Here is a 72,089-nt window from a genome sequence, read left to right as displayed (position 1 = left end):
GTTTTCTACCCTTTTTCTTAAAAACCCTAAATCTTGTTCATGCCTCAAGGCTCATGCTTTCACCTCCTTAGTGAGGTCTTCTTCACTTAACTCCCTTCTTTCTCTTCCTCATCCTTAGTAGATCAATCCATCCCTTTCTGTCTTCCCCCATAGTGTATGGTTTACAATTCTTGTCCAGCATTTAGGTTTATCACATGGTATCACAACTTCTGTGACCATCTGCCCCCATCCCATACATGGTGTTCAGGGTAGACTGTCCAAAATGATTATTTTAACTATCACAGTCCCTAATACATAGCAATCTCTCAACAGAAGATTGTTAAATGTGTACCTATGTATCTCATACATTTTACTTGTTATTTCCATTGGAAGTGAAGCATGCAGTTTTCGGCCAATGTCCGGTTCTGTTTTACAGAAGGTTATAGCAGCTCGCATACTCCTTGCTGCCCCCTCACCAACTCTAGGTAAGAACGTTGAAAATTACCACTGCTTTCCATGAGGATCGTTATTCTCTCCAAACCCTCCGTTTTGCTCTTATTCTCTCATATTCCTTCGTATTAACCCCATTGTGATTAGGTACAGAAAATTGGGGGTTTTTATAACTTTCACAGCATGTAGAAATATTTAAAATAAAACATGTAGGAAGAAAACTGTAGTAAAATGTACTTCCAGAAAAGTATGTAGGAAAATAAAGATCCTCTTCAAATTAGACATCTCTGTTTAAACTCTCCAGATAATTCAAACATGGCTCTCATCTTCAATGACATCAATTCTTGAATCCTAATCTCCTCTTAACCTATATACATAATAACTGTTACGAACAAGAGAAACCAATGACTCTTTTTATAGCATCTCCATACAAAACCTTCAAACCATTTGTTCAGATGACTGATCTCAGCAAAGTGGGTGAAGGGCATTAATTGACATTTGGGAATCCCTGTAAATCCATCATCCTGAAAGACAGCGCAGTGCCCACGATGACACCAAAGGGAGGGAAATGAAATATGCCATTGACTCTCCAGAGGTTAATCGATCATATTTCTGGTGCTACTTGGTTTGACATAACCAAATTTGCACTGAAAATCAAGTCATCTATCTTTGTTCTGGTCAACTGAAAAAAATTAATTCTATTTGATCTTTCCTGAGGTGCAAAGAAAAACAGATTCCTTTTTGAGCTGGACAACCCACTTTTATCTCTATTACAGACACCTGAGCAGTCCCAGCTCTGCTCTAATTCAAGAGCACTGAATGGCCCCATGACAAATCTACTCACTTGCTGTTGGGCCCCCAAAGGCAGGAAGACTGGGGAATTTTATTTGTTTTACTTTGAGATGATAAAGGAAAAACTTTTTAAGGAAGATTAAAGAGAGAGAAGACAAGAGAGAAAGAGTGATATGATACCCTGATTCACCACATATCGAGGCAGAAATAAATCTAAAGAAATCATTAGATTCCCGCAATCAACCAATTTTTCTCACAGAAAAGGTTGCCAGAGTCCGATTCTCACAGTGGCCTCCAGAAAGCAGACTTGGCCCTCTGCTTCTATTTGTTTTCATTAACTTAATTTAGAACTTACTGGACGGATGCTACTTTTTTTACATAGAGGCTTTCTTCCCAGAAACACAGTGTATTTGAAGTTGTATTTCAATGGCTGTTTACAAAAGGATTTTTCTTTCTCTTTCTCTCCCTTTCTTGCTCTCATTCTCTCTCTCACCAGTGCTCTGAATATCCTTTGTTGGATGTTTCAAACCTCTAATTTTTCACATTGTCCTGGAGTGTCCCATGTTATAGGAGAACTTCTTCCCAGGGAAGAAAACGGGCCTGCTTCTCTGAGGACAATGGGTGAATCTGATACATTGAAAGCGGGAATAAATTTTTGCAGCCACTATTCAAGAGGAAAGTAAGTCAACTTGACATCAAAGAGCATGTGTATCCACTCATTTCGGTGACCAAAATGCTAACCAAGCAGAGAATGAGTACGTGGAACGAAAAGGATTAGTCTATGGGGGAAAAAAAAGCCATTTGAATATGATACTATAATGTATATTTCACATACAGTCTTTGGGAATCTCAGGCTTATCACACATGTGATGTGTACTCATGGATAGCATCAAAAAAAATAAAAATATGTTTTTTTAATATTTGGTTCTCACACTTGGTTCTTCCTCTGTATGTGTGTGCAGAAACTAAATCAAGCTCTTGGTTGTGTTGACAGAGATAGAAAAAGGTGGGTAGGTGGGGTTAGAATTTTCTTCCTTTTGCCATTGTACTTTACAGGATTTTTCTTTTCCTTAAATAAAAAAAGGTCTTTATTTGTGTCATTACTAATGGGAACTTTCCTAAGTTTTTACTGAGAGATAATTCAAAATGTCAGGTCAATGTTTAAAAAATAATAATAAAGCTTTAAGAAGACATGCAATTCATTCAAACCTCTGTTTTTTTAATATGTAGAGACTTGGGTGGATGGTAATATCCCTCACATCAATATAATTGTTGTAATTATCTGAAGAAGGGAGTGACATAAATGCTGATGATTTTAAATTTAAGCAATGGTCCACTTTAGAAAGGTTGGTCCAATATGCGTTCTATAATACTTAGGGGACCATATTCACCTTTTAAATAAGTGTTAGCAAATCTATGCTGGAACTTTAAGAATTGCTGAAACATCATCATTTTCTTGAACCTCTCAAGAACACCACAGTATAACACAGATTATAATAATAGTAATTTAATATATATTCTATAAGTAATATATTATGTATGTTACATAATGTAATATGAAAATCTTGTATTAAACATTTATACTAGGTAAGAGTCTTCTAGAGCAGAAACAAACACTGATCAAACACTAATAAAAATAAAGTTGATATATGTTTACATACTTTGAGCACTGACCATGTGCCAGGCACTGTCTGAAGCACTTTATATGTTTTAACTCATTAACCTCAGTGACAACCCTGAGAAGTAGCTACTGTTATTTCTCCATTTTCCAGATGAGGAAATGAAGGTACAGAGAGTTTCAATAAATTTTACAAAGTGTTCTGTAATGAGACACTGTTGTAATAATAGCTGACATCTACTGAGTGTATATCACATGGCAAACACTATGCTAAATAGTTTAACATACATTAAGTTTCTTAAACATCACAAAAATCCTCTGGGGTAGACACAGCTCTTGACCCTAATTTACACAAATATAAAGATCAAGCAGACTAAATGATCCCAAATATTAAGTTGTATGACAACGCTCAAGTTCAAAGAGGCCTACTGTGGAAACAAAATCTTGTCCTGACCTTTCCTACAGAGTCCTCTATTATTAGAAAAAGAAGAGGGAAAAGAGTGTCCACCTGCTGTGGTCCTTTCTCTAGGGCCAGAATTGGGGCAGGTTCCCCTCTGTGTATGTTATCTGGCCGAATGCTCCCAACAACCTGGTATACAGGGATTATTAGCCCCATTTTACAGATGAGGAAACAGTTTCAGAGTAATATTATTCAAGATCCACAGCCACTGAGAAGCAGAACCAGGATTCACACCCAAGTCCTTCAGTACCAAACTCCCCATGTAGCCACTCCATGGTTACCTCTCTCGGCTCTTGATCTAGAAGAACATTGAAGATCCTGAAGCACTTCCTATGAGCATAGTTCCCCTTGGTGTACCTCAAAGTTGGGGGGATAGAAATTGAGGAGAGTGAAGGAGGCAGAGGGGGATTATCCACTTTTTATTTCCATCTGTATTTTAGTGGTGATGACATGAACTAAAGCTATTTCAGTACATTGTGATGAACTCTAGCAAACCAAAATAAATAAGCTTTTATATGCATTTAATATGTGACGGATAGGACAGCACTTCTGTGGGGGACAATCTTTTAAGTGCCTCCCAATATTTCTTTCTTCCTGATATTCATGCCCTTGTGCACTCCCCTCCCCTTGAGAATGGACTTCCTTCTAATCACAATGAATAAGGAACATGGCAAAAGTGATGGGAGGTCATTTCTGAGATTATGTAATAGAGGACTGTTACCTGTGTTTTGCTAGAATTCTCTCTTTCTCTTGCCTTCTTAGCTTTCTGCCCTTCATGAAGAGAACTGTCATGTTGAAGAGACCCATGTGTCAAGGAACTGAGAGCTGCCTCCAGCCAACAGCCGGTGAGGACCTACAGCCCTCAGTCTAACAGCCCACAAAGTACTAAGTTCTCCAACAACCATGTGAGCCAGCTTAGAAGTAGATCCTTCCCCAGTCGAGCCTTTGGCTGAAACCACAGTCCTGGCCAATGCCCTGATTGTGAGATACCCCAAAAGCAGAGAACCCAGCTTAGTTCTCTTAGATTCTCAACCCACCATACAAACTGTGAGATAATAAGTGTGGTTTGTTTAAAGTTATTAAGACTTAGGGTAATTAAGTCCACAATGATAGATAACATATAACCTCCTTCTCCCATAAAAAGTTCTTCCAGAGAAGTTATTTGCAGTCATTGTTAATTTGACATGACTCATTTCCATCTACAAGGAATGAAGAATAAGGATTTCAGAAATCTCAAAGGGCAAAGATAGCCATCCTGTTTTTCTCACCTCACTATTGCTGGAAAAGTCTATAAGCAGTAGACTTAGGGCCAAAATACCTGGCTCTTCCAGGGGATCTAAATCAGTTATTCTCTCTGGAACTTGCACTGCTCTTTGATAAAGTGGGGTGAAGGTGCTTGTTAGAGATTAGAGGTGAAATTCCTTCCAGCATGAAAGGGAAATGTGGGAGGATCTGCAAGTGCACTGAGGACTGTTAAAGGTGTGACTGTTCACTAATAAACAGCAGTTAGGAATGTTGCCACCTAATCAGTATACAAGACTTGCCTTTCTCCCTTAGAGTAGAGAAAAACACAAAATGTGGGCCAATGAGCCATATCATTGAGTCAACACCTTGCTAGGACCCTACTTCAGACCAGCCAGTTCCAACAGTGACCCAGTGGGCTGGCCACAAGTCGGCATTGTCTCCACCCCGTGTCTGGAGACAACCATGCCCTCATCAGGGAGTTTGTTCAATCCTCTGAGACACAATGGTACGCATATCAGATGTCCTCTGTTCATAAGTTATACGCTGTGTGACAAAATCATATCCCCAAGCTAAATCAAGGCCACTGGAAAAGGAGCTAACTCACTAGAAAACCAGGTATGGCCTGGAAGTAAAATATCTAAACAGCCATCAAGTTTGAACAGTTTTACGCCTACAGACACAGAAGAGAGTTTTGTGAGTCCCTGGCATTGGAATGATTTCAAGAAGTCTAACTCTGAAGTTCTGAGTGACAGAAAACCCTGCCGTGAAATAGTAGCCTTCAATAAAAACATTCTTTTCAAGGTAGAGAATGATTTGGGAGAGATGTAGGGAGATCGTAAACTATTTCTAATCTGTCTAGGGAAAAATCTAATAAAAAGCTAAAATTACTTCTTATGATCTTCACAGTTTCACAGTTGGATGGACATCCAGAGATTCACTGTAAGCGAGTGGTGATCTGCCTTCGTTTCTATGTATGAACATATGCCTTTTCGATCATGAAACAGCCTGGTATATGATTTTGAGACTCAATAACTGTTAAGCATTTCATTTGTGTTATTTTGGCAGGAGTTGCTTCGATTGTCTTATTAAATCAGATTAGTTTTATAGTGTAAATGAAAGCAACACAGACACACAGGCAACTCAGGTCTCCATTGTTTCCTAAGTGAACAACATCCCTCCATCTTTCAACTGTTCAGCAATTATACAGTGAAGCCAATCACTATAGCCAACACAAATAAGTCAGACATAACTGATTTCGTATGAATTAATAAATATGTAATGGGCCTTTACCGCTTCTTAGCATGAATTCTGCAGACAATTGACTCCATCCTCCTTTTTCCCTCTTGTGTCTGGAAGCAGCTGAAAACAGTAGCCAAAAGAAAAACGTACGGCGAGTAAGCCTTAGTTGGTGAACATTTATTTTGGAGACCATCAGAGAAATAATTTTGTCTGTGGTATTTTCCTAGCTACTGTTCAACAGCTCTATCATGCATGTCACTTCTAGTGTACAGGATACATCTCTGATATTTAAAACCTTGGAATCAATTGTTCCTGGTTCTGAAATCTTTGAGTATTCGTCAGTCTTTCCTTTCTTGATGTGTGAGGGTTTCTTCTATGTAATCACTCTGTCAGACACGAGCAAGTGGTTACAGTATTAGGACAAATTCATGAGATCAAAACTGCCTGGAAATATACGGAAGTGTCTGATCTTGTTCTAGGAACTAACGCTTTGTTGAAATTCAATACAGTGTAGTTTACTAGCATATATTTAATGAACATTAACGGAAAGGGTTTGAAACAACAAATGTTAATGCTAATTTATAAGGTGCTATTTCCAGACACGGCTTACAGGATCCTCTTTAAACAATACTAAACTCCTACTACCATGAACACTACCAGAAATAGTAGCAACATCCCTTACAACACTTTTGAATTTACAAAGCACTTTTATATGAGACTTAAAAGCCCTGTGAGAGAGATAGTACAAAACATTTTTCCAATTAGCAGATGAGGGAATTGAGACCAGGAAGGGTAAAATCACTGGCTTATAGTTAGCAAAAGGCAGAAATGTAATTAGAATCCAGGCTGTATAGCAAGAAAATCCAGCATGCTTTATAACATGAGAGGACCAAACTTAATCTAAAATAGAAAAGCAAAATAGCAACAATAATAATGTTGACATTTTTCTCATAACTGGGCAAGACTAAAATAGAACATGGGTAACATTTGAATGTAGCAATTGGGAAGAGATGAGGTTCATTTGGCAATATGAGTAGAGATTTTCTATCTAAAAAAAGCACTGAGACTCATCTATGGACTTCTTGGTCCTCTCAGTTTCCATTAGCTGCAAAGGAGCCAACTACCTGAAAAGTTACCAATAAGCATCTCTTAGTGGGACAGAGAAGGTCGATGCCTTCACTTGACTGTCTTCAGCTTTTGTGATCATAACCCCTGAAACATGTTCAGCTCCTTACAATTGACCAAGCACTGCCCTATACATGATCGCCTTCAGTTCCCACAGGAACCTTATGAACAGGCCACAGCAGATTCCATCCTCCGCATTTATTCCTCCTCATTTATTCCATGTCACTCATCCGTGCACTCAGTTAGTAAATCACAGGTGGTGGGATTAGAATTTGAGATTGCCAATGCCCTGTCTGAAGCTGATCTGCCTATAACAGAGTCTTATTAACCACTCTATCAGTCAGGGTCTGATCAGGAGATAGTTTGCCAAGGTTACTTGAGCAGTAAGAGCTTAATTATAAAAATGAAGTAGGTAAGCAGTGACACCAGCCAAAATAAGACATCAACCAAATCTGTCTTTGCTAAGAGATGCTTATTGGGAACATTACAGGTAGCTGGCTCCTTTGCAACTGTGGAAACTGAGAGGAACAAAAGATCTATATTTGAGTCTCAGTTCTTTTCTTTTTTTTCTTTTTTTTATTGGAGTATAGCTGCTTTACAGTGTTTTGTTAGTTTCTGCTGTACCGCAAGGTGAATCAGCCACACGTATACATCTATCCCCTCTTCCTTGGATTTCCTTCCCATTTAGGTCACCATGCGTTCTTTTCTTACATAGAAAATCTCTACTCATATTTCCAAAGGATCTTTATCTCCTATGTACTCTTCATCTACCTACATAACTGAAAAGCCAGAAAAAGAACAGTAAAGTATCACAGAGGTAACAACTGCAGGAAGCAGCTACCACCCCTAGGACTGGGAGAACAAAGGTTGGAATTCTGAAATAAAATTATTAAACTCCTAGAATCTTGGCAAGGAGCCCTATAGAAGGGGCATAGAACTCTGAGGAAAAGTCACCGTCCATCAGGTACTCTTGTCCTTAAGGGGTAAATGAGGATGGTTCTAGCAAGGCTGCAAAGTTTGGAAAAGCTGCAAATTGGACTCACCAGCTGCCACAGGAAAACCTTGTCACTACTGAATTAAGAAGTATTGCTAGGGTCACCCTCACAGAAACTAGAAGCATAAAGGAAGAAGCATTCTCTTCTTTCTCCTCCAGACTTGCAACCGGTCCCTAGTGTCCCTTGTTATCACAGCATAACAAAGAACCAGCTGGCAAAACAAATATGGTTTGTATGGTCCCAGCTCCAGCACCACCTAACAGAGGATAAAAATGTGGGTTGAGGGCTTAGAGACAGTAGCTACAATCTGACACCATCCACACCTCTGGTTCTCTGCCACCATACATGACCTCTACAGTTATTTGAACTTCCATACAACAATAAAAACAAGTCTATGTTTCAGTCTGCCAAGATAGGACCATTTTCCTGCAAAGACACTCTCATCCCTTTCCCCAAATGAGGAGACAGAAAGTCCTGAGAGTCTTTGCATCCATTTCTGTGCTATGTCAGTTACCCATCAATTTCAGTCAAGGTCTTTTCTGGATATACTTTTACCTAATCACTAATTTGTAAAGTTAACCTCCAACAAACCTCGTGTAAAATAGTAAGAGGCAGGGGAGAGAGAGAAGATGAAAGTAGATAATACACATGTAACAAGTAAAAAAGAAAATACCTATATTTTCTATGACTGTTACTGATCACGAGGTCATAACGGATATTCGTAACTGCAGCTGGGATACACCCTTTGATCAACACCTTCCTGATTTTTTGTCCACATTCCCAGGTTAGCACTACTGGAGAGAGAACATTTCCAAAGGCTGCCAGAGGCTGATATCATTTGCATCTGTGGTCTAGAAGTTTTGTGGTTAATTTTTATATTTAGATATTTATTCTCTGGAATTTGCAGAGAAGCATTGAACCTCATTCTCTGATCCCCAGTTCAAATCCCAGGTCCCTATAATTCTGCAGAGACAGAGAGTCTGGGAACAAAATATTCAGAGAAAATTATAGGGTCTTATTAGAGAGGGGGCATAGTGAGGTGGAGAGGTTTGTAGAAGCTTCTGTTCCCTCTGGGCTTCAGAGGAGAAGCTCTGGGTTCAGAATCTCCACTTCCATCCAGTGCTGGCTGCCAGAGACCAAAGGCCTCACCATTACCCACAATCTGACTTCCGGCAGCCAGCTTGCTCCTACGTGCGGAGAGCCAGCTTGCACAGCTGTGGAAGCGCCATGCCTGGCATTTGAGAAAAACACCGAAGGGAAGATGTCGGAAGGATGATCCCATTCCCTGCTGCCACCTTCCTAACTCACTCTCCGTGTCTCACGCTCTTTCACCTCGGTTATCGCAATCAATTTCTGCAATGCCTGGCAAAGAGTAGATACTGATTAAATTTTTGTTGAACTGGTAGATAACTGCATGGATAAATCATTGTAATATGTCTCCTCACCTGCAATCTCTTTCCTTTCTAATCCATCCTTCATGATAGCAGACAAATTATCTTAAATACACATCATATCATATTTCATCCACCTACACACTCCACCCCACAAACAAGAGACCTTCAATGGCTCCCCTTACTTCCAGAATATTAAACTAAACTCCTTAGCACAGAATGGAAGTGTGACCCTTATACCACTGCCCACTACATGCCTTCACTCACCTGAATCTCCAGCCACACCAGTCACTAGCTAGGTTACCTTGGGAGGTTATTTAATTTCACGAGTCTCCGTTTTCTAATGCTTCAAATATAGGACCAAAAATACCAACCACACAATTCCTCTTGCCCTTCTGCTTCCTCCACACCTAAGCACTACTTCACTTCCATGATTTTTACCATTTAGAAATAGCCATTTCTTTTTTTTTGGGGGGGGGGCGTGAAGGGGTTAGTTCCCTTATAGTACTTTCTATATATTTTTACCTATGATTAATTCTGCCTTACTTTATTGTTATCCATTGTCAATTCTTATCTCTTTTACTAGACTGTGAGCTCCTTGAGGCCAAGGACTCTTTTTAACCATTATATCCTCTATAGCACTTAGCCTTGTGCTTGAACATAGCAGATTTCTTTCAATAACTCCTTGAATGGATTGGCTATGAGAGGCACAGGCAGACTCTTAACAAGATGTGATTATAGAGATATTGAGAAGGCAGTGTGTTCTCTTCCCTCCCCCGCAGTTCCAAATTCTTTCACCCTGAATTTCTCACTTTTTAAAAATTCCGCCATCACAGAATCATTCCTTTAGCTTAAATCCTTGTCTTCTAAGAAGTAAACTAGACATGGTGGTTAATCAATCCCTCCTGAAGAGTGGCAACACCCCTATTTCTGGGGTCATACTTCTAAGTAAGAACATGTGTATCTGACCCTTTCTGGGAAGCAGATTTTCATAGAGATGAGAGCCTGGTGCTACTGAGACACCAGATTTGAAGACACAGAGATGGGAGGCCGGGAACACCAAGATAAACTCCAACCATATCATAATCTTGCCCAGACCAGTCCTGACTGGTGGTCCCCAAGAGCCTCCTAGGTGGTCTATAGATGGATTTCTTGAGGAATTAATGTTTATAGTATGACTGTGTCTTTGTTTTGTTTCTGGAATGAATTAATCATTTAGCTAGGATAGTGAATGAGGATCAGAGGATGACTTTCAACAAAAGTGGTTCTTTTTGTCTCATTAGTACTTGAGAAAACATTTGGCTCTGTAGAATGTAAGTAGGTGAAATGCATCAATTACAGGGTCTTTTCCCCTGACAAAATGATACAAAAGAAGGAAAAGTGTGAGATCACTGTCATCATTCCTCCTAATGTTACACAGAGCTGCTATCTAGAGTAAACCCTTGTCAGCATTAGGTTATCTGCTCCCTTGAGGATGTCCTGTTATTTTAGGCCTCCAAGTCATCTTTCAGGCAACCTGTTTCATCTAAAAGACTGTTTCTTGCTCCTCTGCCCAGAAACTCTGATTCACTCTTCAAAATTCAAATCAAGCACCATTTCTCCTGGGAAGCCTTTTCTGACTTCTCCAGATAAGTGTTGATATCGACTTATGTTCTATTGATTATTTCTTTTAGAGCCAATATTATTGGAATTGAAATTATACATTGACTTGTCTTTCTATTTCAGTTGTTTATTATTGTGTAACACACAACCCCAAAATTAACTCACTTAAAATAACATTTTTTTTTAATTTCTCATAATTGCATGGGTCAACTGGGTTTAGCAGGGCAGTTCTGCTGTTCCATGAGCGTGGCAGTAGCTGAGCTCACTCAGGTAGCAGCATTCAGCAGGGGCACACTTGGAACAGGAACATCTAAGGTTGGCTCTCATTCTCCAAGGTCTCTGTCCACATGGTGGTCAGTCGCTCCATAGCCTTGCTTGGGCTCCTTACAGCATGGCAGCTTACTCCAGGAGAGGAGAAGTAGAAGCTGCTATACTTCTTAAGGGCTAAGCCTAGAACAGCATCACTTCCTTCCCTTTCATTGATGAAAGCAGATCACAAGTCTATCTCAAATTTAAAAGGAAAAAGGCTCTTTCCAGGCTAGAATCATGCAACAAGTTAAAGATCTGCTTAGGGGATAGTAATCTTTCAGAAATTAGGAAGAATGTGTAAAGATGTGCTAGAAGGAATTTAAAATAAAAGGTAAGAAAAGACATTCCATAACCCACATTCTGAAGTTTCAGAAAGTTCTGGCTTTAACATGGCTCAAAAAGAACAATGAGGGGGTAGAGAGAAGCTACCCAGCAAAAGTCCAACAGATATGGGCTTCACCTAAAATCAGGACTCAGGGCACTTGATACATTTAACATACTTAGATACACATTTTAAAATAGTTTTATCTAATACATGATTTCGCATGGTCCAGTAGGATCTAACAACCAGAATGTCAGGTTATTTGGTCTAAATATGAAAAGTTTTTTTTCATTTGCTGCAGGCAGAATACATGCAACTCAAGGAAAAATACACGATTTAACAACCCAAGGTCAGTCATTTTCTGGTTCAATGTTGTCAGCCTTGATATTTTAATTCTTGATTTAGTACCTTCATGTCTTCTGATCCTCTCACTGAGGTGTTTGTCTAAAGAGAAGAGAAAAAAATGGGTCTTCCTGGACCCAGGTCTCCAACTCTTGCTGAGATGTTTAGCCAATCCTCTGAAACCTCACCTTTCCCTGTCTAGCGGGCCTTCTGGATCACACGTGGATTTCGTGTGAATTAATTTTGGACATTTGCAGAGGGTACTTGTGGTGCATTCTGTGGTGTTTGCCGAGATCCCCCTGAGGGACTGAAGCACTCGGTTCAGAACATACATTTGGCGGTATATCCTAAATGTCCGTGCCTACAATATCTCTGCTTTTCTCCTTCGCGTTTTTCAAGATCATCTAGGCCTGGCCTTCCAAACAATTTATCTTGCTCCCATCTAAGACTCAACCAAAAAGTCTTTACTAATAAATATCTAAAATTTCAGTACGTACCTAGTGGATGTTCAAGAGAGGACTGATGATTAATTCTTGACTTTCCTTCTGGTGTTTTAAGATTCTTCCAAGTCTGCTCTTTTGCTGCTACGTAACTCCCTAGATGGGCCGTTTCTCCTCTTTCTCCTTTTTCTTCACATTAAAATCTTTAGTAAAAACAACTCACTGAGCCACCCAGTTGGATTACTGGATCCCCTACACCCCCCAACGTACACAGCAATGAAGCTGTCTGGTCTCTCTCATGACAATACAACAATCAATCTTCCTTAAGAGGACATTTATGAAATAACTGTGTTCAGGGCTTTTCGCTTTTGTTTTTGCTTTTATAAATTCCATCCATTAGCCAACCCATAGCAACTTGAATACATAAGAAATAGTAACAGGGGCTTCCCTGGTGGCGCAGTGGTTGAGAGTCCGCCTGCCGATGCAGGGGACGCGGGTTCGTGCCCCGGTCCGGGAAGATCCCACATGCCGCGGAGCGGCTGGGCCCGTGAGCCATGGCCGCTGAGCCTGCGCGTCCGGAGGCTGTGCTCCGCAACGGGAGAGGCCACAACAGTGAGAGGCCCGCGTACTGCAAAAAAAATAGTAACAAAAATTTGAAATATCATATGAACTCAGACAAAACTATTAATACCTCACCAATAATTTGCATTAAGGTTGATGACATTCAAATGTAGAGCAGAAAGTTCTTACCTAACTGGTTTAGAGCCGCCAACGTGAGTACAATAGAAATGTCATACAGTTTCCAAAGTCACAAGTCAGAGATTTTACTTGCTATTTCAGGAAGTAGCCAATATACTATATTATAGTTTCACCTGTCTTGACCCTAAGACACGGAACGATGACTGGCTGGTAAACACTCCCATCAACACAAACACACAGATGATTTTTCAACTGCAGTTACAGAAACTTCGTGCCCAGATTAACAAGGTAATTATTCCACAGTTCTTCATGCTTCTCTGATTTATCTGGATTATCAATTAGAATTCACTTTGAGGTTCTTTGTTTTGAGAAAGATATTTATTGGTCCACGTGAGTGAAAACTCCATGGCTGTGCTGAATCGGACATGACGGGACATAGGGTCCACGTTATGCTATCAAGGTCTCTTTTTTTCTATTTCTGGGCTCAGCCTTTCATCCATTCTGATAAACTCACTGAAGAGGTAGGATGGCAGCAGCATCTCCAGCCCCCAGATTCTCTCATGCTTGGGGCTCAGCAGAAAAGCTCAAACACAAGTCCCACAGTTGGATCACATTCATCCTGATAAGCATGACTGGTTGTACCCATAACAAAGCAATCTTTTGAGCAAGTGGGATGGAATGTGCTGATTGGTTTTGGCTGTGTGTGCACAGGCTTCACGATGGGAGTCCAAGGTAGCTTCTGCTCCTTGAAAATATGTGGGTAGAGAAAGGTTGGGGATTTCTCAGAAAAAAATCAGGATAGGTACCAGAAGTTGTATGAATGGCATCTCAACTGACAGAGAAGTTCCTGCCCTCATGGAGCTCACATTCTAAAAAGGAAAGGAGACAATAAACAGAACACTTATAAAAGATAATGTCAAACACTGTTAAGTGCTCTAAAGAAAATAAATAGTGTAATAAATCAGATGAGATGGTCAGGAAAAGCTTATTCCTGGAGGTAACTTCTCCACGTAGGATTATATTCCAGCCAGTGTGGCTTGGATTTATGTAATTCTTTAGTAAGTATGAATAATTTCTTAGGTTATTTAGCCCAAGTGTTTCTTAAGCATTGTTCAGTTTACTGGAGACATTTCATACAGATTTTCAACAGATGCTGGCAAATCTAAATATTTGTTCAGTTCTTACGGTTGTTTGCTGAGGGCAGTATTTTGTATTTTTAGATAATTGCGTTTGTTTGCATGTGACCTTGGTTGGTTGCAACCAACTGTTTGATGATCTCAAATTTGTCTGAGATCAGTACAGTGAGAACCTTTCTGTTGTCTTTTCCATTTTAATTCGTTCCTTCATCTGATAATTACCATTGTCTAAAGAATTACAAAAAGGGCCAAAGTAAGAAAAGACACACATGGAGATCTATTTTAATAACTAATTTGGGCAACTGATTTAATTATCCCATCAAATAAGTGTTCTCCCTGAGCTGGAGGCATCATCTTTCCAAACCCCATCTGCGGGCACAGGGGCACAGCCGCATCTTGGGAGAAGGCCAGCATTTCAGCGTCAGGAGGACGCCGAGTTTTCACAGGTCACCCAAGGACCATATGGAAAACGGCTCACAGTGTTTACACCTCAGTTCCAGAGAAGAGCCCTGTGCAATGACTGTCCGACAGCTGTAGAGACTGAGGCACAAACTAGCAAGCAATTTGCTTCGGGCACAACTGATAAACAGGATTGAAAAAGAAATGGCCTCTACTGCTCTCTGGACCTGGGTGAACCTGTTTCCCAGTCAGCAATATGGGCAGCTCGCAGCTCGATTCCCGGGACCCAGCAGAGCTCCTGGGACAACGTAAATCCTTATATTAGTTTCCTTTGACAGGAGAACATATTCCCACAAAGTTAGCAGTTTAAAACATTCAAAGTTCTGTGGGTCCAAGGTCCAGAAACATCGTGGCTCAACTGGAGCCCTGGACTTAGAGACTCCCAGGCTTAAATAAAGGTGCCAGCAGCCTTCCTCTCAGGATGCTGAGGGGATGAAGCCACTTCCAAGGCCACTCAGGTTGTTGGCCAAATTCAGTGCCTTGTGATTACAAGACTGAAGCCCTGTTTGTTTGCTGGCTGTGAGTTGAGGGCCCTCCCCACCTTCCAGAAGCCATCTGCATTCCCTGCATCAGAACCTCTTTCATCTTCAAAGCCAGTAGCCGTGGGTCAGGTCCCTCTCATGCTTTGAATCTCTCCTGCCTCTTCTGCCACGTTTCTCCCTCCTTTGCCTTCTTCTTCCAGCTTTAAGGGTCCATGTGATTATATTAGGCCACCCAGGATAATCCACAACAATCTCCCTGCTTAAGGTCAGCTGATTAGCAAACTTTCTTCCATCTATTAAATCCCTTTTGCCATGTAATGCTAATAAATTCACAGGTTCTGGCGGTTACATCGAGGACATCTTTGGGGGGGTCATTATTGTACAAGCCACAACACTCAATAAGCATCTTTAAATAAATGAGGGATTCATTTTTATTTATTCATTTATTATCAGACACTGATAATATTGTCTCCACCATGCAGCAATATACCTGAGGACTGAATCTGATGGATGAGGGCTCATGTGGATATATTTAGGAGGGAAGAAGGAAGCAGCATTACACACCCATTCTGTGCCAGGCCTAGAGCCAGGTGCCTTCCCACGAAAGTCTGCTTTGAACACAAGGCTTTGGGAAGCAGGCACATTATCTCTATGCTCTAACGAGGCCATTGAGACACTCAGATTAGTTAAATGACTTGTCCAGCAGCACAGCCCTATGAATCCAAGTCCACCTGGTTTTCCTATCATGCAGAGTGCACTCTTGCTTAGAATGGTGAACGCTGTGCCCCTATGAAGTCCTGATTACATACACAGACTCTGAAGCAAGACTACGTGGGCTCAAATCCAGGTCTGGGACTTACCATTCGTGTGACTAAATGGGTAACATCTCTGTGCCTTGGTTTCCTCATCTGTTAAAAATGAAGATAGTCATAGGGCTTCCCTGGTGACGCAGTGGTTAAGAATCTGCCTGCCAATGCAGGGGACACAGGTTCGAGCCCTGGTCTGGGAAGATCCCACATGCAGTGGAGCAACTAAGCCCGTGCACCCCAACTACTGAGCCTGCGCTCTAGAGCCCGCGAGTGACAACTACTGAAACCCACGCACCACAACTACTGAAGCCTGCGTGCCTAGAGCCCGTGCTCCGCAACAAGAGAAGCCACTACAATGAGAAGCCCACGCACTGCAACAAAGAGTAACCCCCGCTGGCCACAACTAGAGAAAGCCTGCACGCAGCAACAAAGACCCCTCGCAGTCAAAAATAAATAAATAAAGTAAATAAATTTATTTTAAAAAGCGAAGATAGTTATTGTATCAAGTTCATCGAATTTTTGTAGGATTAAATGATTAATGTAAGCAAAGCCCTCAAAACAGTGCCTAGCATTGCTTTATGACTGTAGCTATTATTATCATTAAGTGTTTGAGTAATTGGATTTCAACTATATTTGTTACCTTTCAATTTGCATTTTTAAAAAAATATCTTACCTCTATACCACCTCACACCGGTCAGAATGGCCATCATTAAAAAGGCTACAAATAACAAATGCTGGCGAGGATATGGAGAAAAGGGAACCCTCCTACACTGTTGGTGGGAATGTAAATTGGTACAGCCACTATGGAGAACAGTACAGAGGTTCCTCAAAAAACTGAAAATGGAGTTGCCATACGATCCTGGAATCCCACTTCTGGGCATATATATGCAGAAGACTCTAATTCGAAATAATACATGCACCCCAATGTTCATTGCAGCCAAGACATAGAAACAACTTAAATGTCCATTGACAGATGAATGGATAAAGAAAATGTGGTACACATATACAATGGAATACTACTCAGCCATAAAAAAGAATGAAATTATGCCATTTGCAGCAACATGGATGGACCTAGAGATTATCACACTAAGAGAAGTAAGTCAGAAAGAGAAAGACAAATACCATATGATATCACTTACATGTGATATCTAAATATGACACAAATGAATTTATCTATGAAACAGAAACAGACTCAGACACAGACAACAGACTTCTGGTTGCCAAGGGGGAAGAGGGGTGGGGGAGGGATGGAGTGGGAGTTTGGGATTAACAGATGCAAACTATTATATATAGAATAGATAAACATGGTCCTACTGTACAGCACAGAGAACTGTATTCAACACCCTGTGATAAGCTATAATGGAAAAGAATGTAGATATAAATATATATATATAATATATATATGTATAGCTGAATCACTTTGCTGTACAATAGAAATTAACACATTGTATAAAATAGCTAGCTAGTGGGAAGCTGCCGCATAGCACAGGGAGATCATCTCGGTGCTTTGTGACCACCTAGAGGGGTGGGATAGAGAGGGTGGGAGGGAGACACAAGAGGGAGGTTATATGGGGATATATGTATACATATAGTTGATTCACTTTGTTATAAAGCAGAAACTAACACAACATTGTAAAGCAATTACACTCCAATAAAGATGTTAAAAAAAAGAAATTAACACATTGTAAATCAACTATACTTCAATAAAATAAATTATATATGTGTATGTATGTGTATATATATATATATATACATACACACATATATATATATCTTACCTCTAACTGGGTTTATCATCTCTGAACAGACTTGCATTTGCACTGACACTTTCATTCTTATTCTTCTCCTATAAGCCGTATAGGATAATAAAGAAAAGTGATATTGGTAAGATAATACTTTTGAAATGATGATTGAAATGAAATGATTAGGAAGAGTATGTGTGTGTTTGTTGAGCAGGTGGGTGGAGAGAAAAACACTTCTACCAGAAGCCAAAAAATCTCTCTGGGCTTGGCAGAGTGAGGCACAAAGCACAGGGAGGTCAGTGGAACCCAGGCAAGGTGACTGGATACAGGAGGACCACAGACAAAAGTGTCGGTGCCCAGACACTGGCCAGCTTCCGTCCCCCAGCACACCTTTCACAGAAGCTCAGGCTGCCCTGGCTCCACTGGAACAGCAGTGTGCATGGCCTGCACTCAGGAGCCATGGTGCCGTGTCCAGCGACAACCTCCTTTCAACCACAGCAGACAGTGCCCACGGATGATGGAGCGAAGTATTCTCATCCATTACACAGTCTTGGATCCTTGTTACCCAATTTCTTTCCTTTCGCTCCCTCTCTTTCCATTCTTGTGACCCACTGCTTTCTTTTCAGCACCAAGGTCCCAAGAGCAGGAAAGACCACCATCAAGCTTATTCGGCCCAGGTGAGCATCCTGGCACTGCCTCAGCTCACCACTGTCCTCCATCATTTCACAAGTGGCACCAGACACGCATTCTTTCTTGTCTTTGGACATCAGAGAGGAAGAAATCATTACCAATCTGATCTGAATGCCAAGTAATCACCTTCAACACAAAGCAGAAACACAAATCCCAGGGGAAATACATTCCTGATTGCTATAACCTAGTGAACACCAGAACTGAATCCACACGAAGAGTTTATTCTTTCACTCACAATGAGTGAGATTTTGCTATATTGAAGGAGCACTGAGAATAGCGTTTAAAGAAGGAGATATGCAGGGAAAGGGAAATACTTCCATGTTGTCAGTAGTGCGCGAACATTCATTTGATCATTCCATTCTGTGATCTGTTCAGAGAAACTGTTGGATCATATAGCTGTCCAGCCCACAAGTCTCTCCCATGAATTCTACTCCCCTCTTGGGCCAGTTGCCAAGAATAACAGATTGAACTCTAACTCCAGGTCTGAAAAGTTTCCCTTCACTGACTAGAGTTCGACCCTAGCCTATTATCCTAAACTAACTGATAAAACAATCCTTTGATGCTATCCTTTGAACAAGCTGTGTAAGCGAAAACTTAGCGAGGAAGAAAAAAGTGGCATCTGAAGGAAGTTTTGGAGCTAGCGGCTATCCTAATCCTTAATTTCAGACACAGTGCAAACATTTCACACCTTAGGGTCGCAACAACAAGACCTACAAAACTTCAAAAGCACAGGCGGCTATTTCTGAGTTCGTTCCTTCACCTCACACGAAAACCTAAACGGCCATATGTTACCTTCCTTTCTGTGAGAGCTATGATTTATATTCATACATTCCATTTTTCCCTGAAACTGGAAATAATTTCCCCTGAATATGATTGTGAAGGCAAAAAAGGAAGGGCAGGGTGGGAAGTGCTCTGTTCACACAGAGCTGTGTTTACATCCCTGTCACGCTGGATACACTTCTATCGTAGAGTGTGTCTCTTTATATTCCAGTTATTTATTTAAATCCTTTTACCTGTCTGTCGCTTCCATAACCATGAGCAGTCCTGGATTATCAACCAGGAAAATGCACTACACAAAAGAGAGGCAGCCACCAGAAGAAAAAAGAAAAAATAGAAATATTTTGATAATTGATGTTTATTTTAACAATATCATTGGCGTTATCACCACAGGAAAAAATACTTCGTTGGACTTCCTTACACTTATTTTACAGTTTCGTGTTGTTTGGATTTGAATTGTATTCTGGATGTGGTGGGCCACCAATGGATTTATCTGTACTCTCTAAGAGTTTCTGGAAGAGAAAAAGCCAACACAGTTCATCTTGGGCAAAGGTGGTCAAGGATGGGTCCCAAGCCAGAGCAGAGCCTGGCACCTAAAGCAGAAGTTCAGTTATATTATTAAACAAGTGTAGACATGGAAATTGGGATCCCTAATTCCTAGCACACACTCAACTCCTTAGGAAGTGTTTAATCAATGTTTGTTGACTTTTTCTGACCATGTGGCAAAGCTCAAGTTTTCTCCTAGAAAATGAATGGAGTGAACAACTAAATAATGGAAACATTTATAGATAAATATATCAGGGTAGTCATGTACACACACACATACACACACACACACACACACACACACCCCACATTCACTCTCAGCAACATAGCTTATAACCAGATCCTTCTGGAACCATGTGACCAATACCTGCTGCCTTTTTAATACCAGTAGGATGTTTCTCCTCTGTATGTTGCTTGTATTAGTTGTCTCTGGTGACTTGGCCAGATTGAAGAAAGATAGTTGTAGGCTTGGATACTTGATGGTGCCTCCAAGTTGATCTAGCTCTGCTCCCTGAGGTGGCACATGAGCTGGGGTGGAGGTTAAGTGGAATTCAGTGGTAGCATATGGCTAAGTGGAGGGGAGGTCCTGACCAAACAGTGGCAAACAGCTGTCACTGGGCAGGTCCAGGAAGGCATGATGGTCTTTTCTGATGGGCCAAACTGCTTGAAAACAAAGACCTGGACGCAGGCAACATTTAGATCCTCAGGAAAATAGCCAAAGTTTCTGGTAGTAAAGAGTAAGTCTTCATCACAGGCTCAGGCTCAAAGGAGCAGGAAAAGAATAGGATACAAGCAGGATGGGGAACAGGAAAGAGCCCGATGGGCTCCTGTCCTCAAGGGCCTGGAAGTACAGCTAGGTTAACACGGTGGGAATTTAGGCACAAGAGGATTAACAGCCATTTATCAAAACTAGAATCTAAGATGGAAACTCTGTGCCATGAACAGGAGAAAAGACAAATCAGAAGCAAACTGATGCTGACGCACACCTTAATTCCTTAAATCTCCCCCACTGTCGAATGAGAGCCTGGAATGAGATTGACCAGAAGTGGAGAGATCTAGGGGCCTCAGCACACCTTCGTTCATTCACTCATTCACTTAAAAAACATTCTGGGGCTTCCCTGGTGGCGCAGTGGTTGAGAGTCCGCCTGCCGATGCGGGGGAAGCGGGTTCGTGCCCCGGTCCGGGAGGATCCCACGTGCCGCGCAGCGGCTGGGCCCGTGAGCCATGGCCGCTGGGCCTGTGCATCCGGAGCCTGTGCTCCGCACTGGGAGAGGCCACAGCAGTGAGAGGCCCGCGTACCGCAAAAAAAAAAAAAAGAAAAAAAAAACCATTCTGTGATAAACAACTCTGTGCCAGGCACTGTGCTAGGCACAGAGAACAAGTGGAGAGTAAGGCGACATAGTGCAGCAGGGGAAGAGAAAGAAAGACATCCTTACAAGGTCTAGGCAGGCTGCCGGGAAACACAGCGCGTGGGGAAGAATCCAAAGGAGGAGCTGAGAGATGTGGGATGAAAGAAAAGAGGCAGGTCAAAACAGCATCTCCGAGTTACACCATGTTGTCTCCATAAGTTAGGTCTCTCTTTGCACGTGATATTCAGTAATTTGATCTTTAATGAGGGAGAACTTACCTCTTGCAGTAAGTTGTCCTTTCACTAATTATACTGTTGATTCATATCCAACTCTAATGAACATCACTAGGGTGTAACTAACACAGCCAAACAACATCTGTGGTTTCGATCTCCAAACGGTTTCTCCACATCCATGCCCCACCTCCCCATATCTGTAATGGTACCCACCATCCTCTATTCGGACCAACTCAAAACCTAGGAGTCATCCATGATTTCTCTCTTTGCCTCGTCACTTCTGTTCCCAAGAGCGAACCCATCAGCACGTTCTATTCAAAGTCTACTTCCAAAATATGTCCTGAATCCATTTACTTCCCTCCATCTCTACAGCCATTCCCTAGCAAAGGACACTAATATCTCTTACCTCTACTACTATAGTAGCCTCCTAACTGGTTTCCCTGTTTTTGTTCGTGACTCTCCCTAAATCCACTCTCTGCCAGAGTGATCATTTGCCTAGAGACATCCAGTGGTGACCTGTCCCGCTTCAAGACCTTGCTTAGCCGTACTTGTTCTCAAGTTCTGGTCCCTAATCCCCATAAAGGACAGTGACCTAATAGAAATCTTTTATCTCAGCAGCTACTAAGTTCAGTGGCCAAAATGAAGGCATTTTAACTTCAGATGTCTTCAGTCGCTTAATCTTGCAAATCTCTATCTGCTAGTTATTGTGAGGAGTAAGTTTACTGGGAACTCTGGTAAGTTCCAACAGAACCTATCTGGTAGACCTAACCATTTATTTTTTAAGATTGGGGCATCTGAAGCATCATATTGGAGCGAAATAGAGTCCTGGAGTTTGACTTTGCCTAACACTGCATGTGGAGCTATGACTAGCAGTTTTCTGATTAGTACACCATAGCAAATGTAACATTTCAGTGCTTAGAGAAAATCACTGGGCTGAATATGCTCTTCCTACCACCAGGGCCACAGTATCATCAGAGAATACAGGTTAAATTCTATGGTACTATTAAAGGCCTTTGGTAAAGAATGTTTCTTTCCTCTTGGTACTAATTCCTGCCTCCTTAAGGAGAATAAACTTCTGGCTAACAAATCTAATCTTGGGTGTCCAAGATAATAAGAGGCACTATTTTGGGGGCCAGAAATCACACTACGGGCTTCATATCCAAAATCTCTAACTCTCACAATCACGGCAAAGGTTAGCCTCATTTTATATGCAAGGAAACTGAGGTTGAAGGACCACACAGTTGGGTGAAAGTACAGCCCATTTTCGAAGAACAGTCTGTCCAGGTCTAAGCCCTGTGCTATTTTTATTGTCAACACACTGTCTCCAATTTCCTTGACCAATTAGGCAAGAAGAATGTCAGCTCACCTGACATCTTTAGAGAATAAAATAAGCCTTCTAATATGATGGAAGTGAAACAAAAAAGAGAATAAAAAGGGAAAGGGCAGAGAGCATAATAAAGGAGAAAATTGGCACAAACCCTTATTATTGTTTGAGGTAGAGAGAGTTTATTGGATTTCTAGCAAAATCCACTTTATCTTCTCAATTCAATCAGATTGATAAACCCTCTGAAGATTTATACCATGCTGTCATTGTTTTTCTGACCCATCTGGTGACTGTGATCATGTTCAAACATTAAATGGGAGGAAAATAAATGTGCATTCTTTCTGGAATGGCACACACATATGTTCTCAGCCTAACAAGTCAGATTCAGCTGAAGAAGACACACACACAAAAATGGATCCGCTTAAACAGGAATGGGCTCAAATCAGTTCCCAGGCAGCTGCTTTATTTTGAGCAAAGCTGCATGTAATACTAGATGGGATTAAATATCTCTTTTTCTGATGAGGGGCCAGCCAAATGTCTCCTAGTTTCTAACTTTGTCCCCTTGGTTGGATCTCCAAGAGGAACTAAGAAGGCCTTCCAAGAGATCTTCTGTTGAATATGTCACTCAAGATTCTTCCTCACCAGACCTTTAGTGATTGGAGAAAAATGTCTCTAGGTGAATTGTCTGAGAATAAATCATTTTAATCTGCAGAGAACCTGATTTCTTATTTAAGCACTCTGGGACCTCTGGGAAATACTTTTTTAGTTATTTATTCTTTTAAGTAAGGTGTTGATGTTTACTGTCATTTTTAATGGCATGCTAAAAAAAAGGATATTCTCTCTCTCTCTGACTGAAGGTACAAATTAGCTGAAGGTAAATTCTCTTGTTTGCACAAAAGGATCGCAAGAATATCTTGTTTTGAAAAGCATAGATTTGCCTAAGAATTTCATGAGGAATTCTCGTGTGTCACTTCAGGACCAAACAGCTTTTGTGTCCCATTTCACAGATAAGAAACTCAGCCAGACAGGTATAAAATGACTTTATTGGATGGTAAATTCCAGATCTCCAAGCCTAAGTCAGACTATGAGACGCCAAGTTCTTAAAAACCACATTTCCTTCCTTTAGGTATGTTTTGCAACTGTACTCTTTTTAAGATCACTCTTTTGTTTAAATTCCCTTTCTGACTTGAAATGACCTAGTATTTCATTCTATTTTTGTATCTGTCTTTGCTTTCACGAGGTAAAATTCGCTTTCTACTTGTGATCTTGGGTTTTAATTTGTGATATTCTCTGGATCTTCCTGAGGATAAAAAAATTCTTGTGACGGAGCAGGTGGGCACTCTGACTGTATGGGGGCAGGTGCTAACATACACGCTGCTCGGGAGGGTGTCAGCATGCCAGGTATGCTTCTCAGCCTCTGCTGTCACTCTCTTCTCTGCTAATTCATATATTCCCACAGCCTGTTCTGCTTCTGGAACTTGGAGGTCTTGCTCCAAGCCAGCCTGCCTGAGTTTGAGAAGAATCACATATGAAGTTCTGGAAATTGAGCATTCACTGAGTGAGAGAAGAAATATGAAAAACAACTTTATCATTCCATCAAATGTCAGGTCCCTGACATGTGCATCTGTGGAAGAGGCTCAGTGACCCCTTGAAATAAACTATTTCATCTCCTGACAATGTTTTTAAAGTGTGGCCTTTGTGAACTAGCAGGGTCTGGGTTCCCTAGGTGATTCTTCTGCATGGTGATCTCTGAAAAACACCTGTTTTAAGAGGTAAATCATCCTATTGAAGAAAATTCCATCTTGGATGGAAAATAGAAGGGTGGTGGGAAATGAAGGGTACATTTTAGACATTTCTTGGCCACTATGACAGTGTGTTTTCCAGCCTTACAGAAGTATAATAGACATACAACATTGTGTAAGTTTAAGATGTACGATGTGGTGATTTGTTACATGCATATGTTATGAAATGATTACTACAGTAAGGTTAACTAACATTTCATCTTCTCACATGATTATCTTTTCGTGTGTGTGGTAAGAAGATGTAAGATCTACCCTGTTTGCAACCTTCAAGCATATAATACAGTATTGTTAACTATAGTCACCAGGCTGAATATCAGATCCCCAGAACTTACTTATCTTATAATTGGAAGGTGCTACACTTTAACCAACATCTCCCATTTCCCCCAGCCTCCAGCCCCTGACAACTACCATTCTACTCTTTGTTTCTATGATATTGCCTTTTTTTTTTTAATTCCATGTATAAGTGAGATCACATTGCATTTGTCTTTCTCTGTCTGATTTATTTAACTTAGCATAACGTCATCAAGGTACACCCATGTTGTCACAAATGGCAAGTTTTCCATCTTTTTATGGCTGAATGATATTTTATATGTGTGTGTATATATATATATATATATATATATATATATATATATATATATATATATATATATCTCACATTTTCTTTATCCATTCATCCATCAATGATACTTAGGCTGTTTTCGTGTCTTGGCTGTTGTGAATAATGTTGCAATGAACATTGTGGGTGTAGATCTCTTCAACACAGTGGTTTCATTTCCTGTGGCTACTTACCCAGAAATAAGATTGCTGGATCATATGGTAGTTCATTTTTAATTTTTTAATGAACGCCCATACTTTTTCCCACAGTGGCTATACAAATGACAGTATTCTTTAAAGCATTAAAATATTAGAAAATACCTTTGAGCAGAGATTGATTTGGTGGCCTGGAAATAGAAGTTCTTTGTTTCAGATAGCTTACCCTTTGTTTTATTACTGTGAGAAACACACAAGCTTGCCTCTTTACTTTTTATTTTTCATGGATGGAAAGGCATTTTATTTTAAATATAGCATTTTTTAAAAATATTTATTTAAATATATTTAAATAAATTTATTTAAATTTATTTTAAATATAGTGTGTACATGTCAACCTTAAACTCTCAATCTAACCCTCCCCCCGGTAACCGTAAGTTCATTCTCTAAGTCTGTGAGTCTGTTTTGTCAATAAGTTCACTTGTATCATTTTTTTTAGATTCCACATATAAGCAATATCATATGATATTTTTTTTTCTCTGTCTGACTTACTTCACTCAGTATGATAATCTCCAGATCCATTCATGTTGCTGCAGATGGCATTATTTCATTATTTTTAACAGCTGAGTAATATTCCATTGTATATATATATACCACATCTTCTATATCTGTTCATCTGTCAATGGGCATTTAGGTTGCTTCCTTGACTTGGCTATTGCAAACAGTGCTGCAATGAACATTGGGGTGCATGTATCCTTTTGAACCATGTTTTTCTCCAGATATATGCCCAAGAGTGGGATTGCTGGGTCATATGGCGGTTCTATTTTGAATTTTTTAATGAACGTGCATACTGTTTTCCACAGTGGATATACAAGTGACAATATTCTTTAAAGCATTAAAATATTAGAAAACGTCTTTGGGCAGAGATCGATTTGGTGGCCTGGAAATAGACATCTTTGTTTCAGACAGATTCCCCTTCATTTTACTGCTGTGAGAAACACACAAGTTTCCTCTTTAAAATGTGGCTCATTAACATGTCATCTATTCTGGTTCTGCTTGTAAATGGCTTTAACTAAGCCATGTTTCTTCAAAAACTTGGGTTGATGAGAATTTCGTCTGCTTGGTTGGTTGACTGATTGGTTAACATCCATCTTTTCTACATTACAGTTGCTACAGACAGCAGCAAAGATTCATTATTGAACAGGACCATGGTTTTATTTCTCACACTAGTATGGTTTTGTTTGCTTATCAGCTGGAATTTATCAGCAGTTATTTTAATTTATTTACCTATTATTTCTAACACAAATAAAAGCTTCTAAAAAATTGTCATCCAGACATTTAACTTAGAAGAGAAATTTAAAAAAGGAGAAAGGAAGATAAAGCTGGTTTTCAGCTAGAGGAATTAGGTTGATAGACCATATAAAGGAAAACAGGATTAGAAGACATGACTTACTTTTTTGTCTGGGTCCAACCTCAGGGGTGGAGGAAGGAGGGTTAGCCTAACTGAGAGGGTTCCCAAAGCCAGACCTGGAGGAGAAAGTCTCTTCTTGAAGGTTGCTAAGTATGTCAGAAGAGGTCAAAACCAAAACTTGTGCAAGGCGTGGGGGTCCAATAAGCCCAGGAGTCCTGTAATGGAGGATTCTAACCCAGGAAGTGGTGCTCCAGAAAGTAATAGTGCAGGTACAGCTTGGCTTCTTAACTGGAAGTGACTTTATATTCTGCACCTGGGGGCTTCCCTGGTGGCGCAGTGGTTGGGAATCCGCCTGCCGATGCAGGGGACACGGGTTCGTGCCCCGGTCCGGGAAGATCCCACATGCCACGGAGCGGCTGGGCTCGTGAGCCACGGCCGCTGAGCCTGCGCGTCCGGAGCCTGTGCTCCGCAACGGGAAAGGCCGCAACAGCGAGAGGCCCGCGTACCACAAAAAAATAAATAAACAATAAATAAATAAATAAAATATTCTGCAGCTGGTTGTGATGCGCTAGCTGCTGCCCTGGGGACAGGAGGGCCAGCTGTAGGTCGAGGCTACGTATGGCACAGGTTGCAAGTTCTGAGTGAATGTTTTTGAACTGCAGTTCTGTGCCCATTTGTGGGTCAAAAATTATTGGATAGCAAAAGGGTTTTTCTAATTCTCATGAAACAATAAAATATGATAGAATAGATAGTACAAAACAGAATAGAGGACACTGCACGGTGTGTGTGTGTGTGTGTACCATTTTATAATGTATTTCGTATTTCTTAGTATATGTCAAGGTCAAACAAAGTTTGAGAAACAAAATAGTTTTGCAGATAGGCCTTGCCTGCCCTAACTCCAGTCATGACATGCACATGCATAGATAGGTCTGCATCCTCTGTCTTGTCTCAGTGTTCACTCAGCACCAGCCTCCCTCATGCACTGGGGCTAGAATTGGCCCTGTTGGTTCACCTCGTCAAGGGAAGTTTCTTGGGAATCCACACAGCCTCCAGCTTCAGCCTTTCCTATGACCCCATCACATGCACCAGGCTCTTCAACTAGATTTCTATCCTAACTGGCACTCAAATTCCTAGGTAGTCCTGGAACTCTGCTTTTAAAATCCAGAGTGCTTCATGAGAGCCCTAACAACCTGCCTAATTATTGCTTGGTACCTCTTCCCAAGAATGAAAACCCTGCCACTTTACCCCACACATGAACCTGAGTCCTGTGTTCACCCAAAGCTGCCCTCCTGGAACTATGCCTATGTCATAATTCAGACCATCACCACTGCTAGAAACTCTGGTTAATGATGCCCCCAGAGCAACTTCAACCCACCTCTCAGCTGGAACTATGAATCATGATGACTCAGGCGGAGCAGAGCCTTGAGATTCGTCTAGAGGAGTGGCTCTCCAAGTGTGGTCCCAGATAAGCAGCATCAGGAATACATAGGAACTTGCTAGAAGGGCACATTTTGGGGCCCACGTCAGACCTACTGAATCAGAAACTCTGGGGGTGAGGCCAAGCACCGTGGGTTTTAATGAGCTTTCCAAGTGACTGTGGTACACAGTACAGTCTGAAGACCACTGCTCTGGGGCAGAGGGAAAGGTACTCAAAAAACTATTGACACCTGAAAACAAAGACAGACCATCTTCTCTCTTCTGTTGCCTCACATAGATTGCGATGGTGCCACACTCAAACGAAATGTGTTCGTGTATTAACTCTTTAATACATTAGGACAGAAATAGTTCCACTGCAATCTTTACTCTTTGTTCTTTGTTTTTACTCAAAGTATGAGGACATTTAAGAAGACCTGATTGAATAAAAACTGAGAAATAATAACATAACTGTTTTGAAGTTTGCAGGTTTCCAGAATACTAAAAAAGTTTCCGCTTGCTAAATTTCCTTTTTCCAGCTGGGACTGTCAGCAAAGGAGATACGAATCTCAGGAGGCATCTTTTATTCTCATGAAAACACAAACCAGTGTTTGGTGTTTGTTTTGTCTTGTTTTATGAGTTTCTTTCTTTACACTCAAAAGTTTCAGATAAAACTCCAGACATTAGGTTCCTTATCCCAACTGTGCATTTTTTGGTTTGCCCATCAGACAGTGCCTTAAAGCCCAGATCACTGCTGAATTGTACAGTAATTTACATGTAACCATCTTGAGAAGACAGCATGCCTTAGTGATAAACAAAGTTTCTCAGTATTTTTTGGTCTACGATCCATTTATAAACCTCTTAGTAAAGAGATGTCTCCTTCTGGTCATAAGCCTACTCCTCTGTTAACGCTTAGCCTTCCAAGCACAGATGTGCGCAATGATTTTTGCACATTTACACACATATTCACCACCTCTAGACTAGAAACACTGATTTAGACAGACAACAGAAACTACAAATTAATCGATACAAATAAACATGGAGTTGGGATTCATGTACCTCATGTTCTACTTAAACCTGTCAATGACAGGCAGTGGGCATATATTTTTCTGGCCTGGTCACCATGCCTTCCTTGGGGGAGCGACCCCTCCACCATCCTATAGAAGCCTCCTTAAACCACATAGTGCAGGTGGAATTGATACCACCTTCCTGTTGAAGAGATGGCCGTAACCCACACTAGGTCACCCACAGGACTGAGCCCATGTCTCTGGGCACAGTGATTAGATCAGGAATGTGTCTCAAACTAAGCCAATCATAATGTTCCCAGGACTCTTGTCAGGAGAGGCAGCCACTCCTTTTCTATAACCATGAGCATTGAAAGCCGCAGGCATCTGGAACATCTGGGGGCCATTGCACCACCTCCTGGGGAGAGAACTAGAGGAAGGCCAGGCAGAGGGAAGTATATCTAAGAGCATAGGAGCCATTTACGCCCAAGGTCAAGGGCACCTCCTCTGACTCTCTAGTTAGCTGTGTCAACCGATTATTCTTTTTACAAAATCTAGTTTGAGTTGGGTTTTCATCATTTGCAGTCAAGAGCCTTATACAGTTGGCTGAATATTCCTGTAAATTGGCTTTGTAATTTATTCAATAAATGGGAAAATCGTTCTCAATGGCCTTTTTCCAGATCTATGACGCTAAAACGTAGTCTATTCCCTAACTTGGGCAGATTACTTTCTAATATAGCATGCCAGTTTATCTATTCCTCGACCAGTTTTATTTAAATGAAATCAGATTTATCCTGCCTAGGTTTTCTCTGAAGATTAATTAAGCCAAAATTTATGGATACCGTGAAGAGAAACTCTTCCCTTCTGGCCTGATGCAAAACTATTCCCTGGTGCTCAGACCCTGGAGTCGGTAAGTATGGGCTGTGTAAGGTCCGCTGTCTTCTTGCCATTGACCTTGTTTTATAATGAGTACATCAGCCCCTTATTTGGTTCTGGTGAGAATCCAAACAAAGAACAAAAGCAAAATGCCTCGATAATATTTGCTGACGTATCGTGAACAGTTATATCGTAAGAACCGAAGCATTGACGGCCCTGATAAACCCTAATGAACACAAGAAAAGGTTGTGCTGCACTATAAACAGTTTTTTTTTTTTTTTTTGTATATAAATGTCACATGAAAGGCAGTGGGATTAAAGATTTACGCTGTGGGGTTGCCTGGAAAATATCACCCAAGCACTATTGTTCCTTTGGCAGTAGATGTAGCGGCACTTACTGTTTGTTTAATCTGGGCCTCTCTTTCTGAGAACTCTCTGCACTGTCAAAATAGTTCTTTGTTCTTAGTGTATATGTGTAGAATTTTATTGAAAAGAACTGGGACCATTTTACTTCTTTTATTAAAAAAAAAAAAAGACCAGAGGCAAATACAAGAAAATGTTGACAAAGTACACCTCTAGGTATGGGGAACACAAGTGTTCTTTTATATATTAAAAAAAAGTACTTGGATTCTACTGGTTATACCAAGTCATTACCCATAAATAACAAGACTCCAGAAGGATTTGTATATTTATTTTCTGTCCTAATACTAACCCTTGGTGATTAAAAAAGAAAAAAAAGTTCTTATCAAGTATCATTACTTTGACCCAAGAGATGAAAAATAAGCCGCTTTTTATTTTAATGTCTTTACTGGAGTATAATTGCTTTACAATGGTGTGTTAGTTTCTGCTGTATAACAAAGTGAATCAGCTATATGTATACATATATCCCCATATCTTCTCCCTCTTGCGTCTCCCTCCCACTCTCCCTATCCCACCCCTGTAGGTGGTCACAAAGCGCCGAGCTGATCTCCCTGTGCTATGAGGCTGCTTCCCACTACTATCTATTTTACATCTGGTAGTGTATATATATCCATGCCACTCTCTCACTTTATCCCAGCTTACCCTCCCCCCTCCTCGTGTCCTCAAGTCCATTCTCTACATCTGCGTCTTTATTCCTGTCCTGCCCCTAGGTTCATCAGAACCTTTTTTTTCTTAGATTCCATATATATGTGTTAGCATACGGTACTTTTCTCTTTCTGCCTTACTCTGTATGACAGACTCTAGGTCCATCCACCTCGCTACAAATAACTCAGTTTCGAAGAGAATACTTGAAAACAACTCAGAACATCAAAGTTACCAAACTTGGAATCTACCCCCAAAACCTGTTTGAGTAGCACAGAGCAGAAACCCAATTCACCCTTTGTTAAAGCAGTTTCTTCACCTGTCAGATGGGAATTCTGGAGGAAGGGGGACTTAAACTCCCACAGAGAATGCTGTGGAAGGCCAATAAAGAAATTTTACATGCAGAGGAAGGTGCCATGTACATATAAACTAAACAATTATTTTGTGGATAATTTGGATTTTTATTTCTTTAGTATTATTTGATATTTTCATTATTGCTTTGCCACTGAATAATGCCAAGAAATGGCAGGGGGCAGGGATTTGTAGCATAAAAGCAACAGCTCTGTTCACATATGCATGAATATTTCTTTAATCAACTCTAATGTTATTAACACAATGCCTACTCTAGGAATGTAATAATTATACACCAAAAGGAATTTTTCAGACAAACTTCCTTTTCATGCCATTTAATAGGTCAATTATTGGGCAATATTATTCATTCATGGAGTGTGGCATTACAGTGACCCAAAATGTATTGTTCCAAGCAGAGCTTGCTTCCAAGAGATATTAGGATTCAAATACTACAAATCTCTTAGCGTGATTGGTAGACATTCTCAAAGAAAATGTCCTGATCTTACACTGGAATATGAACAAATAAACACATTTAAATATTTAAGTGTTTTATGTTAAAATATAATATTTAAGATAAGTTCCATTTTTAAAAAAAATTATTTAATTGAAGTATAGTTGATTTACAATGTTGTGTTAGTTTCTGCGGTATAGCAAAGTGATTCAGTTATACATATATTTCTTCTTTTTCATATTGTTTTCCATTATGGTTTATTACAGCATATTCAATACAGTTCCCTGTGCTATACAGTAATACCTTGTTATTTATCCATTCTATATATAATAGTTTGCATCTGCTAATCCCAAACTCCCAGTCCATCCCTCCCCAACCCCCTTCCCCCTTGGCAACCACAAGTCTGTTCTCTATATCTGTGAGTCCGTTTCTGTTTTGTGGATAAGTTCATTTATGTCATATTTTAGATGCCACATATAAGCGATATCATATGATATTTTTCTTTCTCTGTCTGACTTAATTCACTTAGGATGATAATCTCTAGGTCCATCCATGCTGCCGCAAATGACATTATTTCATTCTTTTTTATGGCTGAGTAATATTCCATTGTATATATATACCACATCTTCTTTATCCATTCATCTGTTGATGGACATTTAGGTAGTTTCCATGTCTTGGCTATTGTAAAAACTGCTATGAACATTGGGGTGCATGTATCTTTTCGAATTATAGTTTTCCCAGGGAGCTCCTTAGCCCTCTTTCTACCATGTGAGGATACAAGAAGTCAGCAGTCTGCCACCCAGAAGAGGGACTTTACCAGAACTCAACCATGCTGGTACCCTGATCTTGGACTTACCAGCATCCAGAACTATGAGAAATAAATTTCTGTTGTTTATAAGCCACCCAGTCTGTGGTATTTTGTTACAGCAGCCTGAATGGGCTAAGACAATATATAAGCACAGCACATAGAGTTACATAGGTTAGTATGAACTAAATACTATAATGTAACCTATAAAGGAGGGGTTTTTAAAAAGTGGATATAGGTAAGACACATCTTTCAATTCTAAGAGCAGAGATCAATACTGACATATGTGATGAAAAAAGAGAATTGTAAATATATCATTTTGTGTTGCCAGGAAACTATCAGAAAAATAAAGCCAGAAATGGTTAATTCCCAGCCCTCATCTTACTAATCTATGAACAACACTTGACCAGTGGGGAACTCCCTCCTTGATATCTTGCCTCAATTGGTTGCCAGGTCTTGGGGTGCAGCGGAGGCGGGGGCGATTCTCCTACTTCACCAGCTCTTCTCTGTCCCCCTCACCACTTCCTCCTCTGCAAACTTGTAGTGTCAGGGTGTCCCAAGACTGTACTCATTCCCTGGGAAATGACAGTCCCTTAGCATAAGATCACCTGCATACTTTTCTAAGATTTTGAAAATTGCAATTAATTTTGATAATTTTAACTGACAAATATTTATTAAGTACCTATGACATGCAAGGTACTATATTATATCCTTGGGCTGCATTCTTCCTTCAAGAACTTTCTGTGTTGATGGAAACGTTATCTGCACTGTCTAATATGGTAGGCATTAGTCCATGTGGTTATTGAGTAGCTGAAATGTGGCTAGAGTGTAACCGAAGAATTAAACATTTTATTTTATTTTATTTTATTCTAACTTTAATAGCCCCATGTGGCTAGTGGCTACCATATTCAACAACGTATTTCGAGGGACTCAGCTATGAAAAGGATATTTATGGTGGTGCTTGATTCTTGGATCTTACCTTTTAACAAGGAAAGGATCCCACAAAAACAAAACAAAACAAGAAAGTTTTAGAATATAGAGGATAAAAAAGTCTTTATCACTACTAAAAATGGGTCAACGTCATTGAACTATAGCATATAAAGCTTTCAGAAAGCTGATTTTAATTTTTACTCATGAAAGATAAAGAAGGTCAAATCAACTTCTTTCATTGTTAAAATGTTTGGCTTCTTTTTAAAAAGCATTGGCACATTCATTCCATTTTTAACTTTGTAAATTTTGGTGACTTGAGAAGAGAAAGCTCTGAAATGCACTAAAGAAAGCCCATTTTAGCCAACTTTAATTTTGGTCTTCCTTGTTTTTCAATGGTGTGTCTTAAGTTTCAAAGATCTCACTAGAAGTGTTATTTCATCTGTCTCTAATTCTGAACTTCCTGCTTTGAATTTGTTTCCTGATATTCATCATATGCCTTGTGAATGTCTCCCTGAATCACTGATACATGCTTTTTATTATTGTAAACCTTTGTGTGTTCACAGTCCACTAATGGAAATAATAATCTCAACTCGTTTCTGGCAGAGAAGGGAAATATCTGACATTTCATTCTAATTTACATTCCATTTTATTAGAATTTCTATTCTTTATGGTGCATTGTCTCAGAGCAAATTTTCACATGACAGATATCTAGGTTTTAGTTGCTTAGACATTTTGAGTATTTAAAAGGAAAATTTCTTTATTTATAATTTTAAACTATTTTTGAAATGAATAAACATCTACTATACTCGTATATTATTAACTATTGTGATCTATTTCATATTCCAAAAGCCACACCCACCATTATTTTCAAGGCATGCCTCTCTCTCTCTCTCTCTCTAGACTTAATTATTGGTCTCGTATTAGCAAACTGCTGGGAGACACACCCTTAAGCTTTCTAAAATCCAGCTGAAAGGATGTTCTAGATGCCATTTGATTTTTTTCAAGTGTTTTTTAAAAGGTGTTACAGCTCAAGACTTGCTTTTGGTCTTAAAGCCTTGGAGTAAAGGCTGGAGTAGGTGGCCATATCTTGCTGGAGGACCTGAACTCCACGCTCTCAGGCTATATCTTCATTTAAGAATTACTTACTGAATGACACCACAGAAATGCAAAGGATCGTAAGAGACTACTAGGAACAACTCTATGCCAATAAAATGGACAACCTAGAAACAATGGACAAATTCTTAGAAAGGTACAATCTCCCAAGACTGAACCAGAAAGAAATAGAAAATATGAACAGACCAATTACCAGTGACAAAATTGAACCACTAATTTTAAAATACCCAAGAAACAAAAGCCCTGGACCAGATGGCTTCCCAGGTGAATTCTACCAAATATTTAGAGAGGAGTTAACACCTGTACTTATCAAACTGTTCCAAAAAATTGCAGAGGAAGGAACACTTTCGAACTCATTCTATGAGGCCACCATCACCCTGATACCAAAACCAGACAAAACTATCACAGAAAAAGAAAATTACTGAATGGAAAGATAGCATAAGAAACTTTTTTTTTCATAAACCAGCACGTTCTAGGTCTCTACGGTCCCTCAAAATTCTATTTCAAACCTGCTACGTATTTTCTGAGTTCATCATATGTAGCTAAAAGAAGGCTGCCAATACCTCAACAATAGAAACCATGTTGCCTAAGTCCACAGTTCACTGGTTACATTGCTATCTTCTAGTTTATCACAGAAGATTGTTATACCAAATGCTTCATGGTTATATAACATGAGCCATCATTTCTTCAGGCTTTTATGATAGTTTCTTCAACATTTTTCCAACATATACCCACCATCCAGTTCCATATCTTTTAGGGTTTTTTTGCAGCCAATACCAGACAATACAAATTCCTATATAGGTTTGTTATTGCTACAAAAATGTTGTATAACAAACAGCAAAAGATCTCAGAGGTATGCAACGATAAATATTTATTTGGTTCACTTATCTGTGGATTGGCTAGGGATCTGCTGATCTAGGCTGGGGCAGTTCAACAGGTTGACTCTTTTCCTTGAGATTCTCATCTTCCTCCTGGAACCTGTGGACTAATCTAGGAATGTTCTTTTCATGGCAACAGCAGAAGGCAAGAGCATTTCCAGCCTCTGTTGGGTCACACCCACTAATATCACATTTGCCAAAGCAAATCGCATTCTAAAACCAAATGAAGCCAAAGACAGTCACATGGCCAAGTCCAACATTAAAAGAGTGGGAAAGTTTACTTCTTCTATGGAAGAGAAAAGGAAGGGACTATATCTGACAGTTGTTAAATCTGCCACAAGAAAAAATCTTGTTTCTCTTTTTGATTTCTTTCATAATTCCTATATAAGTTAGGGAAACTTTGGGTGTAAGCAACAAAAATCAATCTGGTTAACCTAATCACAAAGGGGATTCATTGGAAGGGTTTGAAGAAATTCATAAAAATCAGAGAAAAATCTGATCATATAGGCCTCAGAAAGGATTAGGGCCAGGAAGTCTTCAAAGATGTAGGTGATAGAAACTCTTGGTCTCTGGGGGATTCTGCATAGAATGGGGGAAATTTTCCCATCAAGTCACCCGCTGAAGATTCAACTTGCCAAGACAGATCTAAGCCAACCTGTTCAGCCTTAGGCCAGTAAAGAGCCAGGGTACTGTCCCACCAAATCTACACATAACAGGGCAGATTTGGCCCTTAAAGGAAAAGCAATGTTTTGTTATCAGAAATAAGGGAACTGCATGCTAAGAAGGCAAAATCAACAGGTGTGCACCCCAGTTACCAATCTATTGGAATTTTAAGGATGTTAAACCTGTCAAAAGCAGTATATTGTGCTAACCCACTTACACAAATTTATCCAGTAAAGACTTGAATGAAGAAATAAATCTGTGTCACTCTAGTCAACAATGTGCATCAGAGGCCTTGGAATCAGAAGATCTGGGAGAAAGTTCCAGGTCTACCATGGACTAATTATATGACCTTAGGCAAATCACTTAATGGAAACTTGTGTGGATTTTCCTTAATGAATGACTTTCTCATTCATGTACTACTACACAGTCAGGCCCCAGTTTATGTCTTACTCTGTAGTTAATCTCTCTTTATTTTTCCATTCTATTATTCTTAGCGAAATAATATTGATGAGATATTATTTTATTTGAATTGACCTCATGGAAATCTCCCCCTCTTCCTTCATACAAGGGAAGAGGAGGCCCAGTGCCCCTTGCCTCAGGGAATTGTTGTGTGTGGCAGAACCTCCTGGCATTTGTGGTTCCAAGAACTTAAACCCATTAAGAGATCATGCTGGTGCCTCTGAGGAAAATACAAGAAATCAAGAGAGGGAAGGATTTCCCCGAGGGTTGAAAGAGCTTTCCTGAGCTAAGAGTAAGAGAAAGAATAATAAGAGCAAAGTTTCAAGTGGGGCTCAGAAGAAACACACACACTCATACACTCTCTTCACCTGTTCTACCTCTTGGGCAGAGGTTCATGGGCTCATGTCCAAGCCTACAGGGCCCTGGGAAGCCCCCCTGAAATCTTCGTGTCCCCTCATGGCATCAAGCTTAGGGACATTCAGCCACTAGGCTCTAAGGGGTCCATAAGAAAAATAAATAAATAAATAAGACTATCACATCTGTAGGAAAACAAGGATGAATGCAGCCCATGGAATCTCAGAGAACACCTCAGTGAACAGATGACTAATGAACTGATCATCTCTCATCCCTAAAACTTGCTATTGCACCAGGAGGGAGTGAGCAAAGCTCTGCATTGTTTGAGACGAAGTTTCCACCATGCCAACATATGGAGCTGGAAACAGGAATTAAACTGAGTTACAGGAAAAATAAAGTCATATTTTGTGCACACCAAGGGATGCAGTCTGAGATCCGTACTAGCTATCTATGTACATGCTTGCCTTCCCAATTAAATTGTGAGCTTCTAGAAGACACCAAACAGACTCCTTCATTCTTACAGCAGGGCCTCCCAGATGTTAATGTTCACTTGTATCATCTGGATCTCATTAAAACACAGATTCTGATTCAGTAAAGCTGCGGTGAGGCCCAAGATTCTTTATCCCTAACAAATTTTCAGATGATGCTGGTCATGAGTAGCAAGGCCACAGAGATTCTTAATGATCTACACATGTAATAGATGCCAGGGTGAAGGGAAGAACAAACAAGTGAAAAATGATGATTGAATAACTTGAAGAATTGTGAAATGTGCTGATTCTATTCACCTTTCACATTTTTACTTCCAGGCCCAGAATAGGAGAGATGGAAGGTACAACATATGTACAACACTATGCTAAATGAATTCATGGGGACATGTTAAAATGATCAATTATTCTTCTAGTCAGTACTATTTATCCATTCCACTACTATTTATTAAGTGTTCAAGCATCCATGCTAGGGAGGTAAACAAAAGGCCCACACCTCATGCTACTGTAATCCTAATTAGGTTTATTAACTTTTTGACTCTAGGCTAGACAGAGTGTTGGACATATGTTATCTCATTTGATCTGTAAAAGAACTAGACAAATGAGAATACTGAGGGCCGTAGTGATAAAGTAACTGGCTTAAAGCCATTTAGCTAATAAAAGGTAAGGTATGGATTTGAACTTGATTTTCTTCATGTTCAGTCCTCTTTACAATATCCTAGTGAACAAAATGTACCATTAAACACATTGTTAGAAGTGATCATTAGGCTCTTCATACAGGCCATAAAACCCCATTGCTAGGTGAGAAACAGCAAAAAAAAGTCTTACCTTCTTAGTCAAAAAGATTTTTATTTACAAAAAAATATGCTCATTGGGTAACTGCACATCAGGAGGCATCTGATTCCCATCTGGCTAATAGGCAGTAATCTCATATGTGAAACCGTTTAAATATACATCTTTATTTTAAATACTTTGTGGATTTATTGGTCTTCCATGAAAGACAAAGTTATGGTCTCAGTGGTTATTACCATATCACTGAAGACATTACAAGTCCTCGGAGAGCCAACTTCTAACAAAATGAGGACAAATGTAAAGAATTAATAACTCTAGCAGTTTAGGCATTTTTTTGTTTGCAAAGAAATTTCTCTCCCAGCTCTACAAGAACTCACTCTACAAGAGTAAGTTCTCTTGGAGCAAAACTGATTATTACCTTACAGAGAAAATTCTTACAGCTGGCATTATGCTGCCCAGGGGCTGCAGAGAGACCAGGCAGCTTGGGAAAGAAACACAGGTAATATGGGTAGCAGCACCACAGCTGAGGCTCTCATTCAATTGTGAGTTGCATGTTAAAAGACACCATGGGAAAAAAAAGACACTATGGACTTCTGCTATACTTGGACTCTTCTCTTACTTAGATAGTTCTCTTCAACAGAATATGCTTCATTTAGCAACATAGTACCCCAATCAGTTACTAATAGACAGTGGTCAAGAAATGCATGTGTTAAATACATGCTGCAGAGTGCATACAAAATTCAATTACTATTATAATTGTCTCAATATTCTAATATCAATGGGGTTAGTGAGGGGTGGCTGTCACAAAGCAGAGATAACCTTGGTACCCAACACTACAGCCAGAGTGACCATGGTTTGCCCTGTACAGCCCTGGTTTACCACCATTGCTAATAGCAACACTTTTCACTTTCACATATGTTCCCATTTGAACAACAAATTATAGAGTCACTTTATTTCTGACTCTCTTGTCTGCACAAACTTCGCTGCTTGCCAATTTGCAGATTGAGCTGGGAATCCTGCCACACAGAGAGAAATGAGTGATGAGTATAGATCCCAGTGTCCTCTGATTAGGGAAATCGTAGGGTAAATCAACAGTCAACAGCAACACCACCTCAGATCTCCACCATGAATATCTGAGATTTATATGTTTTTTTCCATTTCTTATTAATTTCTTATACAGGGGCAAATACAGTCATTATCACCACATGACAAATGATGAAGCTGAAATAAAGAAAAGCTAGTTAAAAAGTGTATGATCACCTACTTGATGATGAGCATATCGTAGGTGGGGATAAAAACACTTAAAAAATAAAATACATTATTCTATCCTCAGGGGGTTTAGAATTTATTGTGGGAAAGCATAGGCTAATGGAAAAAAAGTAAGAATAAATGTAGACTGATATTATGCCTAAGTGTTGAAAGAGCTCTCTCAAGGTTACATAATAAATATACCTCAGAGTTAAAAATAGAGGAAGTGGATGGAAAATAAAGATTTATCGAGCACATGGTATGGGTCCATATGAGCTAGCTTTAGGTCTGATTTCACTTAATTCTCATTACAAGTCCTATACAGGCAATAAGGATTTCTTTACAGACAAGGCAACACACCTTGAGAGATTAAGTAAGTTGCCTGAGGTCACACAGTACACACACGGGACGCCCTGAAAAAATGTTCTCTCTCCCCTGTACTGTAGGGATTGACCTCATTTCTCATAGCCCAAGGCAGAAATTGGCCAATATCAGGAATCTTATGAGTGTCTAAACTCAGAGGAAATAAATTCAAAATTGTATAAAATATAATATAGAAAAAAACAAGCAAAATAGGAAAATTATACGTGTATACATTTTAACTCTAAATAAATGAAAGAAGACTGCTTCTCCACATTTCCAAAAGCAAATTCCCATGCAGTGGTGTATGATTAGGGAAAGAAAACAAAAAGGGATTGTGTAAAACTACATACTGATCCAAAAAGTCTTTGTTGAACTGGTCATGATGAATTCTCTATGAAGACTCCCCTACAGAACACAGTACTAATCTCTTCTTGCTGTTCTAACACTGATACAGCAAAACCCCTATTAGGTGCCACCACCACTGTGTGGTAGAGGGCAGCATTGCTGGGTGGTAGATGAAAGCTTCAAAGCATTCAAAACTGAATGTTTGGTCCTGCTACTGATTCCATTCACTCCCAATTTATCAAATACTTTGAAGTCACAAAGTAAGGTACTGGATGAGGAAGCAGAGCCTGGGGAGACAGTAAAACACACTTCAGGACCTCAAGTACATTACAATCCGGTGGGAAAGTGGACAAATATATCTACAAGATTACAAATCATACATGATGGGCCAAAGTGAAGTAAAAATAAAGAGCTAGGAAGACACTAGTGTCAAGTGATGATTAATCCTAATCGCCCTTTCCCTCCCACAGGTGAACGTCAACTTCTTTATCGTTAAAAAGGGGTCCGTACAAATACCTTTTGGTATCGCTTATATGTGGAATCATCGAACTCCTAAAGTGGTTGCCAGGTGCTGGGGGGGGTGGAGGGGGAAATAGGGAGAGGTTGATAAAATAAACAAACTAGCCTTACAAGATGAGTAAGAGTTGGGGATCTCATGCATAACACGGTAAATACCGTTGACAACACTGTATAGTGTCACTGAAATTTGCTAAGAGAGAACTTGTTCTCACAAGATAAAAGGGTAACTATGGGAGGCAATGGATGTGTTCATTAACTTGATGGGGAAAATTCTTTCACATTGTGTGTGACATATATATATATATGGATTATATATATAATCAATATGTTGCACACTTTAAATATCTTACAATTTCATTTGTCAATCATACTTCAACAAGGCTAGAAAAAAAGTGGGGGGGGCGGCAGTTTCTTAATACCTTCTAGAACTTCCTCGCTGGGTTGCCATAAGAATGTAATTTTTTAAACATAAAATTGTCAAAAAAGTGCTTTGAAAACTGCGTGGTTGGATGTTGTTCATTTCTGCTTTAGATATTCTGCTGATCTCTTTTGTCCCCGAAAAGAGAACAAAGAAAGTTGGAATTTATATAGATGAACATGTTCCTAACTGTTCCATGAAATGTTATTTCCAAGAGGTGTTAATAGGAGATGTTTCTTTAAAAAAAAAAAAAAAAGGCAGAGGTGGTTCCAACGTTAGCAACATTGTGTCCTGATTGTGGTCTCCAGACAGCCCCCCTTTGCCCCTGGCCCCTGGAGTTTAGGCTTCTAAATACTGCTCTGTAATGAGGTTTTCACTCTGGCCCCAATGAATGAGCATGATGGTTCCATCCGGTTAAAACATGCTGACAGTATGTTTTACAAACATTAGGTGTATACTAACGTGATGTTTGAATTTAAGGGTGTGGTTTGGTTTTTGTTGTCGTTGGGATTTTGCTTGCTTGTTTTTTGATGTCCCTTAGAGAACTGTGGGCCATGCGAGCGTACGCACCCTAGCTTGCGTAAGCTTGGCTGTTTCCACTAGGAGCCCTGACTCTACCGTTAGTTCTCCCAAAAGGATGAATCTTCCGGCCCTTTGTCAGGGGCAGCCTGAGGTCCCATGCTGCTCTCCCACTCCGACCCCTGGAACATGACATCACAATCGCTGTCCCCACTCTGCTCCCAATGAAGTGCATTAAATGTACACAATGATGTGTACCCGGCACCCTGCTCAGAGCTCTGAAAGCCCTAAGCTTTCCCTCTCCCGAGCCCAGACCCTCCCCCTCCCCTCAGTGGATTCAGAGGGGCTAGAGGCAGCCACAAAGCTGCCTGGAGTGTTATTCCTGTCCAGTGAGCCCGAATTCTCTAAGAAAGTCCCACTCAGTTGACAGAAAAGCCCCTGCGCATGGTTCCCACTTCGGAAGTAGAGATTAGTACTTAAGCAGACAAGTTAACTGACACATCTGAGCCTCTCTGCAAAGTCACAGCACGCAGCCACACGGCTCTGTCCCTGAGAAGTCCTACAGCAAAGCACCTGTTTGCTTTTCCTTACTCTAGTTGCCCAAACTATTTGGAGCCCAGGAAACTTTTTGGCAACCTGCCTTTCTGGGTATGTATTGCTATAAACTGACAAAATCCCTGGAGGATGTGGAATAAGCGCACTAGGCGGGATCTTCTGGGTGAGCTCTGATTTCAGCTTTCAGTTGTGTCAGAACAGATGGGCCAAGAAACCCTTTGCCTGTGTCTGCGAGCCAGTCCGGGAATAAGAAGTGGATGGAGCAGGTGCAGAAGAATCTGGAAGAAGGCAGAAGCCAGGGTGTGAGGCCAGAAATGAAACCAAGCAGGGACCCCGTGGGGTTCCCGGGCATGGAAGCCTTTTCATCCCCCGTTTCTCGTAGGCAAGACTCCAGCCTCCATGACCTTCCCTGAGTTCCAAAGGGCAGATTCAAACAGTTGCTAATCCACGGAGGAGCAGCTAAGAATCCACCTGAGGCGAGATTAAAGGGACCAGAGAAGCTCATCAAGATTGAGAGACCAAGCACCTGAGACCCTGCACACACCCTAATTCTCTCAGCAGCCCCACCCTTGAAGTATTGCTATAAAACTCCTCGTCACATCCTCTCGGCTTGGGACACTTAGCTTGAGGCAGGAGCCCTCTGTGTCCCCCTTTGCCTGGCAAACTAATAAGGCTGTGCTTTTGCACCTCACCCCAAACTCTCCCCACAATTCAGTTCTTGGCGCCGGTGTCCAGAGAAGCTGAGCTTTTGGCATCAGAAGGAACGGCGTGCAATCTGCCCTCCTGGCGCCACCCCGCCCTCCTGAGCCCCCCTCCAGCCTCCAGCTCGAGCCTCTGAGGAGGGAGAGCGGAGTCCAGCTCAGGAAGCCGAGGCCTGGAGGCTGCTGGCACACTGGGCACAGTGAGGGCTGCTCGGGGCGCAGAGCGATCCTGCGTCAAGGAGAGAACTATTCTTTCCACCTTATCCCCCGACCCTATTTTCTACCACAAACTGCAGCACAAGTCTGGCCCCTGAGCCCAGGGGAGCTGCCTTCTCAGGAGTGGGCAGCAGAGGAACAGGCAAGGGCCCGGGCAGGGGGTCCAAGGGGGAAGAATGACCTGGCTTGTGCCCAGGAGGGACACCACAACCCCTGACAATGATGCGCAGGCTCTCCGGAGTGGGGAGTGGTGTTAAGGTCTTCTGGGCGCTCTGACGATAGGAGCGCTATCCTTGGGGCCTTACCGTGCCTGTAATCCCACCCAGAGACTAAAGCTCTCCGGGCCTCTTTTGCATATCAACGAACCTTCTAGTTTCCTCCTCCTCTTTTTCCCCAGGCCACACTTCCCCACCCGCCTCGTCCCTCTGGAGCCGATCAGCTCCAAGAAGGGTGTAGCTGGACTGCGGGGCCTTTTGTGTATTTTATTCAAGCGATGCAGTGGAGGGTGGTGTCGAGGCCCCCCATGGGGTTACTGGATGGTGAAATGGGCCTGTAAAACAAACGGTCAGACTTGGGTTGGGGGTTTTGCTAGTACAGGGAGTTCCCGTTGTCTTAAATCATCCGGGATTGTTTACCGCAGAAGGCAGCCGTTTAATCTGAAACACAGACAGAAATAACTGCAGCCGTGCATCTCGGCAGGTTTTCGCTGAACCCAACTTTTACATTCTGAGCACTGTAAGTACGGAGTAGCCTGGATGGCTCGAAGCCAAAGGGTAATGTTTCCTTTCGCTCTTGTTGAGAAAGGCATTCAGGAAAACAATTGAGCACAATAAGGGCCTTCCTGTTCCGTTGGGCAGGCAGGCGTGTGACCCACCCAGCAAATGTGGAGTGAGTCATCCTAGCTTCTTCCTCCCTTGTCAAAGGCTCTCTGAGGCCGGCTACACGAGATGAGCATCTTCGAATCCACTTCTCCTACCTCTCCAGGCACCGGGGATTTCCTCGATAACCAGGGTTGATGTCTATGCAGGGAAATGTCACCAACATATTTTGGTTGGGAAAGGCCTTGGCCCTGCGTTTCCCTGCAGCCAAAAGTCAGTTCTGCAGGCTCCCTTGCAGAATCCCACTGGGGTTGCTCCAAGAAGATTCAAAATGCCTAAATTGCATGGGCTTTTCATGACGTGGGTACACAAACTCTACCTCATGTGCTAACTAACACGTACTTGGCTAGTTGCGTGCCAGCCAACTGTAGCCGCCCACGGAGGGCAAAGAGCTGACAGAGCTCAAATAAAAGCAGCTGTATACAGAATTAATTAAAATAAGACCACACTTTACAATGTATTATGACCTTTAATTTTCCAAGCAATGCAACTGAAATACAAAGAGTTGCACTGACATGTCCTGGATGTATGAAAAGAAGCCTGGAGAGATATGGGATGGTCAACAGTCAGTTGGTAGTGGGAAAGACAGCTCGCTCTCTCTCTCTCTTTTCTCTCATTCTTTCTCCACCTTCTTTCTTCCTCTCTTTCCCCTGCCTCTAGAATTATGGTAAAATATTCTTCCATGAATGGAATCTAAAGTCTAAAAGATCTTTCAGAGTATAATCCAATAGAGATGGTAAACTTGACATCATTTCCCATACTCTATCCTACGAGTCAACACTCCGTGTTCCTCAACCAAAAGTTAAACCAATTGATATTGCTTTAAAGGCTCACAGGACACGCCACCCCAAAATATGCCACTTTGGTATACTGATTATTTTGTAGGCACTTGAAAACAGCAAATGCAGGAAGGGACTTTCTCTGAACTTCCCTTATCTGACTAAAGACAGATCCTCCAAAAGGAACTGAATTGTTGTAAATTCCTTCCCTTGGAGTTTCATCAACCACGGAAGATTGATTTATCACAGGAGGGGAGACTAGCAGTTGACACCACACCCAGACAAACTTTGTCACAAACTATCATATCTCCCATCTATTCTTCTAGGACCTCCAACTTTCCCGAAAAATCATTGAGATGGTATTGAAGCCTGAATTCTAAGCCACCTCTTTGACTCATTTTTTTCCTGGGCACCTCCCATGTCTACATGAGGTCTACATGTTAATAAATATATTTGTTTTTCTCTTATTAATCTGTCTTTTACTACAGAGGTCTCAACTAAGAACTCAGAAGTGTAGAGGGAAAATTGTTTTTCCTCCCCTACTGTTATAAGCATCCACCTTGCCTTTGCAAAAGGAGCTGCCACTCGTTGCTCATGTTTTGATAAAATAAGATGCAGAAAAGCAATTCTTTAGTACTTTATTTAATACTATATAGTATTTTGAAATGGCTATGAGTTTCAAGTCTAACAAAACCATACTTGGGCCCCATCTCTTCCATTTCCTAGCTACGCTACCTGGACATTTGACTTCTCTGTGTCTCAATTTCCTCATCCGAAAATAGGGATAATAATAGTGCCTACCTCACAGGGTTGTTGTGAGGATTAAATAAGATGATTAATATGGATTATTTAGTGTCTTGCCCAGCACTCAGTAAATGTAATTACTACTAATCATCGTCATTGTCATCATCTAATCAAATTGTCACTGGATTAACTTTTTTCATTGGAAGTCTAATAAGCTGGGCTTGGCTAAGCTGAAAGCATAATGTCACCCCTTAGGAAGGTACAGCCTCTCTCTTGTGCCAAAATAAAGTTAGCCTCTTAAAAGGAAGATGTTTTTGATGAAGGATAGGAATGATTTGTCAGTTGAAAAGTAGTATCTTTTTTCAATCAAATAGAAGATATTTTTTAAATGTGCACATGGCAGGGCGGCAAAGCCACTAGATTTCTCCAAAAATTTGGTGATCCGTTTAATTGAGACATAGTTCCTAGAAATTTACACATGTGGTCCACCAGAACCTTCAACTAAACAAATCAGGTAAGTGAAAATATTCATTTGTGTTACACTAAAACATCTGCCAGATTGGTACACTAACTGGATTACGTTTATAATTAGAGGACTATCTGGAATACACCTTCTCTTCACTAAGTATGAAGGAATCTAAAAAAAAAGTTGTTTCCCCAAACACATTCAAAAATCCATTCTTGTAGGTCGTTTGTACATCTCGACCAGTCAATAAGAAAACTTATGTTAAACCGAGCTGTTCTGAAGAACCTCAGGAGGACATTAAGCTGGAGCAGATCTCATTTCTGAATCACAATCTACATCCCTAAGAGACTCAGCTCTGATCTCAAGAGTTTCATGAAAGAAAACATTGCTACAAAGCCAGTGAACTCCAAACTTGAGCAAGATTTTGGCCGTGTGGCCAGAAAATTCAGTACAATTCTGGTTAACATACCCAACATTTTTACCAATGGTCTTCTTGGTGGGAACAGTTGATTTTCAGCTCAGTCAGGTCTTTTGGAAACTGAACCACAGGAATAGCACAGCTGCTGAGTAAATCAGATACATCCTGTGGTTTGCACTTCAAAGGTAGCCACAGATTCTTAAGGTATGATTCATAGTCATCAAAATCTATGAATCTCCTCTGAAATTGTTCTTTCACTACCACTAAATAGCTGTGTAATTCTTCAAATCTGTGACCCCATTGAAGTCAGGGAAATTTGGCAGGAGACTATGAATGCAATAGGAAATGAGTAGAGTTGTCACCTACTTAGGCCACTTGGCCTGCTAAAACCTGCATTTACTTGAACAAGAATAAGAAGGAAGCCAGGGCTCATGCTTTCTTAAACCCTTAGGGGGTCCATGGAATACCTAATTAAACAAATATTCAAAGCCTAGTGTCTTATGTCATTCAGGAGTCTATGTTAAAATTTGAAGGTTCTACCAAACTACTAAACTCTATTCTATATACATATGTCAGCTTTGAGAGTGTAGGAGCTAAGCTATATCAGAAAAATGCTAGGCAGAAGAAACCTATTAACTTCAGCAGCAGAAATATCCTATTAATTCTTTGTTCCAAAACAGGGAGTTACAAAATGCTCAGAGAGTCCATATCAGTAATTGTACTCCAGGTATAAAGTGATAACTGTATCCATTAGTTTCTACTATGTAACAAACCACTCCAGAACTTAGCAGCTTAAAACAATGGCCATTTATTTAGGTCACATTTCTGCAGGTCGGTAACTGGGGCTGTGATCAGTGATCCACTCGGTGGCTCTTCTGGTCTCAGTTGGGATCGTTAATGCATTTACGGTTGGCTACTAGGCCAGATGAGCTAGACTAGTCTAGAATGGTCTCAATGGAAATGACTTATCTCTATTCCACATAATCTCTTGTCCTCCAACAGGCTAGCCTGGGCTTGTTCATAAATGATCCGGCCAGGGTTCTGAGAGTATGGAAATACGCAAGACCTCCTGGAGCCTGAGCTCAGAACTATCACTGATACCTGCACTGCACTTTGTTGCCAAAGCAAATTACTAGCCCACCCTAGACTCAAGTAGTGGGGAAATAAACCCCACTTATCGATGCGAAGAGTTTCAAAGTCAAATCACAAGCATGAAAAACTGGCCATTTTTGCAATCTACCCACAACCTCTCACATGTGTGTTCCTTAATTCCAGAGCCACTAAACCCAACAGGAGAGGGGTAAGTGGCAGCATGGGCTGAGGAAAGCATCCCTACGTGGCATCAGTCAGAGCTCAGCAGCAAGGATGCCTGATGCTCCTCCATGGCAACCCCTCCCACCTTTTGGTACTCCTGAGACAGGGGACAGTCACTTTAACATGAGTAGCAGACAACAAGGCAGCTGCCCCAAGTAATTATGTACACAGTACAGCTCAACTTTGTGTTTCTGGGCAAAAAAGAATGGAAGTGGAGGTTTGAAGGAAAGCACAGGTGGAATGCCCAGCACTGCGAAAGCCAGAGGAAAAGCCCAGGAATCCTGAGAAATGAGGATTAGAGGCCCTCCAGGGAACCGGGATTTTCTTTCATGCTTGGTATCACCTGAAACTACTGTGACAGTTAATTTTATATGTCAAATTAACTGGACCACAGGGTACCCAGATATGTGATCAAACATTGTTCTGGGTGTTTCTATGAGGGTGGTTTTGGATAAGTTTAACTTTTTTTTTTTTTTTTACTTTTATTTGCATTTATTTTTTGCAGCATTTATTCCCGGGCATAAGTTTTTGTTTCTTCAATTTCTTCTGGGATATCTTTTTCTTCTGAGCAACCTCCTCTTCTGGTTTAGGAACAATCTGTTCTTTTTCAGTAAGGATCATCTCAGTGTGGCACAGAGAGCTCATGTATGGGTTGATCCGACCATGAGCTCTGTAAGTCCTGCGCTGCATCTTGGGGGTTTTGTTCACCTGGATACGCTCAAGACCAGAGAATCTACATCTAAGCCCTTAAGTTCAGCATTACTCTCTGCATTTTTGAGCATGTGCAGTAAAAATTCAGCACTCTTTTTGGGCCACCGACCCTGCGTCCAGCCCCACTGTTTGGCCTGGGCACACCTACCAACTCCACCATTGTAGCGACGGAATGGCACACACGGCTTCTTTAAAGTGACATCCTTCAGATACTTGGTGGCTTTTCGGATGTGCCTACCCTTAATGGCCTGGGCAGTTTCACGAGTGTTCTTAAAGTGAACACGAAGATTTGAACCTCTCGACTTGCATGACGGTTTATGTACTAAACGCTGCCCGCAGCTGCTCAGAGAGTAGTTGTTTTCATGATGAATCCAAAGGTGTCCTAAGAAATGCCATCATCGCAGCCATCCTTCTATCCACTGTTTCTTCCCGTGTGGAACTACCAGTGACTACAGCAGTGCTGACACAAGACTAGTGACACGGACATCATTCCTGTTACCCTCTCAGGCCCTTAACATTTAAACCGATAGGCTGAGTATAGTAGATTGCCCTCCCTAATGTGGGCTGCATCTAATAAGTTGAAGGCCTAAATAGAGCAAAAGGCTGACCCTTCCCCAAATTCCTCCTTTGAGTCGGCACATGTATTTTTCTCCTGCCTTGGAATTCAAACTAAAACACCAGCTCTCCCTGGCTCTCAAGCCTGCTGGCCTTTGGCACTAGACTATGTCTCTCCTGGGTATCCAGCTTGCTAACTGCAGATCTTGGGACTCCATAATCATATGAACCAATTCCTTAAAATATATCATATATTATATGATATGATTATATGAAATATATACGTAGGGTTTTTTTCTATTTCTGTGAAGACCCTGACTAATGCACTACTTAATGGGATACTGTGCCAGGCACAAGGACAAAGTACTCGATGCATGGCAGAGGTAAATGGTCCATCCCCAGGCGTGCCATCCCTTGATTTTTGTTTCCGCATCACCAAACAATTCTAGTCATCGAGGGAAGAATAGAAACCTTAAACTGATAAAACCCTGGTGTCATCAGTGTCATAGTCTCATTACCGTTGACTGTTGCTGCAGTTGTCACTTTTTATTTGGTTTGGCTGCTTTTGCTTTGTTTTGTTTTCGCCCGAGATGATGAAGCAGCTCACATTCTAGCATGAATCATGTGCCCACTCCATCTATCAGCAAACATGCCCTATGTGGGCAATATCTCTGGGAACCTTCCAGAAATCCAATCCACAAGAGCTAGTGTGCAGAGCAGCTCTATCCTTGGAACCCGACAGCAGATATGCTAGTAGAAATTCGTGTTGACCAATCTCTTTCCTAGTTTGCTCAAGCTTCCCTCACAGTGACCAGAAGGTATGCACAGATGCCAGAGAGACACATTAGTGGAGAAATACATTTCAGTGGTGGACTTCGGCTTTTTATGGGGACGGCTTCGCGATTTTTCAGCTTCGCTCGGCTGAACTACAGACCGCAGAATTCCCTTTCTGGTCTGTTCTGGTTAGCGTGGACTACAAAGGCTACCCTCTCTCCTGGGAGTTAGAGAAGGGAGGGAAGCAGAAGCCGAGTGGTAGCACATGCACACCTTCTCCCAGTGAGTCAGTCAGGCACCGGTATTACTTACTAGGTCCTGCTGTGAAAGAAGTTTGCAGATGAAATTAAGGTCCCTAATCAGCTGACTGTAAGTTAAACAATAGGGAGACCATCCTAGCAGGCCTGACTTAAACATCTGGAAGCCCTTTAAAAGAGGGATGAGCCTTTCCCTTCCCCCGTCCCCACCCTCTGAGTCCAGAGACTCCAAGTTTCAGTTCATGCTTCTGGGATTCTGAACGCTCATCATCTTCCCTTCTTGACTGCCTACCCCACAGACTCCTGGCTTCCGTGGTCCATCCCTGTAATTGCATAAACCAATCCCTTGTGATAACCTCTGATTGAACCCTGACACACAGTTATCATCAGAAAACAAGAAGAATATATTCAAGTTTACCATTTGGATTTTCCACAAAGAGATGAGGGGCTACAGAGTAGCCTGTGGGGAAAGCACAGACTCAGGTACCAAAGGACCTGGACATTCTCCCTGCATCTCCCGTCACCAGCCAAGCAAGAGGGGCAGCTAATTCTCCTAAGCTCGTTGAGCACTGTTTCTGTATCTGCAAAACAGTGTTAATACTAAGTCAAGCCTACCTATTTCACAGGGCTGTTTTGAAACATCAAAGGAGAAAATGTATATGGAAACACTTTGTAGCCTGCCAAACAAATGAGAGATGTTTAGTTTTAAAACCACCTAGCCTAACATTTTTAATTAAGGGAGGCAGAGAGTGAAAGACTAAAGATTTACTACATGCCTTCTGTGTACAGGAAATGTGACTACTGCCCCGTGCTATCCTCTTGACCTTCCTGTGAGGCAGGCAGTATGTGCCCCACATCAGAGATGAGGAAATGCAGGTGCAGAGAGGTTGACCAGCTTGCCTGGACCACAAGATAGATCTGGAGTCCAGTGTGAAACTGGTTTTATGACACCAAAGTGCAGGCTCTGTCTGTAACACCAGGATCGCCTCCTTTACAAAACAAAAGATGATCGTTTCCTGTGATACTGCGAAATACATTCTACCTGAAGGAAGACTTTTCGAGACATACTTTCAGTATATCCACTATTCTTTGGGACGTCCTAACTTTAACTGAGGAGCAAACAGAATCCATTTTCATTAGTGTAGACGTTGTTTCATCTGATAGGCTCTGTGTCACAACACTGGAGACATCAATAAAAGAGAAAACCTCTTCTGCTTCTTTGCCAACCAGCAAATGTTCTTTCCTTAATTTACAATAAAACAATGACTGCAGAATAATGAAAATAAAACTTCACTATTTACTTATTTTGATGGCTCCAGTCTTTTCACTGTTGTGGCCCCTCGCGTTGCGGGGCACAGGCTCCGGACGCGCAGGCTCAGCGGCCATAGCTCACGGGCCCAGCCGCTCCGCGGCATGTGGGATCTTCCCGGACCGGGGCACAAACCCGCGTCCCCTGCATCGGCAGGCGGACTCTCAACCACTGCACCACCAGGGAAGCCCCCAGTCTTTACTAAATACTCAGAAAGAACATTTCCCTCTGTTTGCGCCCACAGGGAAATGACTGTGGTTGGAGGTTAAAGTTATTCAACAAAGAAAAAGACAATTTTGTAAATGTACCTTTTCCTCAAAAATGTAAAGCAGCTAGGGTAATTTGCGCGTTAGGCATTTTCTGAGAGTTAATGATCAATTATGTGAAAAGTCCTTGAGACTGTTAGTAAAATGGTGAGGAAGGGCCTTCCACGGGGCACTCGCGATTTGGAGACATTTGATGCGCACTGATGGAACCCCAAATAAGCCAAATATATATTCATAGTAGATCAAGCTTATTTCAGATCAGTGCATTACATGTAAAGTTAATTCCACTCAAATTAACTTTCAAAATATAGGAAGGAGAAAAAAACCACAGCATTTATTAAATACTCACCAAATATTATGCTTGGCATTTTGAATCATTTTGCTCTTAATTCTCACAAGATTTTCCCTTAGTATTTATTAAGTGAGCTTTAATGATGAGAAACTGACAGTCTGAGGGGTGACAGCCACAGGTGGTGAGAGCAGAGCTAGGGTTCATCTCCAGTTCAAGCCAAGGGACTCGCAATTTCTATTTTTTGCAATTCCGTAGCCTCTAGTTTAAATGAGCACAGTTTATTTTTATAATTTTAAAAAGAGTTCTATTTCTATAAATAAATTAAAGGCGTCAACCTTACCACCTTGACTCAAAACCAAAATAGAACCCCATGTACAAAAATTCAATCAATGCTCTTTAAGTCTTTGTGAAGCTAATTAATCACTTTAAGTCTTTGTGAAGCTAATTAATTAATGGTTTAAATTCTCATTACTTCTTAGATAGGGGCTGGAGAGTGTTAGTTCTTTCTTATTTCAGGGGCTTCTCCTAGTGCAATCCCCGAGGGCGGGGATCATGTCTTACCTGTTTATTCTATATTGGATATTACACTTGGAGCTTAGCACACGGAGGGTGACAGCAGATTAGTGAACGCTCGACAATTATTTGTGACGGAATGCAATCTCATATAAGTCCAGTGCTTTAAAATTCACCACCACTTTCACTAATCCCATTGCTTGTGATTACCATGACAACCCTGCATGTGAGTTAGGGTTTATTAGCCCCACTTTATGGATAAGGAAACTGAAACTCAAAATAAGTTGAGTAATCTGCTCAGTCACAGAGCTACTAATGTCACCTGTTGGGTTTGACCACAGCCAGATTTCTTGAGTACAGTGACCAAAGTTTTTGTACCACTAAAAATACTCCATCGTTAAGAAATATCAATTTTTGTTAAAGTTTGAAAAATTATGTCTCTTATTTAAATAAAACACGGAAATGAACAGACCCAGATGATTCCAATCTACCAGTTACAGCTTGAGGTCACAAGTTTATTTGAAGTGTTTATATGTGGTCTTATCACACTGACCATCTTATAAACCAGACCAGCGGTTACCAACCATGATATTGGGTCACCACGGTACTGAGGGGTCTAAGAGCAATGCCTGAGGACAGACAGCTCCCCAGGGAGCTGCCATTACCTACAGGAAGGTGAGTCCTGAGCAGTGTCAGTGGCAAAACAACAGTGGGGAAACAATGACCTACAATGAATATCAAAGGGCCAAAGCAAACAAACAAAGGCCAGAACTATAAAGATCGGGTCTATTTGGTTAGCTATGTATTGACACAGTCACTTTTGAGATTTTTATATTTAGGTTATAAATTGGATAATTTTTAAGAAAAACTGTTATGTGCTTGTATAACATTAGGTTTGGAGAACTACATCCACAGCAGAAGTAAAGCAAGCCAAAAAATAAATGTGTGACTCTGTGTCTGTGTGTGTGTCTGTGTGTGTGTGTGTGTGTGTGTGTGTGTCTGTGTGTGTTATGATATGAAGTTAATTGAAATTAAAATGTTTTAAGGGATTTATCTGCAGTTGAGCTCTCCCAATGTGTGAAAAGCAACACATTTTATTCTCAATTATCCACGGTCTTATTTACTCTCCACAAATACTTGAGGGGCATGACTAAGCCGAGTTATGCGTTAGTCAACACTCTTCAGCAGTATCTCTTGAACTTTTTTACCTCAGTCTAATCCCTGGTCATAGCCTCTGGGAAATTCAACACTATGTAGAAAGGGCCTTTTGCTGTATGGTCATATATAGAAGAACCTATCACCCAAAAGTCATGGGATATGTTGCTGACTCAACCTAAAGAAGGATTTCAGGTTGGGTCAGCAACATAGCCCAGGAGTGGAGGCCGCCAAAGCTTCCCCTTACGGCCGGGTCACAGCAAGTTTACAGAGGAGACTAGATGGATACCTGTGATGCCTGCTGGAACGCACTCCAAAACCAACATCTATAAAAAGAAACATCTCTTCAATCTCCCCTTCCAATCAGCAAAGCCGTGTGTTTTCCTAGCAGGAAATAGAGAAGAAATCACTTTTCCTCCTCCCTCTGGCTTCTCTTGGGAAAAAAGCCAACTTCCAAATATTCAGGGAGATTCTGCATCTTTTGTTTTAGTAAGAGTCAGGTATGTTCATTTGGCAACGTAAACACCTCTTTAAGTGCTCCTACAAGTGGGAAATGGGGGTATAATTGTCCCTGGTTTCCAGGAACTGGTGTTGTTACCTCTGAATCAGGTTGCAAACAGATAGTCTGTTCCTAACCTGAGCACCATTTTGAGACCACCAGGTAATGTTACACCTAAATGGAGGTATTTTGCATATATCTACATCCCCAGTTCCCCTACACCAGCCTGGGGGTTAAAATATCATCACAAGACAGCAGTGGTTGTGTTTCCTTGACTGTCACCTCCTCTGACGTTACGTTCAACCCCCCTCAAAGTCCTGCCCCCCCATTAGTATGAGCACCCCAGGGATGACCTCCTGTGTACCATGGAAAAGCTTCTCTGCCCACCTCAGTGTGACCATCTTTTACCAGGTCTCCATGAGGCCTCTGTTACCACATCACTCGCCTGCTCTGGCCTCACTACAAAAATCTGCCCTCTCTGATGAAGCATATGTTCTCTGCATTATTCTCAAAGTTGTTGGTTAGTCCCCAGCTACCCGTTGTTTCTCCCAGCCCCCAGGCCCTCCCCAGGTAGTGGCACTGGTCAGTTTAGGAGTCCATGGGTATATGAGTTCATGTAGGCTGGCAAGTCCAAAATCGGCAGGGCAAGCCCATCAGCTTATAGACCCAGGGAAGAGTTTATGTTGCAGGTCAAGTCCAAAGGTAGTGTGCTGCCAGGATACCCTCTTTGGGGAAAAGGTCAGTCTTTCTTCTCTTAAGATCTTCAGCTGATTGGATGAGGCCCACCCACATTATGGAAGGTAATGTGCTTTACTCAAAAGCTACTGATTTAAATATTAACCTCATCTAAAAAATACCTTCACAGAAACATCTAGGATAAAATTTGACCAGCTATCTGGGTACCATGGCCCAGCCAGTAGACACATAAAATCATAATGCCCTCTTCCTCTTTTGTTTCATACCCTGGTGGCTCTCCTTGGTGTTCCACCTTCCTTTTTGTTCTCAAACTCCCAGGATACATGTAGCAACGTCTAGAGACATTTTTGGCTGTCACAACTGAGGGGGAGGTGAGGGGCGGACTAATGGCATCTAGTGGGTGGAGGCCAGGGATGCTGCAAAACATCTTACAATGCATGGGACAGCCTCCAACAACAGAGAATTTTCCGGTCCCGAATGACAATAATAGCACTGCGGTTGAGAAACTCTGCTCTAAATGACAAGTTCACTTCCTGTCTCGCTAACCCTGTTCATTATGCTTCAGTCACTCTGGCCTCCTTTCAGGTTACAGAACAAGCCAATTCCTTCCCTCCTCGGGGCCTTTGCAACTGTTCTTCCCACTGTCAGAAACACCCTGCTCCTCGCATGGCTGCTTCCTCGCCATCTTTCGGGTTTAACCAAAACACCCTGCCCCCACAAGCCCCTAATTCCTCTCCATTCCATTAATCTGATGATGTCCTCATCACCAGCTGGCACTGTTTGGTTTACCTGGTTCAGCGATGGTCTTAGCACCTTGAATCCAGCTGGGATGGGTACCTATCGCTATATCCCAGGGACAAGTGACCCGACTGGCACAAAATAAGCGCTCAACAAATACTTGTTGGATCAAGGAAGGAAGGAATGTCTTAGACATTTTTAGTGAGTGCAATTCTCTCCCCATGTTTTTGGTTTCACGTCCACCACCAGGTCAGATGTGTCATAAGACCCGTCTCCATGGCAATTGCTTCCATAGACTGACCCTGCCCCCAGGACACGCAGTCACTTTCCATCGAATCTAGAATGTGAGCCCAGATCTTTTCTCAAGGGCATCCCTCTCCCTGGACACAACTTAGTCCCTCATGACAAGATGTCTGAGTGCTGCACTATTAGTTTTCCTAATATGCAAAGACATCCACTTAGATTCAGAGTAGGATCCCTGTAGGTGGAATCTAAAAAAAATGATACAGAGGAACCTATGTACAAAACAGAAATAGACTCACAGACATAGAAAACAAATTTATGGTTACCGAAGGGGAAGGAGGGGAGAGATAAATTAGAAATGTGGGATTAATAGATACACACTACTATATATAAAATAGATAATTAACAAGGACCTACTGTTTAGCACAGGGAAATATTTTCAATATCTTGTAATAACCTATAATGGAAAAGAATCTGAAAAAGAATATATATATATTTGTATAACTGAATCACTTTGCTATACACCTGAAACACTGTAAATCAACTATACATCAACAGAAATAAGTAAATAAATAACAAAGTAAGACACCTAATATAGAAAAAATACCTGATCAGGGTGCTTAAGAAGGACTTGCCCCTAGAAGGGATTAGCATGAGAAAAATTAGCAGGCATAATTAACAATTCCCTTTAAAACACAACCAACTGTACTATTTGTGACCACAGATCCCTCCTCATAGAAATAAAGATCACCTAACCAGGACCAGCTAGGTCTGCACCTCAAACCTACTTAGCCTGGTACTTCTTTTCCCCTTTCCCCCTTCTGTCACAGTCTGACATATTCTTATGGAGGCAACTAAGACCTTATGGATGCCTCCAAAATGACTCAGCATGTGGTTATTACTGTTTATCTTTGTCCTTTGCCATTTTTCCTGTAAATCCTTATAAATGCCATTTCTCACTGCCTTGCCCCCTTGCGGGAATTCTACATGCTCCTGGAAATGCTTGCTTTGCTTCTGCATTTTCTCACTAGATCCCTCTGTTCTCAGTTCCACCCATGTGGCCTCTGCACGTGGCTGCCAGCCACTGAACTGACCTAACTCTGCCATTTCTAAATCTGCACTCAATGCCCTTCCTGATTAAATATCTATCAAGTGGGCAGGGTAATTATTTCCCTCATCATACCCACTGTTTAGGAAGAGAGCTCCAGATCTATAAGACAGGACAACCAGGGAGACCATCAACAAGGGAGATAGCTCTGGTCCTGGGACTTCCTTGCTTGCTTCTTTCAAAACAACCCTGCCCAAGTGTAGGACGGATTGGCAAGCAGCCTGCCTCTTCAGGTGCAGAATCAGTGGAAGAGCTGCCTGCGTCTTCCTTCTTCACTGCACGGAGGTGACCCATTCCCTCTGGCTCCACCACATCCCAGCTCTCGTTTAGAACACCAGCACAGTTGAAGGCAGTGCCAAGGATGAGTGCCAGCAGCCCACGATCCCCATGATGCTTGTAGAGATGAGGGAGCAGAAGGCCCTCTGCAGTGTCACTCAATCCACATAGGAAAGAATAGGAACTGTCAGCTTACTCTCTTATCATCTTATTACCAAATTATCTCAGAGTTGAGAAAAAGCAGTAGAAATCACCTAACCCAACTCTCACATTGTCCCGAGGAGGCAACCAAGGCCTGGAATAGGTGAGTGGCACGCCCAGGGCTGCACACTTCAGTTATGGTAAAGCCAAGCCTAGAATCCGATGCTGGTGTATCATCCCGTAACAACTGCCATGGCATCTTTTTTTTTTTTCTGTCCCATATCCCTTCACTTTATAAACTATTTGGTTCCTCTCCATGTGTTTCTGGTGGAGATCAAGCATCTCCGCCTTGCCCCCCACCCTGTCCCCTGGAAATTCTCATTAGTCCAGTGTGTTTGTCAAATAACTCGAGTAGAGATAATGAGAATTCTTTTCAAGAATTGATGGGGGCGGGGAGGGTAAGCTGTGACAAAGTGAGAGAGAGGCATGGACATATATACACTACCAAACGTAAAATAGATAGCTAGTGGGAAGCAGCCGCATAGCACAGGGAGATCAGGTCGGTGCTTTGTGACCACCTAGAGGGGTGGGATAGGGAGGGTGGGAGGGATATGGGAACATATGTGTGTGTGTGACTGACTCACTTTGTTATGAAGCAGAAACTAGCACACCATTGTAAAGCAATTATACTCCAATAAAGATGTTAAAAAAAAAAAAGAATTGATGGGGACATGTGGATCATGAGAGGGTATTAGGGGAGGCTAAGTGCTATAGCAAACAATACCAAAATCGCAGGGGCTTAAACCACTACGGCGGTGTTTTTCTTACCTAACAACACTCCAATATGGGCTCTTGGCAGGTGACCTTCCATGAAGTGACTCGGGAACCCAGGTTTCCTCCATCCCAGGGCCATGGTGTCCTCACTGAATCCCCTGCAGCCTACTGGCAGCTGGGGAAAGAGTAAGAGAGAGAGTGAAAGTTCACAAGGGACGATGGCGTGTACCACTCTGCCCACCTTCCATGAGCCAGAGCCCATCACATGGTCACACCTAACTGCAGGTGAGGCTGGGATAAATAGTCCAGTTGTGTGCCGAGGAGCAAAAGGAAGAGTGGGACAGGTGAACTAGTGCAAGTTACCAGAGGTCCTCTTTCCTACCACGTGGCAAAGAAGCTCGTTGGCAAATGAATTCAAAACACAGCAAAGAAGGGCAAAAGTTGAGAAAAAGAGAGATTTAAGAAAAATTATTTGGGCCTCTGGATAGAGCCCTGTCTGAAATTGGACCAACTCCTATCCAAGAAAGTATTCCCATGTTTACCAATATTCAGAAGAAGAATAATTCCACGGGATGGCAGATAACAAGAATTTTTAAAGCTTCAACAGGTGTCTGGATGGGCCAGCACTCGTGCACCATCCCGAATCTTCTTGGGTCCGCCACTTCCTCCATCCACTGCTCGTAGAGTTCAAGTCCGTGAGGCTTTAACCAGGCTGACATACATGCCAGTTGGCAACGCCTCACTTTGGTCAACAGCCTGGAGCCTCTCACTTCCCACCGCAGAGCATCTCTGACCCCGCAGCACTATTCTCCCATGGGGACTGCCCAGCAATCCTGTAAGTGCAACCCAGAGGAGCAGAGAGTCAATCCATGTGGGTGTCATCCTTGACCAAGGCATTTCAGAAGCCAGTGGATCAATGTTCCCTTTTTCGTCTTCTAGGTGGACAATTCTGAGACACATTTGACAGGGCTCCAGTCCCAGGCTGAAACGATGCCTCTCGAGATTCCATCCTCTCTTTCTCAACTTCTCACCCTACTTTCCCATGATTTGGTTTCATTTGCCAGCAGAAAAGGCCCACAGGGTCGAGCACCAGGTGGCCTTCATGGTGGCGACTCAGACTCAGTAACCGACACTTGTGTTGGCTTCGTCTCCTTCCTTCCATCCTCACTCCCCTTTGCTGTCTGGGTTCACAGTCCCTAATAAACTCCCTGCACACAGCCTAGGCAGCCTCTGCCCTTGAGGAAACCTGGGCTAAGACAGTTCCTTTACTGTAGGAGGGAAAAGTAATACAGGAATACAGCGATCCTCCTAGTAGCGGCAGGTTGCAGAACTTCCCAAAGGTATTTAGCTCGGCCACTCTTTTTTTTTGTTGTTCTTTCTAGAAGCCCGTGGAATTAAAACAAACTGCCTTTCTATCAATTTTGCTTCCTGATTATAGGCTATCTAATTTTCTAATTGTTTTAAATCCCCAACCAGACCACAGGCTCTGAGGGAGCAGATATTGATCCATCGGTAAGCCCAGCCTGTCACCTCAGCACCTGGCAAAGTTAGACACACAGTAAATACTCAAAACACACTTGCAGTTAGCTTAATAAAATGCTTACAGATTGAAAAAACACTCAAATTTTGAACCAATATTTTCAATAATACTTAAATAATCAGAGAAGATTTTCGACTTTTATTCAGCTGGAAGAAGGTGGAATAGTATGTTTTAACTCTAACCCTCTAAAGGCACACTGATTTCTTGCCCCTCCTTCCTTTGCTCTACCGTCCCCTCCTCTCCATTTCCTCTTCTCTCCTTTTTTTTCCCCATTGTTTTTCTTCCTGACCTTGCATTTCTTCCACCATTCTTTATCTCTTCTTCTTTTTTCTCTTGGTTTAAAATTCAGAGGAAAACACTCCAGAGACGGTGAGTCAGTAAATCCAAACTGTGTTGACTCCCATGGTAGAGAAAGTAGTAAGCTACTAAGAATTCCAAAATAGATGTATTTCTTATGGGAAAATCATCACCACGCCTCCTGCTCCCATAGATTACGATGCTAATTTGCCTGCAGCATTCTCCAGTGTTTACAATTATCCTGGGCAAAGGATTTTTTAAAGGGTGTCTTTCCTGCCTCCCAGCCTCCACCTCCCATGAACTCTGCTGTTGATGGATGGTATTTGCACAACTCAAAGACTGAAACCTCAGTAAGAAAGTAAAAAAGTGTTTAGAAGCAACAATTGATGCTGTGCGCATCTTAGATTTGGGGATGTAGTTCAGGGCAGAGTCCTTGGAAGTTCCTCTATCTTCTCATTTACTGACGGTTAGCAAATTGTGATGATCAACCAAAATCCAAACGTTTGTGCTGTCTCCTGGGGTCCTGAGCAGCAGGAGTTTTCCATATTCGTTCAACTCCTCTTTGATTGTTCACACAGATAAGGAGCTTTGCTATGTGTAACATACGATTTATGTATATCATTATTAGGAGCCGTCGTTTTTTAAGAGATGACTATTTGACTTCATGCCCAGGCCTTTATTTACACCACTGCATTTAACTTTAGTTTCATAAAGATCCTGTGAGATAGGAATTGCTATCCCCACTTTACAGAGACGTTAAGTAACTAGCCGGATATCACACAGCCAGTTCAGTGGCAGAGGTGGAATTCAGACCCATATTCACTTGACTTTATTAAAGCCTGCACTCCCTAAATGAACCTCATGAGAAGAATCAGGGATTTGAAAGCTTAAAGGACAGAATAGCACTGTCTACTGCACACAAGAGATTTTCAGAAATGATTGTTTCTAGGTTTATTATGATTGTTATTATTATTATTACTGCTACTACTGCTGCGGCTGTTGTTACTATTGTTATCATTATCCAAGCACTTCTGACCCTTCAAACCTAATTTCCAGGACTTAGAAATACCTGTGGTAGGGACTTCCCTGGAGGTCCAGTGGTAAAGAATCCACCTGTCAATGCAGGGGTCATGGGTTCGATCGCAGGTCAGGGAAATAAGATCCCACATGCCGCGGGGCAAATAAGCCCACGCGCCACAACAAACGATCCTACAACTAGACCCGACACAGCCAAGAATAAAATAAATAAATAAAAAATTTTTTAAAAGAGAAATACCCTATGGTATTAAAATTATAAGTAAAATGTTAAATGGCTTAAACTAATAACAGTACGTAAGATGACAAACCAATAAACACATTAGCAAAATGCAGAATAAATTTATGAATTTAAATAACAACTATCTCTAAAGAGCTCACAGTTATTCATGGAATTTCACCTCCTTAATTAATTTTTACATGAGTTATCTATAGATAAGAAATATAGATTGACATATATACACTAATATGTATAAAATGGATAACTAATAAGAACCTGCTGTATAAAAAAATAAAATAAAATTCAGAAAAAAGAAAAAAGAAATATATTTACTCCCACTGAACAGAAAGTGTTGAAGATGAATAATTGAGTGATTAAGCCATGGTAAAGGCACGCTGGTAAAAGCTGGGGACAAGTGTTTCTTCTTGTGCAAATCAAAGACCATATTCCAGCTTCATGACCGACATCCCAAGTTAATGTTTACATCAAATTGGCAGGAGGATTGGTAAGGAAGGAAGTCCATCTCAGCAAACTATTAAATGTTGAGTCACTTTACCTAGAAAGACTGTGTAATTTCCCTTCCCTAAAAGTGCAGACAACTTCCAACTTACAAATAATCTGCTTTCCAAAAATGGGTCAGTTGCTTGGTATCCGTCGCTCAGAATGCTCTTTCCCACATTTGCATGGTGCGGTCAGGTCCTGGGGCCAGCCCACAGGGGCCGGTCACAGGCTCCATGCAACTGAAGTGCACTGCAGTCACAGAGACCTGCACATCACAGGCGACAGTGGAAAAGTGCCGTTGGGAGGCCAACCAGCGTGGCAGCCCTGACGCCAGGCAGAAGCCACCTTTCACCTCTTCCCTGCTAATCAGGAAATGGCAGCCGAGGCCCACGGGGCCTCTGAGACCTGGGATGGCGGTTCTGGTGGAGAAAAGACCAGAGGGATGGTGAAGGGCTCAATCCGGGATTCCAGATGCCAACAGTTAGGGAAGGCTGGGGATTCTTTAATCCCTGGGGATGCTTCCTATTCTGTGTGGGTTCATCATCCCAGATGCCCAGGACTTATTTCGTCCAAAGGCTTCAGATGGGCTTTCCTCTTCCCCTTGCACATGGAGGAGAGACTCAATTTCCCCATCTTTCTTTAGATTCTCAAAGGACTTTCCTAATGTGTTTTACTGCATCTTATGTTTCTCAAAATGTGAGCCAGAGACACTGAGATGGAAGCTCTAGAATAAGGTATCAGGATGGGCACAGTTAGCTTGAGCCCAGCATAAAAGACCACTCTCTGGTATTGGGTTTCCTGTCATCCATTCCCTCTTCTTTAGGTTACACCCAGGAATCTCCCCTCCGCATTGGGGGGACTATGAATAAAAGTATCTTGCTCTGCCCTGGCCAAGGAGTGGAAATGAGATCCAAGCCAGGCTTAATCCCTCCTGAGACTTGGTTCTTCAGCAGAATGATACAGTACGAGAAAAAAAAAAAAAGTGGCTCCCTGTTAAAATGATCAGAAATTATTTCATTTATGTTGATATTTATTCAATCAATATTACTGAGCACCAATCCAGGAACTAGGGATTCAGGAGTGAACAAATCAGACAAAAATCCCTACCCTCGTGAAGCTTACATTCTAGTTGGGGGTGGGAGGGTTGTCAACCAGTAAAAAGTAAAATAAATAAAATATGTAGCAGTGCAATAAGTACTGTAAAAAAATGTTTTTTAAATCACTGTAAGAAAAATAGTCCAAGGAACGGAGGCAGGGAAAGAAAATGGATGAGGTTGTAATTGCAAACAGCTCTCAATGAGATGACATTTGAGTGAAAACCCGAAGGCAGTGGAGGGCAAACCAGGAGACTCAAAGGAAACAAATGCGAAGTCCTGAGTGGAAGTGAGCAAGGTCAAGGATAAGCAAAGAGGCCAGTGCAGCTGGAGCACAGCAATTGAGCAGAGAGTGGTAGGGAAGAGGTTAAGGCTATTGTGGGGATAGAATTCACAGAGCCTATTGGCTCTGTAGACTATTGGAAATACTTTGGCTTCTCTTCTGAACCTGTCTCAGTCAGCTATTGCTTGGAAAGAAACAAGCGCAGACTCTCTGGGACATGTATAAACATTTCTTTTGCTCACATGCCTACTGGGCAGCTTAGAACCAGCCAAGTCTAGGCTGGGCTCAGCTGGACAGCATGAAGTGGCAGCTTGGGCCTGTGTCTGCTCCACATGTCTCTCATCCTCCTTGAACAACTGGGCTAGCCACGTCATGTCCTCACAGCCAGGGCAGGGTACAGAGGGCAAGTGGAAACACAAGTTGGGCTTTTTAAGGACTGAGACACTGCACACCTCTCCCCACTTCTATCTACTTGCCCAAAGCAAGTCCATGGCCAGGCCCGAGTCAGAGAATAGGGCAGCATACTTCCCCTCTAATGAGAGGGATTGCAAAGTCATATGGCCAAGAAGAGATGGAGAATCGGGACCAGTAACTCAGTCTACCAGAGAGCCACTGAAGGTTCTAAGCAGATGAGCGACCTGATCTTTCATTTAACAACATCACTTTCGTTGGTGCGTTAAAAATAGACTGTAGGAAAGCCAGGATGAAATCTGGGAGTCCGATGAGAAACTGCGGCACTATTCCATGTGAAACACTTTGGGGACATAGCTCAAAGTGATAGCAAAGGCATTACTGAGAAGTGGTTAATCCTGGAGATATTTTGAAACTAGAGTCAAAGTTTCAAACTGATGGACTGACCATGAAACATGATTCAAAGTTTCTGAGTTAAGCAACTGTAAGTATAGCGTTGTTATTTTTCACACAAAAGGGCTGCAGGAGAAGTGAGCTAGGAGAAAGGGAAGCTGGGGAGCCCAGCTGGGGACATGTTAAGTTTGCAATGTCTGGTTAGACATCCAAGTAGAGATGTTAGGTAGGTGGTTGGATATCAGACTGAAGTTCAGGAGAGAAGGCTGGACTGGAAATATAAATTTTAGAGTCATCAGCATGTGGATGGTATATATTTATTTTCTATTGCTCTGTAACAAAGTACCACTAACTGAGAAGCTTAAAACAATATCCATTTATTACCTCAGCAGTTCTGCAGGTCAGAAGTCCAGACACAGTGTGGCTGAATTCCCTTTTTGGGCTCTCATAGGCTGAAGTCAAGATTTTGGCTGGGGCTGCAGTGAGGCTTTGGTCCTCTTCCAAGCTGGCTTGAGGGCAGAATTCAGCTTCCTGCAACCATAAGACTGAGGTCCCACCTTCTGACTGGCTGGTGCCCAGAGTCACTCTCAGCTCCTGGAGACCCCCACAGCTCCCTGCCATGTGGCCAGTCCTTGCCAGATTTCAGCTTCAAGGTCAGCAAGAGAATCTCTTTCTCATAGAATCCCTCACCCCAGGAAGGGCTCAGCTCTCTTTTAAGAGCTTGGCTGATTAGATCAGACAAACCTAGGATAATCCTCTCTTTTGATGAATTCAAAGTCAACTGATTAGTAACCTGATCCTGGCAGTAATATCCCATCATATTCATAATCTCACCCATACTCAAGGGGAGGGGATTATACAGGACGTGTATACCAGGGTGTGATGGTAAATTTTATGTGTCAACTTGACAGTGCCAAGGGGTACCCAGATAGCAGGTGAAACATTATCTGTGGTGTATCTGTGAGAGTGTTTCCAGAAGAGATTAGCACCCGAATGGTAGACTGAGTGAAGATCACCCTCATGGGTGCGAGCAGGCATTATCCAACTTGTAGAGGGCCTGAATAGAACGAAAAGGCTGAGGAAGGGTGAGTTTGCTCTCTCTTGAGCTGGAACATGGGCGCTCCTTGTTTTCCAGCCTTCAGGTTTGGACTAGAAGTGCACCACCGGATTTCCTGGGCCTCCAACTCGCAAACAGCAGATTGTATGACTTCTCAGTTTCCTAATCACGTGAACCAATGTCTCATAATAAATCTCTTTGTGTGTGTGTGTGTGTGTGTGTGTGTGTGTGTGTGTGTATACAAAGGTACTTGTACACTTTGTACAAAGGCACAAAGTACAAAGGTACTTTTGCCATAAGCATTTTTGCCACAAGCATTTTCATCACAAACATTTTCACCACATAACTAACTGGCTGTAAGACAATTATGTCATAAAAGATAAAATAACAACAACAAAAAAAGAGGGACATTAAAAAGGACATAATGAAACATGAAAAATAAATAACAAAGTTAAGAAGACTTTACATTTTCACTGCAAAACTAATTGGCCATAAGGCAATTTTGCCAAAAAAAATAAAACCACGAAGAATTCTAAAAGGGATATGCAAAAGGACATAAACATGAAGCATGAGAAATGAATAACATTTTATTGCAAAATATAAAATACATGAATACATTTAAATGCATGTAGATTCATGGCAGTAGTACACAAATAACTAATTTTATCTCGTGGTTGTACCTAAACATTTGTCTTCCAAGTCTTTCATTCATAGTATTTTACACTTTTTTTTTTTTACTTGTTGATTTGTCTCCTCATTTAGCATCACACTTCTCTTTTTTGCCAAAATTTCTTCCTTCATCAAGAGAGGTATCAGTTTCTAGATACTAGGCTGCATATCTGTACACGAAGCTTTGTATTGTCTTGTAAAAGCCTCTACACTGTTGTTTGTTCTTGGCACACTGTCCCATGTTCATCGATAGACATTCCAAAGTTCTATGGGAAATGTGCGCCTTCAACTCTGGGCCTTCAAATCACCAAAGGATTTGTAAATTGATAAGTTATCATTTTCTAATGGTATATAATCTGACTTTACAGTCTCTTATTTCACATTTCCAGTAAGTTTTATCACTGTATTTTCTATCAAGTCCATATACATCATTGCTATCATCCACTATTTTAAGACTGTCATGTCCACTCATCACTGTATAGACCGTTATGAGGGCTAAGATGTATGTGATATAAAAATGGGAGTATCGTGTCAATGGAGAAAGGAAACCAAACTGTCAACCAGTTATTTTATCTTGCATGGCAATATTGTTTTACAACCAATTAATTACGCAATGTAGATGCCTGTGGCAAAGATGCTTATGGCAAAAATACTGGACACAATATATATTATATATATATGTATATATATCTCACATATATATTATTAATATATATATATATGTCCTATCGATTCTATTTCTCCAGAGAACACTGACTAATACATAGAGGGTGGGAATCTTAAGGGCCATCTTAGAATTCTGACTACTATAGATAGTTATTTTTAAATCCTGGAATTTGATGAAATCACAATGTTGAGTGTAGAGAGAAAAAAAAATTAGTTCCTCCTATTTATACCCTTAGAGCTGCCTGTCTCTCTCCTTTTTCTGTCCCTGTTCTCCAGGCTTCCCTCTAGTTCTGAGAGCTGCCTGAACCCTTGCTGCTTACAGTAACCGGAGAAGATTTCTGTTACTTGCAACTGAAGAACGCCAACTGATTCACCCTTGGATGAGTCTTATTCATACCAAGGCTTGAGAACCACTGACTCAGACTAACAGAGCCGACAGAGTAAGACTGAGATGCAAATAAATGATAATGGATCTTTTGTACCCAAATTTTGAAATAAAACGTATCTACATTTCACGGGGAATCTCCTCTAAATGATTTCTTGATAATTTGCTCAATGCAAAGAGCTGAGCCTCTGGTATAGAACGTGGAAACGTGGCAGAACAGCATTCTGAAGTTGGCTTTACAAGACTAGCTTCTTTTACTTGTGAACCAGTGACAACTAATATCCCCATTGTTCTTGCTTGGGCATGGTGGATGGAGAAGCCAGAGGAAAATGTAACCAAGACAGAATGTGACAAATGTAGAAAGACTGGTATAACCAGTGGTCCCCATCTCATCCCCTACCTTCTCAAAACCTTGCTTTCCAAAAAGCAGCCAAGTAGAGTAACAAAAGCACAGGCTTTCGCAGAAGACAAAGCTGGGTTTAAACTCTAACACTTTCATTCACCAGCTGTGCAAATTTGAGCTCATTACCTGACTTTTCTGCATCTCCTTTTCTTCATCTATCAAATGTAGTTAACATTGCCTTTCTCCCAGGTTATTGAAAGGATTAAATGAGATTAGGGATATAAAAGCATTTCTATTGTGTGCTAAATAACGGTGACTATTTGCTGCCGCTGTCTGCCTGTTATTCTCTCTGAAATAGGAACTGGAAAGATGACCTCCTTTGACTCTCACCATTGCCAAACACATACAGATCAGAAACCTTAAGAGAGAAAAGCTGTAAGCAGCGTGAAGCTGCAGCACGGCTTGCTCATACTCCCTGACCTATTCATGACTCGCTAATATTATCCGGCCCTCATCCCTCATCTCAACTCCGCTTTGGATTGGATAGAAAGTGGAAAAACAAAGAAAAGAAAAAAAAGTCCTGGACAACTGAGCTATGCTATGTAAATGCATACCAAGGCAGTGAGATAAGAATCGTGAAGTCCAGAGAAAGTAAAAGCAAATTAAAGCATTAAAAATCTTTCATTAAGTGAATGCAAATTCAGAATGATTGCACAACTCATATGCCTTTTCTCCAGTTACCAAGTTCCCCTCTATCAATTCAGAGAAACACTAGCTAGGATGAGCATGGCATGGTGTCTGTTCCCTTGGACAGTTTTTACTACACTGGCATGACAGCTTAAAAAATGTTATGTGGATAAACCTTGCAGATGTTTTCCCACATTTACCTATACTATAACTAACCCTTTCATCTGATATATCTAAAAGCTTTCCTTCTATTAACTTCTTCATATTAACATTTAAGACCTGTAACAAATCCAATTTTTAATTATTCTCAATAAATCTCACAGTTCTATTAATGAAGCTAATCAGAGGACCCCACCATTACATGGCTTATTTTCATGTTCCTTGACTCCAAGGATTATCGTCATCCTCAAAGTAAAGATAAGGATGAGTCAAATGTTCCCTTTCAGAGCTCCTCTTATTCATCTGTGCTTTAAATAAATTGGCTGCCACCCGACTATAAAAGATGAAATCGAAGTATATATGAAATTCATCCTATCATTTTCTTGAGTGTAGACACCCCAGCACCCAAATCTCCCACATCAGGAGATTCAAAGACAGCACAAGCCACACAGCAGGACTGGAAGTCTAGGACGATATGACTGAAAGTTCTCTTGACCTAATAATCCCTGGTTAGCATGTTCTGGCCCTCTTCCAAGTTTCACCTTAGCTAAATCATGGTATATTTATAAGACAGAATGAAACAATAGTATGCCTCACTAAAGCAGGAAGGGAGGGATTTCGGCCATCAGAAATGCAAATGAGCACTGGGGAAAATGATTAAAACAAAATTTGACCCATTAATTCCTAACCTTTACTTCTCATTTTAATTTGTAAGAGCTTACTGGGAGAAGGAAAAGTAAACAGCTATAGGAAATGATCAACACCATTTCGTAAGTTCTCTATATTCTGTACATGAGATTAACAAGTAAACATAATAGACGTTTGGGGGCCAGATCAACTGGTTTGTGAGTCAGTAAGGTTCTGGATTCTATCTGCCATTTTGTCAGCTGCTAACTCCATCAGCCCATCCCACAAATTACTGAGTTAATGCATTCAGCGGTACCCAAGAGCCCCTGTGGGACGGCTAATTGTGCTTAGCAGGCAATACCTAATTTAACTCAAAAATGAGAGAAAAACTTTAGAGGCTAGAAAATTATTGCATATATATCCTCTTTGATTCCCAGTGTTTGTATAGCTATTTATTTCTGCCTCTCTCCTGCCTTTTCAGCCTTTTTATTTTTTTTCTTCTTTTTTTTCTTCCATATTTATGGTAAGACATCAGTCACTTCATGGGTATTATTAAAAACCCAAGCGCTTACTAACTCTCAGCTCATATGAAGGATAATTTTTCTATTGTTTCATCACATTTCCTGGGGCTTACTTAGGATGTAATGATCCACTACGTTCACCACTGTGTAGAATTCATTCAATTGCTTTGCCTTTGGATCAAATGCAGAAATTGACTCCAGTTGTCCACAGAGGGTGTTCCTAATTCAAAACCAACAGGAAGCCCGGTGAAGTCATGGAGAAGAGGGAGTGGTTAAGGAAGGGGATTAGATACCACGAAATATAGCCCTTTTCATGGTAAGAGAACTCTAGCAACCACACACCGATAAGGAAAGCCTTGGGGCTGCCTTTCCAAAGGGATGCCAACAAGGAAAGCTGATTCTGAATTCAGAGGAAGGAGCTGCCTGCCAGGGAACAGAGAGCCACGTGGAACAGCAGAGGAGCAGTGTGAGGTGGTTGAGGCGTTGAAGCCCCTGAGTCGGGACTCTAGCATTTAGCCCTGGATTCTCTACACCAGCCGGGCAGTCCTGTACCATTCAGTTCATCTCCCTGAGTCTTGGTTGCCTCATCTGTACAATGTAGATGATACAAATTTACTCCAGGGAGTTGTTCTCAGGCTCAAATGGAGTTCCGTAGTGGCAGCCCTTTGTAAAGTGGAATGTGGTTCGTAAATATTAATGTTAGCTCTTATTATTGTTTGCTGGACTTGTGGCCCAACCTTATGCTCTTTACCTGGAAACACTGGGCAGGTCTTTCCTTCAGTGTAGCGTGATTTAGAGGGTTTCAAGGAAAATTACAGAAAAGGAGCCGCTATCCCTGAGTAACAGGAAAAAGTAATCACATCCTCAGACTACTTGGAGAGAGTGTGCCCTCCAGCACATTGCAAAGCATGAAACGTTTCTTTTCTGGTGTTCCATGCTCCTTCTCTGTGTTCCATCCTATTCAGTCCTCCTCTGGGAAATATTTTCCTTTTACGTCTTTCCCTGCTGTATTTATTCTCCTGGACTCAAAACCTGAGCCCAGAAAAGAACACTAACGAACTCATTGTATTGGTTACATTAGCTTTTTGAAAACTAAAGGTTTTAACGCAGAACATATGACTTACTTATCTGGAAGTCTTGATAAGGTTTGGATGATCAGGGGACTGGATAGTGTCATGAAACACTCAGGTTCTTTCTATCTCTCTCTGTTCTGCTAAACACAATGTCAGCTCCATCCTGAGGTTGTTTGCCCTATGGTTATAGGATGATTACATGAATCAATTAGGGCTCTGTGCTTCTATGTTCATGTCCACAGAAGGACAAGTGAATGGGGACAGGGAGGGAGGAAGAGAAAGATTCTTTCCCCAGGCATTGAACCAAAGCCTTGTTTCTCTCTGTTCGGAAGGAACTATGTCATTTACCCCTGAGCTGTAAAACACGGAATGCTGTGCTTGAGTTCCTAAACCAATTGCCCATCTAGCTTGGCTTCATTCTTCAACCTGTGTCTCTCCAAGGTGACCTCCGGTGGCTGCCAGCTGCATCCTCTCCTTTTAGCCACTCCAGCAGAAAATGGTTAACTCCAACTGAGACATGTTAGAGGAGGCAGTCAGTGATTGGCTTAAACTGGTCCATGTACCAATCTCCGAACCAATCACTGTAGCTGTGCCAAAGGGATAGTCTGAGGCATGTGCCTCGCTCCCATGGTGAGGAGACGACAGGCCACTGTGACCACCAGCCCCACCAGGTTCATGTGGAATGTGCAGGGTTAGCACTAAAAGGAAAACAGAGGGCTGTTATCAGAAGGGCACTGGAGCAGCCTGCGGGACAGCTAGAGGACACAGTCACCACAGCCTTACACACTCTCTGGGTCTTAATCTTTGTTTCTTCCTGAAAGGTAATTTAAATATGTTCAGTCTCCTACCTTGAATATAAAATCATGGTAATTCCCATCCACCCAAATCAGACTGATATGCAAAAATCACCTAATTACATTAAGGGTCCAGCAGAGTGAATATCACAAAATGTTTAATAATAAACATCATAAAGCAGACCAAGAATGTGGTCTGCTGTGATGAAAGTGTTTACTAACCTCAAGTGAAGTTTACCCTAATTAGATGGTAATCACACTGGTCCAGTACACAGTGTTCATACATAAGAAACAGGCACAGCCAGCATTTGATCTGAGCTCCGATATTACTGGCTGCATTCTCCTTTTATTTTATTTATTTATTTTTAAATTAATTTATTATTATTTTTTTTTTGGCTGCGTTGGGTCTTCGTTGCTGTGCGCTGGCTTTCTCTAGTTGCGGCAAGCAAGGGCTACTCTTTGTTGCGGTGTGTGGGTTTCTCATTGCGGTGGCTTCTCTTGTTGCGGAGCACGGGCTCTAGGGCGCAGCCTCAGTAGTTGTGGCACATGGGCTTCAGTAGTTGTGGCACGCAAGCTCAGTAGTTGTGGTGCACCAGCTTAGTTGCTTCGCGGCATGTGGGATCTTCCCGGACCAGGGCTCGAACCTGTGTCCCCTGAATTGACAGGCAGATTCTTAACCACTGTGCCACCAGGGAAGCCCTGCATTCTCCTTTTAGACACACGTGTCCTCAAAGGAGGAAACTTTTTACCTAATATTTTTGTATGTGTTTTGCTCCTTTATGATTAGCTTTGAAGGATAAAAAATTCACCAAATCATATCATACAAGCTGGGATGTGTTCCAGCGTGCCTAAATGTCTTTTAAATAATTCTCCAGTAAAATTCTGCTTTCAGCACTCAAACAAGTGAGCAGAGCTGGTGAGGCAGAACAATATTGATTTTATTGACAGGTTTTATTGCTATCTGTTATCCAGCTGTGTGTTTCACTGATAGTTTATCACAGGGCAATTAAAGACGCTGCTCCTTAGACGCATAGCTAGATTGTTTGTTTCAAAGTCATTTTGCTAACTAGAAAATACTATTGATATGCACAACTCTTTGTAAAAATTCTCATCCAAAGACGAACTTCACACTAGCATCTCAGAGGAACTTCCCCAATCAGAAATATGTTTAGACACAAAAATGTACAGAATACTTCATCTGTAGTATCTTCACCTGGTCACATATAGCAGTTACATTACTCTCATTAAAAAAAGGAACTGCTCACTGAAATAGAGACACAGACATAAAGAACGCATGTATGGATACTGGGGGGGGGGGTGGGATGAATTGGGAGATTGGGATTGACACATATACACTACTATGTATGAAACAGATAACTAATGAGAACCTA

At 41.4% G+C, this 72,089-nt stretch overlaps 1 non-coding gene across 1 annotated transcript; it reads right to left on the bottom strand.

The window, feature by feature from the left end:
• Nucleotides 1–48,685: 48,685 nt before the first annotated feature.
• On the bottom strand, nt 48,686–48,751 carry LOC137226843 (small nucleolar RNA SNORD58). The gene has a single exon (XR_010944544.1). It is a non-coding gene; the product is annotated as a small nucleolar RNA SNORD58 (small nucleolar RNA).
• Between the last annotated feature and the right edge of the window lie 23,338 nt (nt 48,752–72,089).

Source organism: Pseudorca crassidens, chromosome 6 (genome assembly GCF_039906515.1).
Source record: "Pseudorca crassidens isolate mPseCra1 chromosome 6, mPseCra1.hap1, whole genome shotgun sequence".
Lineage (NCBI taxonomy): Eukaryota > Metazoa > Chordata > Mammalia > Artiodactyla > Delphinidae > Pseudorca > Pseudorca crassidens.
The sequence above is the reverse complement of the archived record's forward strand: the minus strand, read 5'-3'. Positions and strand labels throughout refer to the sequence as shown.